We start from the raw sequence: 72,089 nt of genomic DNA on the forward strand, positions 1-72,089 counted from the left end.
AAATACTACGTATAAAATTCCTATAGGAACAAGCAATATAAAAAAAGTGCTAAATTTTTTGATGTTACTGTACGCAATCTTGAAAAATAATTCGCTTTCTCAATTTTTATGAGAATAATTAAAAAAAACAAGAATAAACGATTATTAGTCCAGAAATTCAAATAAATATTATCATTTATACATTTTTCTGATAAAAGCGAGTAGTACAAATATTCAAAGTACAATTGATGACAGATCATTTTTCAAAAAAGTTTCGAAAAATTTTTAATCCTGAGCAAAATATTTTCATCGATGAAGATACGATATCATGGCATGGACGACTAAATTTTAAAGTTTATAACCATTTAAAAATGACTTATTTTTATTTGAATGCTATGATTCTACGGGATATATTTCGTGCTTTAAAATATATTCAGGTGCTGGCCAGATCTTAAGTAACATTAAAATACGGTAATAGAATTATTAAGACATTCTGTGAGAAAGTGGCATCATCTTTACTTGGATAATTATTTTAACAGGGTAGAAATCGTAACGAAGTTATTTAAAAATAAAATTTGGGTCCGTGGAACGATTATGTAACAAATTCGTTCCGCAGGCCAAAATGCCAAATTGGTCGATGCTCGAAGAATTTGTAGAAAAACCAATCGTACAATTAAAAAACTTAAATATCTACTGGATTACAATCAATATATGAAAGGATCGAGCTAATTAGTATTAGAGTTACTATTTTATATACAGAAAAATGATAAAATAGTCAAAGAAAGTAACATTATATCTCTTCAATAATGTTTTATTTAATGCATTTAAAATACATGAACATTTCAATATAAATTCTAAAAGTCTGCATTTTTATGAATTTCCATTGAAGTTATGTTTTACATTGAAGCTTAGTTAACAGATAATTTATCAAATATGGAAGAGAATATTGAAGTTTCTATAATATCGTAATTGAATTGAGGCTTTTCGGACATCTAAAATATTATGAATTAATACAAATTTTACAGACTGATAAACATAAAAGAAGATACCGTATGTGCTCTACAAAGAAAATAAAAAGAACAATAAATTTGATATGTAAATCTTAAGTGATGTGTAAGTTCCAACATCTTAGAGACTGTTTTGCTTAAAAAAAAACTATTGAGAAAAGTAATAAAAATATATCTATTATAATAAAAAAGCTTACATTTATTTACATATATCTTCGGAATTTCGCATAAATAGGATGACAGGATCAAGAGTTATTGAAATATTCATATTTTACTACGATATATTCTAATTATAATATGAAGAATTGCTCGAAATATACCGATGATAGTAAGATTTATGCCGACATACCAATGGTAGACAAAAGATTTTTTATTACACGTGTAAAAATCAGTGTTAGTAAAAAAATTATATAAATTTTATAATAAAAATATTTCCTTTTAGTTTTATTAATTCTATTAATTAATATAATATTTTAAATATGATATTTTCATAATTTATTTGTTTTTTTTTTATTATTATAAATAATATAATATATTTTTAAAAATTGCTGTTTCCGTTCTGGTTGCGTTTTGTTAGCGACTTTTATACCTGCGCTTTGAGAGTTATTTTACGATCAATTATTCAGCAGGACGATCGGAATAATTAATAAAAACGTGTCAACAATATCGTGATGCTTGCAACGTCTGTGAAGATGCGCATCAACATTTTTTGGTCCTTCGAACCGAGTGAAGTTCTTAAAGCGTAAGTAAAGAAACTTGTTCTGTCTAACATGTGCAGACAAATTCTTGGACAAACTTTTGATTATTAGCACCATTACCAGAGGTCTCTGTATGTAACATGCATGTTCCGCTGCCGTCTGAATAATCCATGAAATGTAGCAAAGCAGTGAATTGACATATTGCAAATCGTTTTGTGGGAGGTTAGAGGATCTTTTCGTTCTAATTAAAGGTAATAAAGAAATATATATTAAATAAAAATATTAAAAGGTAGGGGAAATTAACTGCTATAACAAACTTTGTTTTGTATAAATAAAAGAATAATTGCATGAAAGTATTTATCGATAAATAGTTTGGTTAGCATGAACTTATTATATTTTTAAATAAATATAATATTAAATAAAAACATTAAATTAATCATTATTTAATAGTGAATTTAAGTAATTACCATGTTTCTTTTTATTAAAACTAATAGTATAATATAAATTGTTATAAATAATATCGCACACATCTTTCTTTGTTAATACAATTTATTTAAACGAATAATATAAATAATTTCTTTTGATTTATTTTATGTACGATATTTATATTTCATTGACTTTTGGCATAGGTATTGAAACCAAAATGGGTGTGCTTGGAAGAAATACAGAAGCAATGGAAGTAGAAGTTGCAACTACTGATACTCAAAATGGAGAAGGCGATTCAGGAGATAAGAAGGATAGTGATCTTCTTACTATTCATGATATTCGAGAGCATACACGTCAAATTGAAAAAGCTGTACAAAATAAGGAACCACGTTTTATTTTGCGTGCTTTACGTACTTTACCCAACACTCGTCGTAAATTAAATCCTATTGTATTGAGAGGGGTTATTGGTGGATTTTATACAAAGTCTGCAGCAGAACGCGAAGCACTTTTAGCTTGGGTAGACGAACCAATGGAAGTAGATGAGACTCAAGCAGCTATTCAAAGGTTTAAAAGTTCTACTGCTACTTTGCTGCCTGAAATCGATGCTTATATTCACCTACTCGTACTTGTGAGATTAATAGATACTAGAAAGTATGACGATGCAGTACAGTGTTCCGAAGCACTTATGCAAAAGATCGTAATGCAAAACCGAAGGACTATAGATTTAATAGCTGCTAAGTGTTATTTCTATCATTCACGTGCTTATGAATTAACTAATCAACTCTTTAAAATAAGAGGTTTTCTACATCTCCGATTACGTACAGCTACTTTGCGCAATGATTTTGAAGGCCAAGCTGTCCTTATTAATTGTTTATTACGGAATTACCTTCATTATAATTTGTATGATCAAGCAGATAAGCTTGTACTTAAATCAACTTTTCCTGAATCTGCAAGTAATAATGAATGGGCACGATTCTTATATTATTTGGGTAGAATTAAAGCCGCAAGATTGGAATATTCTGCAGCTCATAAATATCTAGTTCAAGCAATGCGTAAAGCACCACAGACTACTGCAATTGGTTTTAGGCAAACTGTGCAAAAGTTGGCAGTTACTGTAGAGCTTTTATTGGGAGATATACCTGAGAGACAAATATTTCGGCAGGCTGCTTTGCGTCGTGCTTTGGCTCCGTATTTTCAATTGACACAAGCCGTTCGTTTAGGAAATTTACAAAGATTTGGAGAGGTATTAGAAAATTTTGGACCACAATTTAGAACAGATCATACTTTTACGTTGATCTTAAGATTGAGGCATAATGTTATTAAAACTGCTATTCGTTCGATTGGACTTTCATATTCACGAATTTCACCGGCCGATATCGCACGCAAACTTGGTTTGGATTCTGGCGTTGACGCTGAATTTATAGTAGCAAAAGCTATACGCGATGGAGTAATAGAAGCTACATTGGATCCCGAAAATGGTTATATGCGTAGTAAAGAGACTACTGATATTTATTGTACTAGAGAACCATTATTAGCATTTCATCAAAGAATAACATTTTGTTTAGACTTACATAATCAAAGTGTCAAAGCTATGCGTTATCCACCCAAATCTTATGGAAAGGATCTTGAATCTGCGGAAGAAAGAAGAGAAAGAGAACAACAAGATTTAGAATTAGCGAAAGAAATGGCAGAAGAAGACGATGATGGATTTCCTTGAATTTATTCATCATTATTAATAATATGCTTTCATTGTATCGTTCAATCAATTTGGTATATAAAACAATTTATAGTTGTGTTATAATAGCTTAATATATGGTATACAATTACATTAGACTATCATGAAATGTAATTATTTTCATATGTTAGTCTTTATTCCTCTCGTCATATGTCTTATAATTAGATCATTTTTATCACTTGTGTAACTTATTAAATCACAAGTTTAAGTTAAATAAAAGATCAAGAAATTATGAAATAAAAACATAAGGAGAAATTCATTATCAATATTTGAGCATGATAAATTAATATTCATAGCATAATTATATAAAGTGTACGACACAATGTAATCTTATTTCAAAATATATTGTTTATTAACAAAGGTTTTATTATATTTCATAACACGTTTTTCATTAATGAATTAAATATTTTTTTCTAAAATGAAGGATTTAGTTTATAATCGTTAAATATTTATAGTATAATTTAGTAAAAAAAATTCGAACATTTAATTTATTTTTTCAATACATTTGATTATAACAGATAGAAATTAAGATCAAATAATCATAAAGAAATAAATCAAAAGAAATATTCGTACATAAGAGAATTACAATATAAAAGTAAACAAGATCAATCTTTGATAGTTTATTTCAAGTTGTAGTATAAATTTCAAGTATAAATTTGTTTGAATTTATTAGAATAAATTTAGAAATCGGATTTTCTTTTTTTTATTGAAAATTGATTATTTTTCATCTATCATATATTGATTACTATTAATAGCATTTTTTACTGAGCAATTGATATTGCTTATGATATGTAAATTTTTCATATTATTTTAGTACGACATACACACTACTAAACTAATCGCTATATTTACTTTTTATCTTATTTCAATATTTTTAACAATTTTATAGCTTTGAATACGCGTTTAATATTTAATTTTGATATATTATTAATACAATTTTTTATAGTTTAGTTTCGATAAGCTTTATATATTTGGTCGATGATATAGGAAGCGACATTAGCCAGCCGAGCAAAATTTCGTCGATAATCAATCCAAGCAATTAAGAAAATTTTTATGAAATATTATATAGATGTTTTATAATAGTTTTTTACTATAATTTTTAATTAAAAAAATTATTAGAATATATATTACGTATTCTTTGAAATATTTTTTTATTTCTTTTACCAACAGTAAGAATATTAAAGTAAAACGAAAGAAAAATTTGATACGAAAATTGTGTATAGATGGCATGTCTTGTGCTTGTTCATTTATTGGAATGTTTTAATTTTTATATTGTGCAGTACAAAATTTTAGGAACGAGATGTAACTTTAAAGATATATAGTTAATCTTTTGCTCCGAACAATGTATACATACGCTTTCGAAAAATGGGTGCTCAGATACTAAGAGCCAATATATATATACATATATATGTGTGTGTCCATACAATATACGTATAAAATTACATTTTATTTCACACTCAATACAGGATGCATCGGAAAGTTTATTATTAAATTATATAATATTTTGTAATTTATCAGAAAAAACTTTAATATTTTAACATTTTATTATCTTTAAACATTCTTATTATTTTATCACTTTGTAACTAAAGATGTATTACATATAATAAAAAATATAATATTGTTTAAAGAAATTAATGTAAAATTAATAAAAAATATAATATTTCTAAGAATAATTAATATAAATTATGTTATTTTATTAATTAATCGAGCATCAATCGAAGCTTTCCGGTCATGGAAAATATTAGTGTACTGGAGCGCAAGGACTAAGAAAAATCAATTAATACCGATCGGAAAGGTGAACAACAAACAATTTAACAAGAAAATTAGACGCATATTTTCGTATGTCGAGTTTAGTGAAGTTTTCGATGATTGATGAAGTATCTGTTAAGAATGTCTCAATCGATGATCAGGTTCTACCGTGCTTCATTATAAACAGCTACAGTGAGTCGACTCAACTTGGCTTTATCTCGAATCTAGAGGGTTAGCCTTGTTAGCAAGCTGAACTATGGACTATTACATTTATCGAAGTCAATCCACCGAAATCGAAAAGTGACGTACGGGCAGGCAGTGATGGATATTTTCGAAGGAAGGACCTCACACTGTCGTAGATCGATTCGAAATCTTGTCTGGTACCGATCGCGAAGAGATAAAAGAGGTATGATATTTAATTAGGTGCCTTATTAAAAACGAATATCAATGTCATGATAATGTTTCGAAGTTATTTAATCTTTAATTATGTAAGTCTGATTTAATTATGTAAGTTAGAGAGTAAGTATTTACATCTTAAATTCTTAAAATTTTCGAATGAGAGCTAAGTTATTAATGGATATATTACTTGTTCCTAGTATCAATTGAAATTAGTAAAAAGAGGATTACAAAACATACTTTTAAATAACTTTTTTTAAGAAAGTGTATAGTTTTATTTATTTACCTCAAAAATATAACTTTGTATTTTAACGATACTAACAAGATCGTTTAACTATTCATATATTTGTTATTTATAGATATTTATGTGAAAAAATAAAAGAAAAATGGCGGATCGTCGAAGAATCAGTCATACGATCACGCGAGCTCGTGAATCCAGAATAAGGTATGTCAGAGGGCAAGGTGGGGATCTAAGAGAAGACTCGCCAGAGGATTGTGGAGGGGATAGAAGCGGGACCGAGATAAAGTCAGAATTATGATAGTCTCCGTTTAAGACAATTAAGGTAGAACCGGTTCACAACACGTGTTACAAGCGAGGCCCTCCCCGTATCTCCTCTTTGGGCTCATAACCCGGCGTCATGTCTTCTAACTAGGCCCCGCTTAAGCTACCCTCGACGACGGTAAAAATATTGACTCGCACAACGAGTCTTTGTAAGTGGATTGTAAGGACATTGTCTTTGCCAGACGTACGTTTTATCATGGTTTAAGTTTTGTCCGGTTTTCCTTGTATTCTATCACCTAGCCATGTAGACAATATTTTATCGTTTGAGTTTTGCACGAGATGAGAAGATAGAGACGATGCCAGTTCGTCGATGTCATTTGTTACGGTCGTATCAGATTGTGGTGTATGCGCGACACGTATGCATATATGTATATATGTATTTTAACTACATATACGCTCTCACAGAAACGCTCATAGCTTTGCCCAAAAGTCACTGTCTATCGGTGATGTACCTTTTTCCCAGGTCTCTTTCTCTTTCTCTTTTTTAGGGATGACCGATACAGAACAGTGCTTAGTTGCAACGAGTCTGTACACACAAGTACATCATTATTATTAGATTTTAGCTGAAGGATTCTTAACCGATGAATATCCTTTGATGAGAACCACTATTTCATTGAGATTTCTATTAATCACTTCGATTGTATGGTTTTATTATCCGAGATTTCGTTATGACTATTTGTAATCACGTTTATACACAATGTGTTGGATTTAAAGGTATATATTGGGTTGTCCGGAAAGTTCGTGCCGATTTGTGGTAGGTAACGTAATGACAAAATCGGCACGAACTTTCCGGACAACCTAATATTTGACGTTCAATTGTCTTATTTTATTATTCTTATTATTATTATTATAAAGTAAATATTATAAAATATATGATTCATATCCTAATAGAAATAATACATGATAGTGTAGATACATCTCATATCGTGCGAGGCAAGGAAAGTTTAGAAAAAGTCAAAACATTTCTACCAGAATAGCGCTTAGTTTCCAACGATGATTTATTATTTTTCTTTCATATTATACTCTTCTGGAATTTTTCTCGTCACGTATTTAGTATATAACCGTCCAATTTTTTGAGATTATTGCTACTATCAAAATATTTCGATGTTATCAAAACTTTGCTTTATCTTTTACTTCATTGTATACCTACCTATTATTTGTTATTACATATTTATACCTACAAAGAATTGGATTTTTCAGTTCTGTTGTAAAAACAGTAGACAAAATGGCAGAATGTTTTGACATCTTAATTTGTAAGTAAGTACTTATTTATGCTTCATTGTCCGACAGGTGAACAGCTAAGACAAATCGTTCGGTTACGCCATCAAGCATTAAATTCATTTATCCTTTTATTCTCCGATCTTATCGATGGTTTCTCGATGGTGGCACGTCGTAATCAAAATCTGGATTCGATAAACAGAATTTTATAGTCTTGCGAGTACTTAAAACTTGATCACAATTTCTCTGACATGTAAATGACATGTTCTCGTGTCAAATGTAATCAAATGTGTTCAATAATTATGAAGTAAATATCTATAAAAATAAGTGAACGTAAATAAGTAATAATATATTTAATAAATAAATAAGTAATAATATATAATAACACATTCATAGATATTAGTCATTTAAATTGTGTAAAATATTTCATTAGATAATAATTTTTAATAATGTTTTCATATTATAACAGAATAAATATAACAATAATTAAACGTAACGGATAATGATTAAAATTGTTTAAGAACAACAGGTTCGTATTCATAGATAAATCAAATTACATTAATAATTTAGATGTTCCCAATTTTCTTTTCACATTCAATTGTTTCATAAATCTTAAATTTGTTATGTTAGGATTAGGGTTTACGTAGGCGTTTTCAACACGTAATATCTAAGAGCTTACGACGATTAGGTACCTATTTATTTTTTTTTATGCTTTTTCTTTTCTTTTTTTCTTTTCTTCGGCACGCGAAGACGTAAGGCACGTAATAACAAAGAGAATCATCGAGATAGGAATGAATGAATATAGTTAGCTTTCACGATGAACGTTGAAACTCGTGGCAACGCCATCAATGGTACATCTACTGGCTATTTCGCTTCTCCATTGCAGGTAATTCACTCTAGCACGCATATCTCGGTTCTGAGTTGGCCAAGAGGTCGACTTTAGTTCTATGCTTTTTCTTGGATCATCAGGGATCATCCACATCCGTAGACGTTAAATTCTCCTTTTGAATTCTCTTCTTGAATTCTCTTCTTGAATTTTCTCTTACCGTTAGAGAAAGAAAGAGAAAGAGAAAGAGAAAGAGAGAGAAAGAAAGAGAGAGAGAGAGAGAGAGAGAGAGAGAGAGAGAGAGAGAGAGAGAGAGAGAGAGAGAGAGAAAGTAATTTTATAGAAGCAAAATACAGCACGTAAGAAAGACATAAAATTGAATGAGATCTTGTATCAATTGTATAAGCAATACCGGAATACTTTGATCGTTACGAGAAAGTCATTCTATTCGAAATCTTGGAATCGGTGTAATACTGAGATGCTGTACATACATTTGAAATTATTCTTCTCAGTGATTTACATTCATCTTCTATCTCGTTGTATACAAGGTAGGGCATTTATGCATATAAAAATATTTACGTTTTTTTTTTCTTCTTTATAAATGAACAAAAAAAAGATTCTTCGAAATAATTGACTTTTCTGTTACTATACTTATCGTTTGTGATACTAGAATTTTTCTTTGGAAATTATATATTAATTATACATTTAAATGTCCCATCCTGTATATGTAGGTATGTAAGTGATTTTTGTGAGAGTTGATTTTTGAGAATATTTATTTGACGTTAAATTAATGATCTTTCACTTTCTCCCTTCCTCTCTCTCTCTCTCTCTCTCTCTCTCTCTCTCACTCACTCCTTTTCTTTCTCTCTCTTTCTCTCTCTCTTTCTCTCTCTCTTTCTCTCTTTCTTTCTCTCTCTAAAGTCTATTTCTCGATAAATTATCATAACGATGTAATGATAATAATAACGTCACGTTTGTTTTCCTCAGAGCTCATGGTTGTCCTTCCAAAGGGGGATAAGTAGAGCCTCTTCATCGACCTCTAATTTATCATCGCCCCCGAAACGTTTAGCTAAATTGTGCGGCCCATAAAACACGCGTTTTTCCCAAGCGTCGAGTGCTACGGGCGTATAATTAATAGCACACGTTACGAAGAACTTTTATCGGTTCTTGACGGCCGCGTTTACGACATAAAAAAACAATCTTGTAAATCTTTCGAATAGATTTTATTTCAGTCAATTCTTTTTTTTTCATTTAGTTATTATAAGAAATGAAATATCTTTACCAGAATAATTTAAAAGAAAAAAGGAAAAAAAAGCAAATAAATTTTTTCTTTTTTTAAACAATTTTTATTGATTACCTAACTTTGTAAAATCAAAGAGAACTTCGCAAATAAGGGTCAAATCAGTGCTGTTTAAATGTAACAAAAAGCGAAGAACAATGATGGCAAAAGAAGAAATGAAGGTAAACGTAGATTTGCTGGCCCGCCCTATTTGCTTCGGACTATTGGAAGATGTGGGAGCAGTTTGTTTAGACGTAGGTATGGACAACCTATAATTATCGCAGGAAGAATGGAAGGCAGGATCGAATATATATCATGGAAAAGAAAACGAAATCGGACAAAACAATGTGTACCATCGTCTATAGTCCTTAATTTCTCAAGCGGTTGTGGTATCAGTTCGAAGACATTTCGTGCCAAAAGCTTTGTTAATGTTACAGAATAATATTGTATAGATATATACTTATGTATATTTATTTTTTATTAACAATCTAGATTTTTTAATGTGTATTTTGAATAAACGAAAGGATTAGGTACATATTCTTTAAAGATTAAACAAAATTTGCTATCATTAATTATGATGTATGAAAATATATCATGCAACTATTAGAAGTTTATGTAGAATGTTAGTTGTTTTTTTCATTTTTTAAGTTGCGAAATAATAGTACCATCTATATAGATAATATCAGTGTGTTCATAGACTACATATCTATATATAGACGAATTCGCGTTTGAGCGAACTAAATTCGCAGACTCAGCGAATTCTGCTTTCGGCTACTTTGTAGTTTTGCCTACCTGGAGTTTACGAAACGATCGGACTATTCATTAATGGCCTGCTATTAGAGACTCGTGTATGATTACGTGCCATTCCTTTTAATAGCCGGTTCTACGGCTCACTTTTATTTCGATCTAATCTTCTTCCTTTCTGGATGCTCGAGGATCCTGACGTTTAGAGCCTCTATTAACTCTCGTCTTCGTCCTTCGTCAAAAGGTTTCATGACAGCTCGTGAGTTACGTTTAACGATACTCTCTCATGATTGATTTGAAAGTATTTTTTAACAAGAATATATCCTTCTGGATGATCACGTGATACTTTTTTCGCTTGTCTAAAATGTCGAATTTCAAATTATTATACAGATATATTTAGATTTATTTTAATTTTTATAAAAATTGTTTGCAGTTGATTACAAGAATTCAAAAATATTTTTAATTTGAAGCTTCACGTTTTTTCATACAGAGAATCCAAAAAGGTTTTCGAAGTTTTACTTTTAACGTATTTTATATACGAATAAGTTAAATGTAGATATCTACTTGTGAATTTTTATGGCGAATATCTCGTAGAACTTTCTTCTTCTTCTTCTTCTTCATTTCTAGAAACGTAGGAAGATTTAGGATAGAAGCTGCGTCCCTGGCAATCGATGAAACTGCGTGCCGTTCGTAATCCGGAGTAACTATTAATTTATTCCCTACCGACAGAATCCTAAGTATGGTGTAAACGTGCTCCGAGTTATAAGGTCCGCTATGTACGAGGGGCGATCGGCCGATACGATAGCGAAAGAAAGAAAGAAAGAAAGAAAGAAAGAAAGAAAGAAAGAGAAAGAGAGAGAGGAAGAGGAAGAGAGAAAGAAAGAGAGAGAGAGAGAGACAGAGAGAACGAAGCACCGCGAGTGGCAAAATGAAAGAGAGAAAGATCGAAAGAGAAAAAGCGAATAGTCGATGGTTGAGCGATGGATGGTAAGACAAAAAGAGCAAAAGAAAGAGAGAGAGGGATGGAGAGAGAGAGAGAGAGAGAGAGAGAGAGAGAGAGCGAGAGCGAGAGAGAGATGAAGTGAGGGGAATAAGGGACAAGTAGTGGAGGTACATCGAGTAGTGTGTTGTATACGTTGATTGCAGGGTACCGCACGGTGTTTGCTTTATAAATCGTGCCCTGATCCATGAGAATGAGACAAGAAGATGAGGGAAATGAAGAAGGAGGAGGAGCTGGTAAAGGAAGAGAGAAAAAAGAGAAAAGAGAGAAGGAGAGAGAGAGAGAGCGAGGGAGGGATGGGGTAGAAAAATTCGTATCTGATTCTAAGAAGCAAGCTGCTCTCCTTGTCGTTGTATTCTCTTCGTATTATTCTTTTTGGGCTATTAAATAAGAAGGAACTCAACGATACCTTATTTGACTTGATACGATTAAAAATAGGTAAGTACTTATACATCTCAAATTTCGTGGCAACTCGGATATCGAGAAATTTAATGCCATAATTCGAAAACGCGCGGACAATACAAGAAAATTTAAAAGGTCGCAATAAATAACCTATAAAAGCTTTCGTCGTCTCTATCGTTATTTAGGTGGACTCGAGATCGACTTTTAGACCGTAGGGAAGAATATATTCGATAAAATTTAAAGTCAGTGGATGTGGCATGAAAGGTAGGTATATATCGATCTCCAATGGTCGAAGATATAAAATTGATACTACCTCATAAAGATATCATTTTCCTTAGAGTCATATGCTCGATTGCTTGACTTTACGAGGTGATTTGCGTATGCGAATCAAATTTTATCGGTCTATCTAGCGTCAGTGTAGGTCTTTCTTGGTTGACTGCCACTGGTCCTCGTGGTACCGCCCCCTTGTTTGAGAAATCAAGAGACGAGGCATGCCTCTACAACATGCTTCTATCTCTCTCTCTCTCTCTCTCTCTCTCTCTCTCTCTCTCTCTCTCTCTCTCTCTCTCTGTCTTTCTTTCTCTTTCTTCATCTCACGTCTCACGTTGAGGCAGCTTCTTCTTTTCCTTCTTCAACCTCACTCATCTTTTCTTTTTCGTTTACCTTTACGAAGCTCCAGAGAAGCTGATCGAGCCGATCTGTTCGAGCCCTTTTCTGTCTGTCTGTCTTTCTCTCTCTCTCTCTCTTTCTCATTTCTTCCCCTTCTTGTTTTCTCTTCTCGTCCCTTCGATGGAAGGTGGTGCTGGTTCACGAAGTGGCTAGTAGTTAGCACTCCATTACACATGGTTACCTGTCATCAGAGCACGGGAGCCACGCGATTTGCTCCCCGAGCTCGAGTTCTGGGCCCCATGGGTATTCATGGCGCGTAAGTAACGCGTTTCGCGAACACCATGACCCCGAAGTAGATAGGTATATACGAAAACGGCAGACGTGACCATCGAAGCGCCGATCGATTATAATCGCTCGTGAATATCATCTTGCTTTTCTCGAGAAAGGAGAGAGAGAGAGAGGGAGAGAGAGAAAAAGAGAGAGAGAGAGAAAGAGAGAGAGAGAGAGAGAGAGAGAGAGAGATTGTAAGGGAGCCATCGAGATGTACGTGATTTCTTGTCTGACGATATCAGATTTTTTATCGTAGTTGAACGATTACGTAAAGTGGAATGATCTTGAGAATGAGCGAGGAAAATCTTGAGATAAGTGAACTTTCTTATTTCGCATTTTTTTATTTCTTATTTTTTCAATCAATATTATAGTCCAGGACTGACATCGGACTTCGTAAATAAAAAACTACGGACAGTTATATAGAGCAGACTATATAATTATTCATGGTAGTAAATAATATAATCTTCATAGCGTTTCTTATGAAATACAAGTTATGTTAATCGATTGTTAAATTTCTTTTTGTAGTTGAACAAACGTTTACAAATACTTATGTAACTATTTACTGTCCTCATAATAAAAAAACGAATTTTATAATATTTATAGAAAACATTTTAGTTATTTGAGGAAACGCATTAGTTTTTGTTAATTTTTCATATACATCCTTTTTCGTACATATGTAGATACAATATGTGTATATCAATTAGTTACTTTTTCTGGCGATAATCATATATTAAAATTTCAGCCCAATGACCTTAGTTAGAAAGGTCTCTGACCGATGGCAGAAGACGGCGATGATGATCGACGGTTTCACGATCGCTCGCCCACCTCGAGCTTCCGTCTTCTTCCCGAGTTGCCGCAGCAACCCATCATCGTCGTCCACGATCGGTATTCCTTCATGGAAAAAAATTTGAGTGCGAACACAGCCGATCAATTTGCCCTAAAGAGCCGTTAATTTTCGGTCGATGCACTTTTATTCTTGGTTACTCGTTTGAAAATCATATTGACGATCTGTGAGAGAGTGAGTGTGAGAAAGAAGGAGATAGAAAGAAAGATGAGAAAAAGATCAGAGAGAGAGAGAGAGAAAGAGAGAGGGAGAAAGATCAGAGGAGGTCCTTGGCTGTATAAGGCAGGGGCTGGTCCTCTTTAATGAGCCATAATGGTCCAGCAAGTATGCGTAATCGTCGATGATGGCCAGGAGCACGATCGGTTCGCATTTTCCTTTAGGCACCTCCTGTTTCGTATATGTATTCCTTGTAAGTAGGTAGGTACTTATATATAAAGATACAGGTATAAATACACTTATGAAGATATGCCTGCGGGTCTGTGTAAGAGTATAAATATTTTCAAGTAATTTTAAGAAATTAATTGTGCTTGCTGAGCTTCGACACTTTTCATTTTAAATTCTCAAGAGGCTCAATTTTTGGAAAAGATTTTTCTCAATCCCCTCTCAGTTCACATTTGAGAGAAAGGGAGAGAGAGAGAGAGAGAGAGAGAGAGAGAGAGAGACAGTGTGTAAAATGAATGCTCTTGCGACGATCACGAAGTGCCTCCTCGTTTGTCCTGAGCTCGTTTAAACTTCACGTACCGCGTGCAAATCCGTGCCACGAGCTCGTTTATGTTGGCCCTTTCTTCACCCCTCTTTCTCTCTCTCTTTACCTGACCGTCGGTGTTCGGTTTAGCGAATCAATTTAATCGGGCCGTTGGTCGTTCCAAGAAAATCATCGCCGGTGACCGGTTATTTAAGATACGGAGATCGCGAATAGTCAGTGGTTCTCATCTTCTAATTTCTTAAATTTAATCTTTCTTGTTAACTTTCAGATAGGCATCTTAAAAAATTAAAGATTATATATATATATATATATATATATATATATATATATATATGCAGAATCAAAGGTAATTGCTATTTAATAATATCTTTATCTTATTTTATTTTTTTAATTTTTATTAAGTTTAATTTTTATTTTATTTGTTTAAATATTTTCTCTTTTATTTTTTATTTTTATATTATTACATATATTTCTATTCAATTCTATGCTATCGCCATTATACATTTTGGATGTCAAAAGATCCTTGCAAGTGTTCGTAACCGTTTATAATTTTTTTTTGTTCAAATGTATAGCTAGGTCCCACTAGAAACGAAGAAAGGAGAAAAAGATGAAAGGACCGTCCAGTTTTCTTCGACACTAGGCTTTGGTCCTCTCTCAACGGGATACCAAAATAGTCTTGTGCTTCCATTATATCGGCATTACGAACTTATTATAATTGTAACGCCGTAATCGATACGCACCGTGGCGAACTCTCCCAGCATTCATAGTGAGAACAATATATGGATATATATATGTTACCTATAGTAAGAAAGGGGAGTTTCGAGAGTACAAAAACCTTTCTCGTTTTTCGAGTCACAACGATTGTTCCTTGATTGGCGAATAAACGGACTGATTAAGTGTCACGTAATTCGATCTATGCTCTGGAGAACACTTTTCAATTTGTCGCGGTATTATAATCGAATGCTAAAAAAACTATAGGTATGCTTTCTATACGACCTTATTTACCATTTTGAATTTAATTGAACGTTAGTTATAGTTGTATAGTTTTCACTTTTCTTTTTTTCGAATTTATGTTCTTATTTTCTGATATCTATTGTTTATGAAAAAAGTATATTTACAAGTATATTTACGAAAGATAGTACACGACATTATTTTGTAACTAATTATTATTATTTTTTAATGATAGAATATGATAAAAATCTTAGGGTTAATGTAAAGTATGACCGTCAATGTTAAGATAATTAATGTTATTATAATGTTAGTGTAAAAAATGTTATTATGATAATATCAGGAAATATTTATACAAGTAGGTATATAAGAAAATTGAAAGTGTTGAGTGCGAAGCGAAAGAAGAATTGGTATGGGAAGTAAAATTTTCAAGAAAACGTCAGAAAGAATCACACATCGCTTTCAATCGTTATACCGTCGCGACGCTTCGACTTAAAATCGGCGCGTGGCGCAAACAAACGGTTTCGTTAATCCATGCTTCGAACATGAACATACTTTCTCGATCGATCAGAAATCCTTTCGTAACAAAGTATCGAAAAATGTACGACTGTGGTTGAACAATGCATCCCCCTATTTCAATTTCAATGGGCTTTCTGTTGAAACTTTTTTATGTTCGAACTTAACGACATTATTCAGAAAAAATGATTGCCAGTCGATTAGTCACGCGAAACGTTCGTTTGAAATGGTGTTGAGAAAAGATGAGAGTAGGACTGACTAGTTCTTTCGATAACATACAAAATACACAATTTCTTTTATTCTTCGACCGTTTATGCGAAAAGTGGCGAAGCCAAATGTGATCTCGAATAAAACGAAACTGTATAGGAAACATTTTTGAGACGTATTGAAAGACAAGGAAGGGGAGAGAGAGAGAGAGAGAGAGAGAGAGAGAGAGAGAGAGAGAGAGAGCGAGACTGATAGATAGATAGAAAGACGGAGAGATAGAGTAAGAAGCAGACTGAAGAAGAGAAAGAGACAAGATACGAGAAGAAGCAAAGGAAGAAGCCGTTAAAAAAAGAAAATAAAAGAAGAGAAGAGAGAATGAAACGGGCGTGCTCGCTGCTTGCGCATTGGTGCAGCGTCGCGCGCGATGTGTACACAGTCGCCATGTTGAACATCCCCTCTTCGCATATACACGTGGCCGAGGGCACCTACACACCTGCTCTCTCACTCGTTCGAGAGAGACGGTGCTGATGCCAGCGAGGCAGCCTCCTCGGTAGGGCGAGAAAGCAAACTTCAGCAGCTCCGCCATGTGGGCTGGTTTCTTGCATGGAAAGGGTAGGGCTCGTTCGCGTGCGAACGAGAGAAGGGAGAGAGAAGCCGAGCCTCCATCAAGTCCAAATGAAGGCCGCGACACCTACGGGGAATCAGATTAAGAATAACGTCATATGTTTTACGTGTGTATCATGAAATCGAGTATGCTGCTGAGAGTAGATATCAGCTTTTGAGTGAATTAATATTTTTTACAATTTTTTTAGTACAATCTACCTATATGATAATATGATAAGAAATATATTTTAGATCATAATCAAGTATATGCACTAATATCTATGTTATATGTTTAATTGAAAAAAATACTGTTCTATCCTTTACTCTATTTCATTGAAAACAAATTTCATTTCGATGAAATATAAGTATTAATTTCAAAAATTTTATTACTTATAAGTGAATACGAATCTTACGAGATAATATTAAATGTAGCTATGTGTTTAGTTGATGGTTATCTATGTATCGTTCTAATGCGAGCATCCGTTCTGTCGAAACGCCTTTTTATTAATCTGAACTTTTGAAAGCTTAAATTGGCAAGACACATAAGTGTAATATGTACATATACCTAGACATAGTTACTCAAGTCGATTTCTAAGATATTACTGTGGGTTCGATAGATATTGTGACAGAACAAGCGACGGTACAGACGTCTTAATTATATAATTGCATCGATCGGATTACGGGCTTCGTATCGTTCCACTGTTACGTTCTTGATAATTACCTCCGATTTGCTTCGAGCACTGATATGTCCGCCAATTAAGTATAAGTATATCTACTATAGGTATGGTATACCTGTTCGATCTGGAATTTCAGCAGCAGTAAATGGTTTTAAATGTGCGAGATAAGTAATTCTAAAGTAAAAAAGAAAAAAGATAAAAAGAAAAAAGAAAATAAGAATAATTTTTTCAGAGACAAGTAATTCGCAAAGGCCAATTTACAATATGTTTGAGTGTTAATAAGCTATCAAACGACGACCTGTTTCGATCAGTTTTGTAATGCGAAAATTTGATATAATTTAAGCCTTGCGCAAGTAACACGATTCATTAGCCACTTATTGAAACTTCAGTAAAAGACCTTTATGAAATTACGCTTTGCAAAAGGATTTCGTAAGTGGTCGCCTTCGAAATTTTTTTATACAAATCCTTGGACAGCCAGTGTATTTCGAAGTATTCAGGATGCGATTCTTAAGTACTTCCCAAAGGAATTCGGCTTAAACGTATCTTCTTATTACATTCTCCGCAGGTAGTATAAAAGAAAAGGGAAATCAAGAGAAAAGGATGAAAAGAATGGAAAGAGATAGAGAGAAAAACGTGCGATATCGTTGTTGAGAAAAAAAGACGAATAGGAAAAAAAGAATAAAGAAATGGAAGCCAACTGTAAAAGAAGAGAAAGCATAGAATAAGAGTAAGAGAGAGAGAGAGAGACAAAGGGAGAGACAGAGAGAGAGAGAGAGAGAGAGAGAGAGAGAGAAGGAGGCAGACGTATTAATTAAACGGCTCATTTTCATCGTAGGACAAAAACGCGAGTTTAACGCCCATCGTCGACTAAATGCGTTGCCCTACTCGTCACAGCATCCACGTAGCGGGCGAGAAATCGAGGTAACTTTAGTCCGAACATTGAAGAACGGACCAATCACGTTATAGTAGGGATACGCCTCAACATCGGTCTCGGTACCACGTAGTAACGCCCATTCGTGGTCGTTGCTCTCCCCCACTAAGTCTTGGAGTCAGGAACAAGTGAAAAAGTGGGGATACGCGTTAACTTGCTTCTCGTTCCCCCACCACCGAGCGGGAGCGCCTCGTTTAGCCTGTAATTTGCTCAAACACTAGCAAGCTCTCGTGCCAGAAGCATCATCCGTCAGAGAGTGCGTAGAGAAAGAAAGAGAGAAAGAGAGTAGTAACGATAGTTTACACGCGACTTTCAAACAAGTAAAATGTTGACGTCCTCGTCGAGACTTATCAAGTGATCGTTCTATTAATAATAATAAAAGCTCGACGAGGACAACTAGTTGGCGCGCTCGTGCGCGCCCCAATCGTGACAGTGTGTAGTGACAGACCTCGATCGTTTAGTGTGTCGTGGCGTGGTTAAACGATAAAAGAAGAAAAAAACGGAAGGAAAAAGAAAGGAGGACGCGACTTTTATGTGATTACGATTTCAGTGTGCGACGAGCAGTGTATGGACGATGTGTTCCGGAGATGATTGGGAAATTTTGAAGGTGAGCCGTTAGGCCTCGAGGCAAGACCTGCATAGGATTTTACTAAAGAGAGAATTCATTCCGAATTTCATTTTCTTTCTCTTTCTCTTTTACTCTTTCTTCCTTCTTCCCTCCCTCCCTCTCTCTCTCTCTCTCTCTCTCTCTCTCTCTCTCTATTAATCTCTCTATCTCTTTATCTCTCTATCTCTCTATCTATCTCTCAGTTTCCGTTTCGCGAGTGCTTACGAGTCTCGGACGAGGTTCGATCACGCGCGTTTTGAATCGAAGGGATGCAGCGAATCTGATTTCGACGATCTACTTGGAGCGAGCAGGAGATAGTTTTCATTAGGTCGTTGCCAAAGTGGGGAATCCTTCGGTGAGGCGTACGATAATCGTACGATGATGCCGCTCGCGCCGACGCCAATCGTCCCGGTGCCCTCGAAGCCAAAGATCGGCTTCAGCATCGACTCGATCGTCGGTGGCGGAGGTGGTGGAGGTGGCGGTGGTGCCGGTACTGGCGGCGGTGCTGGCGTACAGGCTGGCCGAGTCATCGAGGATCGAATCACTGGGAAAGATCGTTTGGAGCCTCGAGTCGAGATTGAGCGAGATGACGGTAGTCCGATGGAGCTCGTCGATGCTTCCTCATCGCCAAAGTCACGTCGTATCGCGGCGAGATCACCCGGTGCTCATTCCGAAGGTTCTGATCGACCTGTCTCTCGTAGTTCCTCCGTCGAGTCGTACACGAATAATTCGCGAAGGACACCGTCTCATGCGACCACCGGCAATAATAACAATCATCACCATCATCATCACCACCACCATCATGCGAATCATCACGGACATCACCATCATCATCATCATCACCATCTTGGTGGCAGCAATCAGTTGGATTTTGGTAAGAGTACCGTTCTCAGTCACAGCGGTGGTTCCACTCCAAACGACAGTCCGAGTCCACCTCATAGGATAGCCGGACACGGTGATTCACCTGTAGGATCTCATCCTCAACCACCTCCTGGTGTTGTGAGGCCAAGTCCAAACTACCTAGCACCACCGCCCGGTGCCGTTACGGCTGCAGCAGCCGTCGCAGCCGAACAGCTAAAGTCTCTTTATGGTATACCACCTGGACACGGACCGACGGCACCTCAGACTGGTCAGAACGAATATCATACGCAACAGCTCGCGCTCGCTGCCAACCTTGCTGCCGCTCAGCACTTCCAAGCGGCAAATCTCGCGGTTGCTCTTCAAGCGCATCACGGTGCTTCTCCACATGCACCACCTCATGGACCATATACACATGGTGCCGCACCAGCTGGTCCACATCCTCCGCCTCATACTCATCAACCAGCGAGAGACAGTTATCCTCTTTATCCGTGGCTACTCTCCAGGCATGGCAGGATCTTCCCTCACAGATTTGCAGCTGGTAAGTTATCTTCTCTTTTATTATCTCGTTTTCAAATGAAATCAATGACGCTTCTTGATACACAATAAGGATATATAAATATAATCGAGCAACGCTCCGAGCAATTACGTAAACGTTACGTCACTTAAATTTTGTAATGTGCTATTTTCTTGTTAAGCTTCTTATCAGACTCTTATCGCTTTACACTCTTCCTAGTTGGTATAAACAAAATGAGTAAACGAGCGGACGAATCAGTCATTTTATTTTTCTAAGTCAAGTATTCTTTTCATTTCTCATTGACATTTGATCCAACGATCTCTGATTTTTTTCCCTTATACCCCTTTAAATAGCACCTTGTTGCGTATACATATATCGTGAGAATCCAATTTACGGCTATCGATGTTAGGTCGATGATAATGGCATCCTGCTTTCCGAACTCTTCTTACGAGGTCAGTTTTTAATGAAAGGAACACGGAGATAAGCTAGAGAGTACGAAGAAAGAGAATGAGAGAGAGGGAAAGAGAGAAAGAAAGAAAGAAAGAGAGAGAGAGAGAGAGAGGGAGAGAGAGGAAAGAAAGAGAGGGAGAGTGAGAGAGAAGAAAGAACGTCTCTGACAGGTAGAAAAGGCAATTACCATAAATTTACCGCGATCGGCGCTTATACGGAATGAGGCGTGCCACCCGGTAGAGGAATATATATCTACTTGAAGAGGACACGAAACTTGTTCCGTCGTAAAAAAATTGTTCGACGCCATCTTTGTCTTCGCGATCTCGCGTTCGTCCCGCGCCGCGCTACAAATGGTTTTTAATTCTTGGAATTGAAGGGCGATGGATCTAATTTCTTCGTCCTTTTAGATCGTGCAAATATAGACTTTCAGGAAACTATGTAACGAGAAGGAGTAGATCGGTCGCAATTATTTTTTTTATCTTTTCATTTTATTTATTTTTTTTTTATATGCACTGTACGTTTTCTTCGAGAGATGTTCGTTAATTTACAAGGGAAGTATATTTAGATTAATAACATGGTTGTTGCATATAATTGATGTCTTGAGAATTCATTGGCCTTTTTTTTTAATGCGGCCTCGAATAGACAAATTATAGTGGAGGTCGTTGTTAATTAGTGTTTCGAATTTCAGTGTGTTAAGACGTTATGTTGTGAATGATAGCCATGCAAGTTTTTTTTCAATGTTCCCATAAAGAGTGTTATCGAGACGGTGTTCGTCAATTGCAGCGTTAATTAGATTAACGTTTAAAATAACATTCATTGATGTGTTTACATCTAATTTCAAGATAAGATTTTGATAAATTCAGCGGGTCTTTGAGAAATTGTCAGAAGACCTAATAAACAATAATCTCATACTTAAAATTGTATCGAATAGAAAAATTGTACGTGAATCTATGTACATATAATTAATACAAATTGTTATCTATAATAATAATAATAATAATAATAATAATAATAATAATAATAATAATAATAATAATAATAATAATAATAATAATAATAATAATAATAATAATAATAATAATAATAATAATAATAATAATAATAATAATAATAATAATAATAATAATAATAATAATAATAATAATAATAATAATAATAATAATAATAATAATAATAATAATAATAATAATAATAATAATAATAATAATAATAATAATAATATTTTGTTGAATAGTTTGCTCTAAATATTTCAACAACATGAACGACACTATCTACGAATAGATTCGGACAGTAGCATAAATCTATTCCATCCGTCTAATGGGGGTAGTTACGACATGATACTAGAATCTTTGTTGATGTTTTATAGTAATGAATATAGTAAACCTAAAAAAGAAAAAGGAAAAGAGAGTTAAAAAAAAGAAATAGAAACTATGCAATTCCATCGATGTTCGATCGACAACACCGAAAAAGTCGCTTGGTGGAGTACAATGTTGAGTTAATCGGTATTATTAAAGCGTCATTTTATCCCCGTGACAGTCTCACCGCAGGGTGTCTACGTTCGACAATAGAAACCAGCTCGTAGTCCTTCCTTTCCTTCTTTTTTTACGGTAGTTCCCCGTAGTTGATTTCGCGCTTGTTCGGGTTCTTCGTTATATAGTTGAGTTTCTTTTCTTCATCTATTGTATAGAATCTCCTAATCTCTTCTCTGTATTGCTCCCTTACGAGGATTATTGTTTATTTTTTTTGTCTTACAAATCTCTTCCAATTCGTTAAAATTGTAGCTATATTTTTTCTTTTTTTTTCTTTTTTTTTCTTTTACTCTGTTTGCACCGAATTTTTATTAAGATCTTTAATTATTTTTCGTTGCTCGATAGTAGCAACGAATCAGAAAGCTTTCATCCTCACTTCGCTTCGTGAAATCGAGTTAATTTCTTCGATAAATTCTCCAACGAAATTGCCAGTGGCGATCAACATTGCTGAGTTTAGTGAACTTGTCACGTCGCTGGCATGGGAGTGGATTTCTCTCGTGGCGAAGACTCAAGAGCAAGAAAATCGCGGACTCTATGTTCTCACAGGTGTCTAGGGAACGTTCGATCACAGCAAAAATACGTCCCGCGGCGTTCCGGAATTGTTTTTCCAAAGACGTTTACAAGCGAGATGCATTCCGCACTCTACTATGTTCTGTATCTCTTTCTTTTCGATTCGATTATCTTGGCAGTCGTTTGTGTTCTCGTTTAAATATAGAAATAAATCTTCAATCTTTCATATTTAATTAAAATCTAGAAATTTAAAACAAAATTATTTTAGTCATGTGATCAAACAGACAGTACAATACGATAAAGAATCACTATAATTCTGTCGTATAGAATAATATTATGAAAATTGGAAACTCATTTATTAGATAATTTACGTTAGATTATTGTAAATTATTGGATAGAATTGAATCGAGAGATAGTGAATGTCTATGTTACTCAATGTACTGAATTCAAAGAAATTGAATCGTGTAAATATACTCTCGTGTATTCTCTCTCTCTCTCTCTCTCTCTTTCTCTCTCTAACTCATTTTTTTATGCCTAATGTCAAGTTAACGACGTAATGTTTATCCGCATACATTCTCGGGAGAGTAAACATAACATATATATATATATATATATATATATATATATATATATATATATATATTCGAATGACGGTACGATCGAATGAATTTACTTGTTTAGTCGCTCGACGTTGCGAAAGGTCGCTGGCTACTCGTCTTGATTATCGTTGTCGTTGTTGTCGCATAACTTAAGCTTGTCATTCTAAAACGTTTATGCAATGATATCCGCGTACTGTTTCTATCTTCGAAGCGTGCTCATTATTGTCGTTTTGTTTATGATTCGTATGAGATAACGTTCGAACGTGCCGAGAGATTGGCTTTTGTTGTGACGAGAAAGAGAGAAAGAGAGAAAAAAAGAGAGAGACTAAATGTTCTCGAGACGTTTTGTCATATCTATAAATCGATCGAGGATAGCCGATGAATTGAGCAAGTGATACTTTATTTATTCTTATCTACATATCTTTACAATTATGATAATGATTTATTCTTTCGGTTTATTTTGATGCTAATTAAGTGGACACGTAACTCGTTTTAATCGGAAGAGTCTAACGATATCGAATCGAAAGTTTATCGAGAAATGATGAAAGATTGATTGTGCGTCATTAATTAGCCATATGGCTGAAGAAAAATGGCTGTCCTTCGAGATTATCGCAGTTCACTGTGTGAACAAAACTTTTGGAAATTTATTTTTTTTATTAAATAGATAAGTATCCGTGTATAGCGAAAGAAATATCAACGAGCTTGTAATTAAATTTTAATCGTTCATTACTGGCTCTTATCATAGTCAAGCGACCACGAGCAAACGTAAGTTGGAAAGTAACCAACCGGTTTGGATAATTGAACGCGGCGAATTGTTAATGCACCGACGTCGTAGCCTTTATTATTCTCCAGCTCTTCGAGATAAATGTCCATACGAGTTTATTAGAATACTCTAATAAGAACGAATTAATTCGCAAGGAAAAATTAATTATCGCGCCGATCGTAGTAACCGATAATCAGCCTGGAACGATTAATCATAGCTTTCTCGTTGACTTTAACGTGATATCAACCAGCGGAACCGTCGCGTCGTCGCCACGTTCGTTCATAGCGATTTTCCGCTATAGAAGAAAACGGGGCGGGGTATGTATAGCTGTGTGTGTATGTGTGTGTGCGCGCGCGTGTGTGTGTAAAATACCGTTATATATGCAACGAATGTTCCTCTTATCGCTCACAATGCGTGCATCGTTTTCTTATTCATATCCTTGTCAACGTAAAATTTGTCATGTTAATGAACGAACCCTCTATGCACATATATATACATGCATATATATTTACCTATATATATACATAAACAGAAGTTATTCGAATCGAAAGCAAAGTTAGGTCGGAAGGACGTCAAACAAACTTCGATATTTTTTACGGAAATGAATTTGAATTATTTAATGTTTGAAATCATTAGATATACGTTAATATACCAACCCCTATTATATCATTCGTTTTGCGCGATCACCGACGTCGCACGCTTGGCAACAATTAAAAACACATTAGATCCGCAGAACAGGCAATGTATAGGTTTCTTCCTTTTTCCATGCTAAAGAAATCGCCGGTAGAATGCGAGAGGCGCGAGGCGCAGGAGCCGAGGATGCCGAGAGTGAAGGGAGATAGATAGATAGACAGAGACAGAGACAGAGACAGAGAGAGAGAGAGAGAGAGAGAGAGAGAGAGAGAGAGAGAGAGAGGAGGGTAAGAGAGGAGTATAATTTGATACGTTTACCATTTAGTCTTATTTTTGAGTAATTTCGAGTCGCTCAGGGCGTCTCAGCTGCGATGCCGCAACGTAAGCTCGATGTAATTATAGCCTTGGAAACTTTTTTCTTTTCTTTCTTTCTCTCCTTTTGATTTTCTTTTCTTTATTTCTCTCTCTTTCTCTGTCTCTCTCTCTCTTCCTTCTTCTTCTTCTTCTACTTCTTCTTCTTCTCTCCTTCGTCTTCCTTTACGTCGAACGGAACGAACGAGCCTTAGGCAATGTCTAGGAGATCAGCATAGAGAAACGAGTGAGACAAGAAGAGAAAGAGAAAGAGAGAGAGAGAGAGAGAGAGAGAGAGAGAGAGAGAGAACGATTCAACGGTCGATATCGCTTCAATCTTTTGCGAGAAGATCGAGAGAATCATGCTGCATCCCTTCTCTCATCCATCCTAATCATTCTTCATCTATGAACGATTCCAACAACCCGAAAGGATTTTTTATCTCTTCTATTTTATTTTATATATTATTTTTATAGTGTTTTTTTTAGTTTTCGTACTATAACGATATATTTTATACTTGATATTATATTATATATTCTACTGGATATTAGGTATGTAATAATAGATAATAAATGAAATTAATTAAATAAATTTTAGAAAAATGAAAAGTATTTTTCGTAGTTCATCGTTTATATGGATTGAATCAACTGTGTTGATAGGAGCAACATCGAATTAAAATTTTCTGAATATTCACATGATAACCCGAGTCGTTGATCGATTAATCGTGAATATTCTTGTGATGCTTCCATAACGTTGTTTCTTGCTAACAGTTTGCAACTTTGTAATTCGTAATTTTGTACGATCGTTTTTTAATTGTCAGCGTCTCATTAGTCGTATAATTGCGATTGTTTCGTGACATTTATCATCAGCATGGCAGATGTCTTGCATTGAGAATCATATTTGCATGCAATTAACGGCGAGTCTGCTGCATCTAATATACATTATCTGTCCGATCCAACACGTGCAGTAAGCGATTTTCGAATAGAGATGTCTATTTTATCGTTGACAAGAATTAACTCATTTGAATGAAATTTCATTTATTTATTTATTGTAGGAACAATTTCATATTAAATTGTAATTTCATGTGAATATGATTCAAACGAATCTTTTCAGAATTATAAAAGATGTAGAATGAATATATACATAAGAAAGAATTTGTAATATATATATATATATATTAATTATACATTACATGTACATATATAATTGTATTACCTTTATTTGTACGTTTATATGTATATGTATGTGTCTGATATTTAAATAAATATATTTATTATATTTAAATAAATAAATAAATGAATATATATATAATTAATATAAATAATATATATATATATATATATATATATATATATATGTATATTATTTATAGTGAACAGAGAATAATTAAGATTTTGAAAAAGTCACAACTATTCAATCTAAAGTATATAATATCTTGCGTTACAACTTTGTCTCATTATTTCGAGCAAATGAGTTACTCGCAAATTGTATGTATATAAGTACAACTTCTCCGTAGAATTTTCTCCGGTAAAAGGTGATACGGCTCGATTACGTTATGCCAAGTTGGTTGCATTACTATCGGATAGCACGTCGAATACCTGCGCGTCTACATTGTGCTTGCATAATATGAATTAGCATGTCATCGTGCATCGATCGATCGTACGTATCTTTGAACGCGTTAATAGCGTGCTTTGGTAGATATTGTTTCCGTTAAGGTAGACCAGGTGAATCAGAAACGGATAAAGTTCCTATCTAATAAAAAGATACGAAGAGAACGAAGATGATGAGACTACTTCTGTACAGAAATAAAATATATAGAAATAAAATATATAAAATTACAGAAATGAAATAAAATATATATATGTTTAGATAGATATTTATTGAAAATATTTTTTATATTTAGTAATGATTATATTACATTCTCGATTAAAATAGATTATTATTAAAAGTTCTTATATTTTACTGAGGAAAGATAAATGGAAGCAATATGATTAATACTCATTTGATAACCTAGCAGAGGCTGAATGTATGTAAGTATTGTATTTACCCAGTATTTCCGTCGCATCTAGTCCAGTTTGATTGCCGATAGGTGAATTAAAAATACAGATGTCATGTTCTTCAGATTTATTAGGACAAATACTTCGTATAATAAGTGTCTCTATGATTAGAATAACCAGTGTTCCGTATACGTGAATAATTAGTCCGTATAAGTTGATCAAGTCAAAAACAATAAATAATATATATTAAGTGTTGTCTGAATAAGGGATGTTTTCTAAGTGTTGAATAGTACGACAATTGTCTGAGTGTTCCTTTAACAAATTACAAATGGTCCTTGAATGTAAACTGAGCAAGGAAAGATATGTAATATAGGTACTTACTTAGATAATTTTATATAAGTTTTATCAACGAGGTCTCATTGGATCGATATCTGATAAATGTGGACAATACATAGGATACAAAAGTCCTTAACAGTTATGATATTTGTAGATACATTTATTGGAACAATTGAAATGTTCAAGTTTTTTATAGAAAAAAATTCTACAAATAATTTCAATCGTAGTATGAATCAGTAGACCAAGCATCAATTAGAACTTTTAAAGAAAATGAATAGCTAACGGAAAAGGAATTTGGATCTTGGAGAACATCATCGAACGACTACTTCTTGTAAAACTTCTTCGATAGGATATGCATATATGGTTTTCGATCGATCTAAGAGTGGACGGTCTGGTCTCACATTTTATGTACCTATACATTTAGAGCCATATGCCGAGTATATACCTACCTACGGGTCGAAGCAACGAGAGAAGGTGTAGCGATTTATCGTGCAGCTTTTCCGGTAAAGTATCTCGGGCTACTTCCGGCAGACGTAGGTATCGGACGATCGACATGGCTCTTTCGAGGTGGAATACTCAATTACCTGAGCGAGTTCCTAGTAGATACTTCTCTATACTATTATAGGTATACTAACTATATGAGTTAGGTTGTATTATGTAGCTACTTACATACGTAGGATTATGCGTGGCCAAGCACGCTCGCGTTTCGTGACTTACGTCGAGGTGACGAGAGAAAGATGAGGAAGGAAAGTGGGGGGTAGCTGCTACTAACGAGAATAGAATCGATGATGACAACGTTTAGTAATTAATTAATTAATCTTTGTTTCTATTTTTCTTTCTTAAAAAATTAGTTAAATATATTTATTACCTAGTAACATTTCTTATTACCTAGTAACATAACTTTTAATTATCCAGATGATTGATAGATAATAACATTTATATTAATTTCAAACGTTTCTCAAATTCATTAGTTTATAACTCTTCTATAGATTGTATAATAATATCACTAATGTAAGTAGTTATTGCTGTTACCAGGCGTAGTCCAATGTTAATTAAGAATGTAAATTATCTACCGAACAACCCTCCTATCGTGCACGTGTTTACGGCACTCGCTATATCTTTTCTTACGTATTATCGCGATATAATTATAGTTTCTTTCGTATAGCGTTAATTAATCACTATGAGATCATTATTTTTGGCAGTAACGAACGTAGATAGGTAAAAATTATAGAACGAAAAAGTTGATGAAAATTACGTTTTTCCTAAAAATGTCTTCAATAAATATTGTAATTTATGGAATTGTTAGATAGATCTATCGATTGTTTTTCTTTCTTCTGGTTTACCAAATACTTGTTATATAAGCTCTAATCAATTTTCATTCGTATATCTAATCTTTTTATGTGATATTTTTTCGATCAATTTATTTAATTTTCATTGTGAATCATTGAATTATAAAATTCAAGATCATCTAAAAATCCTTATTTCATTCACATTTAAGATTCATTATTATCCTAACATTGCGTGATATAAATATATATATATATATATATATATATATATATATATATATATATATATATATACATTTACATATCTATTTACATATTTATCTTGTTTTTACTCGAGTTATCAGTCTGATATTGTAAGAATAATAGATATACATTTGTGCAATTCACGGAGATGTATAATTATAGCATAAGTTTGATTCGTAATACATTCTTTTTTGTGTTCGTTTTACTTTACTGCATTGATTAATTAAGTAATTAACGCACATGATCGTTTGTTTTTATTATTTATTATTATTATTATCATTATTATTATTATTATTACATTTTCCTGGTCCGATTTGTTAGAGAAAATATATCATTACTGATACAAAGATAACGAATTTTTTATCTTCACTAGGTCCCGACATACCTGGCTTCCTTCTGCAACCCTTCAGAAAACCGAAAAGAATAAGGACTGCGTTTAGTCCGAGTCAACTGTTAAAGCTGGAACACGCCTTCGAGAAAAATCATTATGTTGTCGGGGCGGAAAGAAAGCAGCTAGCGCAGGCGCTATCGTTAACTGAAACGCAGGTAAGAAAGAGAAAATTGATTGATATGAGATAAGACAAAGTTTGAAAAATGTTTTTCGAACGTTTATCTTTAGTAACGATCGTATTCATTGATGAGCGATCATCGTTATTACTGTAATCAAATATTTTATTGAGTTCAAACTAATTATGGCATATTATTTGAAAGAAAGAAATATAATAACCATGTTGATCGTTAGAAAAGTTTAATGACAATTTAAAATAGGAGAAAGCAGAAAAAGAAAGAAAAGAGATATCGACTTCGCTTAACAAGGCCAATGGATGTGCAAATTCACGAAGAGTTGAATGGTGGTAGTGTTCGAGGGGAGAACGAATGAATTGTCCAAAGAAAACACGTTGTGGAGAGTCGTCGAAAGGGCGCGAGAGTCATGCTTTCCGTATTCTATGGGCGTAACGCTCCCCCGAAATAAGGGGTGGGGAGTTTTATAAAGAAAGAGATAGATATAAAAGAGAGAAAGAACGAGAGGGAGAAAGAGAAAAGTAGGAGGGGTGTCGAAGGGGAAGGAGAAAGGTGGCTAGATAGTGAATTAAGCTGGGGAAGCGCTCAGCGTCGACGCCATTTTGGAAGGAACTCGTACGTATTGTGGGGAACAAACTCTCTCTGTCTTTCTGTCTCTCTATCTCTCTTTGTCTCTCTTTCTCTCTCTCTCTCTTTTTACTTATTACATTTTGTTTTTACAGTAAAACTTTCAATAAAAGTATTCACTATTTTTATTTTGATCGAATTTTTTTTATATATTTAGAATTGTTGCAATCAATATTATTGTGTGATAATGACTATTTTAAGTAGGTATGTCGCAGATAGGTACTTACATGTGCAAATATAGATATATATAGAAAACAACATAAAAGTATTTATTCGATATTTTCTAATGAATATAAAAACAAAAAAAAGAAAACATATGACACGGTTGACAAGAAAGTTACGTATATTTGTATAATTTAATCTCAGTATCGTTATGGAATTTGTTACATATTCAAGGGATTGAATTAATTTTCTGCATTGTATTATTTTTCTCATAATGAACAATTGATCGATTTGATCTAATTAGATAGAGAAAAAACATTTTTTCGATTGGGCATTCAAACAGATTGTTAATTCGAGTGAATTCGTTCACGTTTCTCTTATCTGTAAAGACCTCTTGCGAGAGAAGAAACGAGATTCGATGTAGTTCACATACGGCAAAAGCGCCTACGTGATCACGATTCGGCGAGTTGATTCGCGGTCATAATGTATTCCCAGGTAATTGCTGGGCTAATCGTACGTAATTAGTGCTCTAATGAGGAGCACCGGGTCGCGTGTAACGCGCGTCTTTCTTATGAATCTTAACTAGGGTGAAACGTTCCGTTTCTCTGCGTGTTCGGAGAGGGCTCTGTAAGAGCCTCCGGATATAATGTGACTGCTAATTGCGTGCCGCTCCAAGTATGTAGTATATATGTACGTACGTACATTGCTGATTGCCTTCCGGATCGAAGAAGACAACGTTGCTGTTGGCTGTCGTTTCTTTCACGTAAATTCGCTCGTAAAGTATCGCGCTACCCTTGGCTACTACTCGACTACCGAGAGAGTTCTAGCAAACAAAGGAATTCATGATTATCCTTCGAAAGAATTTCTACATCGCATTTCTTTATTGTTATTTACAGTCTTCTATCTCGATTAGCTTCCGAAGTAGGCATTAGATAGATAAATAGATAAATAGATAGATAGATGTATAGATAAATAGATAGGTATGTCCATGTTATGTCGTAATACGTGACGAGATAATATATTGTAATGGATGATAATACAAGAGAGTGTGAAGGTGATTTGTAATTATAATAAGAAACGGGAAAGTCAATGATCGAGTCAGTTAGATAATCGGATTAATAGCGATCTTCGATCTTACAAGGTGTGGTTTTAGATTCTGAAGGATACAACGATAGGTACTACATAAGTACGAAGAAATGTGAAAGCCGTCGTTGAATAGAAAATATTTAAAAAAGTACACAGTTTTACGATAGGTATCATGCAGCGACGGAAGGTGTAACGACAAGTCCAGTTCGAACTATCAAATCGGAGAAAAAAAAAGAGCAACTTGGGGAAAACAAAATAGGATATAACGATAGTAAAACTATGAGCTACGAGTATTTATAGGTAATTTAATGCGGGATATCGGGAATATTACAGGAATAATGACGTTAATTATATGTGAGTCGATCGATGGAGTTAATTCTAATGATTTATCAGCCTCGAATAGAGGAACGAGTCATTACGGTTGTTGGTGTTCCGCCACTTCTAGAGTAATACGCTCTCGTGAGGAAACTTGCGGTCTTATTTACGTACGCGGGACATAAATTATTAATGGACCTCTCCATTAAGCCGAATAATTTAACTGACCAAATGCACGGCTTACGATCTAATCACTTGCTCCCCCTCCTCTTTCTATCTCTTTTTCTTTTTCTCTCACTCTTTCTCTCTTTTTCATTTTTTCCTCTCGTACAAGATTGCAAGTTGCGTGCAAAAATACAAAGATTCAAGATTTTACGGCTTTCCTTTGTCGAGTTAAAAATATTTCGTTTGAATACCGTTCGTACATTTATTTATTAATTTATTTTTTTTTTATTTTTTTACTTTTATATTTTCCTCATAATACGATACGCATGATAACTTTAATTTTATGATAATTAAGAAACATAATCGATTCCGAGCGCGGAAGTAAAGTCAAATGTAATAAAATACGAGAAAACAATTTCTAAAAGCCGTTTATTTCTTGCAAGCGATCTACCGAAGAACGTTCTCGGTTATTTTGCTTTGTTTCTTCTATATTTTTTTTATTGTTTCTTTTATTTTTTTTCAAAAACTAAAAATTTATTCCAGATATATGAATTTATTTACTAAATTGGCAACGCCGCAACAGTCATCGGATGACCGACGAGCCTTACTCGCGAATGCTTTATTTTTAGTCCAGCGACGTCACGGCTCATTATGCATAGAGAATCCGTACGCGGCCTGCATAATATGTAAACTTCTTTCCATTACCGTCCACGGCAACGTAATACGCACGGAGAAAAAGTCTAGCGCGATTGGCCGAGAATAAAATAGTGCCATGTCGGGAGAGCTACGATATCGTCTCTCCCTCCCCTCCCTCTCTCTCTTTTTTCTTCCTTCCTTTCTTTTTCTCTCACGGAAGAGTCGATGGAAATCGTGTACTTCGGAGAAGAGAACGGTATCGAGCGTACCAATCACTTGAACGTTATCGTTACAAACGGAAGTTTACTTCGTAAAAAAACAAAAAAAATTTATTTCTTATAAATTTATATATTATATATTCATTTATATTTCTTAATTTTTCTTTTTTTTTTTTTAATTTTTTTCCCATTTCTTCTTTATGGATCCATTAAAGAATTTTCTTTTTCTCTTTCTTTTTTTGGCAAGTAATATTTTCTCTACCAATGTATTAAAACCTTTCTTCTCTTCGGTACTAATCGCAAGCAATTTTCTCGAACATCGAGTAAAACGATCGTTCGATCGTAAGGAAGATCGTTTGCAAATGCAACGATCGTAATGAGAGGAGAACGAACGGGAGAGTTTTCTTATCGCACAGTGGTAAGTATTAAAGTGAAATTAAATTCGCGATATCCCGAGGAAGGTTATCACCTGTATTTCTCTCTCGCGTGTGCTTAAGAGTCTCGTTTGTGGAAGCGAACAATGGTACATTAAAATCGGATAATTTAAAATCCCATTAAAGTCTTACTCCTCACACTGTCGATCTTTCGTCGCGCAAACACGAATAGCGTTTTTGCTTTACGCTTAGCTACAAGTTCCTCGTTAATATCGTATTATTGTAACGTTCATCGTCCTTATCGTCTTCCACGAACGAGAGTACGCATATTTATGAATCGAGATTAACCGGGATCACTTTACTTAAAAGATTTCTCGTATACCTACATAACTTTCTCTTCTTTTAGTTAATTTTACGAGTTTGCGCGACATCGCCCAATTGTTGATTTCTCATGATACGTTTTCAACTTTTGTTAATAATTATTCACCATCATGTTTTTTTTTAAGATATATATATATATTTTTTGACGAATGTCGACAGATGAGATTACATCATTTCAATTGAATCGTTTTTAACAAATTCGAAGATCTCTATTTCTGTACCCTTATGCGTATAGTTTTGGTCATTCGAATTCAATTCTTCCAAATTGAGTGCGCAAATAATATTCAAATAATCAACATTTCGATTAATCTTCTCAAAATTTGATTTTGTAAAAGCATACAAGCTAGAAATATCTAGATATTTACACTTGCATATATTTCATTAGAAAAGAATTAGTATTTCAGTAGTTCAGTTATTTCTAAATATACCAATGAAACATGATACTGTCATGTCGATCGTCATAAGAAGTAGATAGAAGCGAGATAGAAATGTGTATGTACGTGTGTATGTGTGTGAGAGAGAGAGAGAAAGAGAGAGAGAGAGAGAGAAAATGCGAAAAGCGTCATTTTATCGAAGCGTGTCGTTTTAGGACCAGCCACCCCAACGTGTACGCACGCTGTAGGCGATTGAAAAATAATATCGTCGAGTTTATTTAGCCGGGAGGGTTGACGGGGTAGGAAAGAGAGTTGAAGCTCAACGACTATGACGACGATGGTTCGACTACGCGCACAGAGGATTAAAAAATAATGTTTCGAGCGTGATCGTCGAAACCGATGGGGAGATTATTGGACCGCCTCAAATCTACGCGATTGGTCGCCACTGTCCAGCTGCGGATTTTATTCGACGGGGTTCGACTCGGCTGTGCGTGCCGAAAGAGAAATCGATCGAAAAAATATCTCTTCTCGTTTGTTTATTCGTCGGTATTTCGTTTAACGCACGCTGTGTTCTTTCAACGTTTCGATCGATACAACGAGAGCAAGAGAAAAAGAAAGAGATAGTGAGAGAGAGACAGAGAGAGAGAGAGAGAGAGAGAGAGAGAGAGAGAGACAGACAGACAGACAGACAGCCAGACAGACAAACAGACAGACAAATAGACAGACAGACGGAAATAGAGGGAGAGAGATAGAAAGAGAGTTAAAAATTACTTAAAATAGTGATTGTTTAATCTTTCTGTAATCAGTTTTAATGTTTCCAAGAATCATTACATTAATAAAAAAAGTTAATTAATGATTTTGATAGAAATTAGTAAGTACCTATATTTAAGTTTGTCGAGATTATTTTCTCACAGTTATTTTTATTCTTAATCACTTAATTGTCATTTTCTAAAATGCATATTTTATCCTGTTATTGTAATAATTCTTTCAACTTTTGTTCGTATATATTATATAACAACTTATATAATAATTACATTCAGAATAATAATTTAAAAAAGCTTTTCCTTGAAATATTTAGCTATGTTTATTCTAACGTTTCTGAGATAAATTTTGAAAGAAATATAAAAAAAATTTAAATCACTTTACGATTAGTAGATATTTGAAACGTAGACATTTCTTGTATAGTAAGTAGATTAATTTGTCTGTTATAGAACGAATGTCGAATGTCGTGCTTGCTGATTAAGTTACTTTCTAGTAATACATTTTATAAGAACGTTGATTTATCAATTGAAATATATAGTTTTGATAATACGATGATGAAACAACTTTTCAAAGTGACATTACAGAGGGAATGGAATTACAAAACTTATGTACACATATATTGTATGTATATACATATGCATATACATACATTCATTTCGACTTTTTAAAAGAAGGGAAAGAAGGCTTGGAAACAAATTAAAATCGAATATTTGAACGATAAATCTAAGATTATAAGAAAAATTATCGCATAAAAGATATTGGGATTCATCTCAAACAAATTCGAATAAGTATATAGATATATATGCAGATACATACATATATATATATATATATATATATATATATATATATATATATATATATTATATCTACATAAGTACAAAACAACTAACATATAAATATTGCATGTCATTAGAGTATGCAAACGTTGCTGGCGCAATATTAATTTCCATTAACAAATATCCTATTTCTCGTGGTAAGGAAAGGACTCATCAGGAGGATATATCTTAGCTCGTATGTAGATACATAGATATGTAACTATGTAATTAAGCAACGAAAGGTTTTCTCATATTGGCAACTCTGCTTTTGGTCGTTTCGAATCGAGAAATCGGACATTACAGATTTTCTTGTCGTATTAAATTATCCGCTGAAACTCTAGGATTTAAAAAGATAAATGAGTCGTGCAGAAGTTAAGTACGCATTTTATGCGAATGGCCGGAGGTGTCTGTTCTTATTACAGAAATGGGTGAGTACACTCGTATAACTTTTCAACGAAGTTGGATGATTACATTCTCGTCGTTAATATTACGTTAAAAGAATATTTTGTATTTTCCTGGTTTATCTAAATCGATACTGTTATGCGATCGATAGAAATATATGAATAATTTAACTTTGTGTGGAATAAATAATATTGTATTTATATTGTATGTATTTACATAATATATGAATTTTTCTTTCATATAAAACATATAATTACAAATTTTGAAAAAATATACATATAAATATTTAGTAGACACGTGTAAAGTTTAATATAAAAAATAATAATGAATATGATAATGATAAAATGATAATGAATTTTCTTGTATCTTGTATCTACAAAAAGTTATGCGATAGATAGCGGATGAACATATTGATTTATGCAAAATTGTTCTGACAGTGAACGCGTTAAATAACGTAAGCGATTAGTATTGAAATATTTTCACGAACAAAAGAGAATGATAACGAGGAAGAGAGAGAGAGAGAGAGAGAGAGAGAGAGAGAGAGAGAGAGAGAGAGAGAGAGAGAATCATAGAGAAATGCAATGCAAAGTCCGTCTCTTGTTATCCATTTGCGTTAACCTTGAAAATGCTTGCAACGCGTTTCTGATTAGCGGACGTGCTCGTCGTGTCGCGTAATTAGAATATCAATTAATAATCCGGATTAATTGAGCTCTTCATTATCCATGCATACCAAAGTGATATCCTGAAGCTCGAGCACGCTTTCATTATTCTTGCTTACGCGAGCCATTTCGAAATAGGGAAAAGAGTGACGGAGGTTAAGAATATCAGACTTCGAACGATTAAGGATAACTAAGAAATCGAAATAAGTTTTTTTATATCTGTCAAAGTTACAGATTTGTTGGATTTTATTCGAAAAAGTCGATTTATTTTCTAATTTGTTGAAATATAACGTGAAAATTTAAAAACTTTATTTAGGAAATTCAGCAGATTTTATAAGCACAATATATAAATACATATATTTGCTTGTTAATCGCGAAATATATATTTTAATTATCTATATATTATTACTATAATTATCTTATATTTATTTCATTAATATTTATTACATTTATTATATTATATTACATTAATTATCTATATATATAAATTCAGCTTGATCTCATTATCAGTTATTATACAAATATTATAGGTATAAGTATTACGTGTAGTATTATGTATAATTGTTATCGTGTAGGTACTTACGAATTAGTTCGAATGACTCCGTAAAAGAAACATATAAATGAGAAGATTTTTTGTTAAATTTACTTACATCATCTCTCTCTCTCTCTCTCTCTCTCTCTCTCTCTCTTTCTGTCTCTTTCTCTCTTTCTTTGTCTCTCTCTCTTTTTTACTTGGTTGATGCATATCAGCAAATACAAATGCTAAATATACGAATAGGAATTAAAAAATATCTCCAAACTATTTTTTAGCAAATTACAACTTAACAAATTATACTTTTTTAACAGGTACCATGTTCTTCTTATTTTTCGAACTGAAACATATTTATATCTTCGAGTAACAGTTAAATAAGATCAACTTGTAATTAGAGAGTATAAAAACGGTTATGTACAGAACGCAACCTTCTTCTTTCGCCGATAATTAATACCAACCAATATCCACGTAAAAGGACAATGATCACACGAAAGGATACTCTCTTGAAAATGTAACATCAGTGCAACGGAATTCAGGAAGATTCATCGAAGATCGTCCGTACCAGGGTGTACCATTTTCCAAGAAATCAGTGAATAGATCGTTCGAGCGGCGTGGCATCTTAAAGAGGGTATCATTCATCGATACGGAACCAATTACAGGCAATACCATCTCTGTCGATCGGCCAAGATCGAAATTAAAGTCGTTGAAGGAAAAAGATAGAGAAATAAGAGATGAAAAAAGGAAGATATAAAAAGAAAAAAAAAAAGAAAAAAGAAGAAGAAAAAAAAATCTTAGTCCTGCGCATGTGGAGATTGCAGAGGAGGCTGAAAGGACGTCGGCTATCTATCTGGGCTCGCAAGATTGCAAGTTGGAAACGCTCACGCGCACTGTGTGTCTGTTGATCGTTCGGACGAGATAACGAGTACGTAGGTATGTTACATAGAAAGAGAGAGAGAGAGAGAGAGAGAGAGAGAGAGAGAGAGAGAGAGAGAGAGAGAGAGAGAGAGAGAGAGAGAGAGAAAGAGAAAGAGAGAAAGAGAGAGAGAGAGAGAGAAAGAAAAGGAGGAAGAGAGAGAGAGAGAGAAAGGGAGGAAGAGAGAGAGAGACCAGGCAAGTTAACCGGCGTTACCTCGGACTTTTAGTTGAACAGGGTAACAGCCGGACTTAAGCACCGAGAGAGCTTACCTACCTTCCTCGGTGAGTTTGCGCGAAGCCACGTAATTGAGGCTGTTTCTGGAACGCGCCTAAGTGACAGGTGAACACCTTATATGCGAGTCACATCGCCAGTGACAGTCGTACGCGCCTTTCTAAAAACATACATATACACATACACCGACAGACAAACAAACGTAGTACGAACTCTTCTTATCCTTCTTTTTCTTCTTCTTTTAATAGTCCCTTCGTCTTCTTCTTCTTCTTATTCTTCTTTAACTTCTTTTTATTCTTCTAATATATTGTTGTATGTGCACAGGTGCGTGCAGATAGATTTTATTTTTCTTTTCTTTTCTTTTAGTATCATCTTTTGTTATTTGTATTTTGAATCTGTGTAGTATGTGTTTATTTAACACAAAGGATATTTTTTAAACCGAAATTACTTTCGTGTTTAATAGAGTTTTTATGGGTGATTTATAGGTGCCATTGATTATTAGTTAAGTTCTTCTATGTAATTCTTTTGAAAAATTGTATTTTCGTTCTGATAGAAAATTAATCAAAATGAATTAATGATAATTATTCCGATTGAAATATCATAAATAATATTTTAAATATTATATTTTATTCAAATTAAAATAATATAAATCAAATAAAAATATCAGATCTAAGTCATATTGTTCGTTTTAAAAGAAAGACTTATACAATTCTAAAGATCCTTACGATTACTTTTTCCAAGTCACTTTATATTCCTGATAGATGGTATTAGAGTAGTTAGAATGTTGTTAAAATTGATGGAATCTGAGGAAGTCGATGGAAAGAAGTAGGTATAAAGAGCGGATCAGGAAGGGATGAGAGAGTCGGGGTTGAAACTAAGCGTAAATCCGAAATCCAATGGGATGAGGTGAGTACTTTAGAAAGTTAGGGGAAGAACGGAAAGGATGAAGGGAAGGGAGTGAAGTTGTCTACATTCTGGGAGATCGTCCGGGACTTTGTGGAAGGGGATGCTCATAGTATTCGCGTGCGTGAGAGATCTACCAATCGGGTCGTAGTTCCACGTTCGTTGCCGTGGTAACCAACGGAGAAAGAGCAAATGAGAGAGACAGAAAGAGAAAGAGAGAGAGAGAGAGAGAGAGAGAGAGAGAGAGAGAGAAAGGGAAGGAACATGCGATAGGGGTAACTCGATTAAGCTTGGAACGACGTTCCCAAAGGGAATGGCTACGAGAAGGAAAGAGGAAGCTTGCAAAGGAAAGAGAGAGAGAAAGAAAACTATATCGTGCTCGCTAGAAGGGGTTGCTCTCTATTTGCCCTCTTAATCACCCGTTAAGTGCCACGACCCCAAAGAGTCTCCCTACGGGCATAAAACTTGTGATTCGGTGAGTGCTGCTTTTGGACATCGCAAAATCGTCCGATTTCAACGATTTCACGATTTTAACGAATTTTATGTGAAACTTATGTGACATCGGAGACACAGTAAAAGTTGCAATTACTTCATTGCATTTTGATACGTCGAATATCTTTGTTTTTGTTGGATGATAATTCTTTCTTTGATGCGTAGAATCGTCACTGATAAACAAGACGAAAATATTTTGTAAATAGTTACACTCTACGAGAGAGATTTCCGTTCATATACCATTCTGATTTTGATCCTAAATGCTGAGTCTAATCTGGATCTCGTCAAAACTACGTTGTGTTGGACGTAGGACGAGATCCGGTCGATCATTCACTCTGTCTCTCGCTCTCTCTTTCTCTTTCTCTCTCTCTTTTTCTATTCTTTCTCTATTCTTTTTTCCTCTTGGAACTCGAGCACAATGTCGATTTTCCAGCTTGATAACTTCAAAATGGCACTCTATCTACAGCCCTTTCTCTCGCCATGAAATACGACGATGGTGCAGTCAATTCAAGGACAATAGTGTCCTCTGCCTTTCTCGTTCCATAAAGAGAGCATGTGTACGAAAGTTATCCTTTCTTTTGCTTTCATTTTTGTTCTCTCTCTCTCTCTTTCATCCCCTCCCTCTAGTTCGACGATCGAAGGGGTTCCATGTTAGCACAGCACACGAGCTATTGTAACCGGATAACTGCGTTTAAGGGTGGCTGCTTGATACATCGACTCGTTCCTACTAAGAGGAATAGGGGTTGGTTCCATAACTAGTTGCCACTTAATTTGCCAAACTACGGGACTACGATCCCGAGGGTGGAAGTTTCATGTCTCCTTTTCAAGCGGATTGGTCCAATGAGCTTGATCGTCTGTATCGTTGACTATCCATCGGTGTAACGACGGTCGAATGATAGGGTAGCTAGGGTATAAAGGGATGTGCTGGAGATTTACACACAGAATTGCATCCGAGTGAATTCATGAAAATTACGGTATAGTATATGTACAGGTTATTTTAGTATGGGTCGACAAATTTAGAGGGCGTTTAATATTAGAAAACTGAAAGGAAATATTCCCCTTTGTCATATTCTTTTCGTCGATCGGATCTTTGCTTCCTTCGTAATGAAAGAGTTCGCGGAATGAAAAGACGGAAGGATCAAAGCTTAGTATGGATGGTCATTATTTACACAAGAGAATGCTGCAAACAAATTATATATTTTCGTTTTACTTATTTTAATTAAGAACATTTAATTTTTAAGAAGAAATATGCCGATTCTCGCATTACAATATTAGGGAATCGTTATCCTTTGCTCTCGCTGACGGTTTCAAACTGAATTTATTCGATTGTTTAATCGTTTCTCCTCTATAATAGCTATTATTCTTTATTAGATTTTGAATTGATCTAAATAAGATTAATTCTTTAGAGAGTAAAGTACACGATCGAACGTATGAAAGACAAAGAAAAACGAATAAATTAAATATCTGTATATAAGACGAGGACAAAAAGGGTATAAAGTGATCTTGCTATTCCTACCAAATACAAATGATTGAATATTGAAAGTATATAATTGAAATATAAATGAACTAATCTGTAATATTGTTCAACAAAAATAACTATTTAAGTCATTCCAAATATATGGTTATCTGTATATTTTAAAACTGATAATTAATAATTGATGAGAAAAGTTTTAATGGAACTAAGGGAAATTAATATGAAGTGATTGTATATAACGTAGAAACAAGTAATTTCTTAACACTTAATGATAAAAATGATTTCAGTTGAAATGTAATTAAGTTTATTCATCCTAGGATATCTTTTAAAGTCTCTAATCACTCATGAATGTCTATCACTAAACAGAATTTTAACTCATTTTTTCTTTATTTTTAATCAGCTTATAAATTAATTAATAAAAGAACAAATATATGATACATAGTCACCGTAAACTTTGATTTTTTTAACACATTACTATTAAATGAAATGATTTCAACTGAAATAAATTAATTTAATAAAATCATTATCTTCCTTGTTTCAGGTGAAGGTATGGTTCCAAAATCGGCGAACGAAACATAAGAGAATGCAGCAAGAGGAGGAAGCAAAGGCGCAACAGCAGTCGGGTGGTGGTGGAGGTGGGGGTGGTGGTGGTGGTGGTGGTGGTGGTAACGCAAATAACAACAGTAATAATAAGAACACCCATCACGTCAGCAAATGGCAACAAGAGACGGGCGATTATCATCACGAAGATGAAGAGGAAGAAGAGCAAATTGATCCCGAGGCTGAGGAGTGTTCGAGCGATTCTGAAGCGTAGCTAGACGTTCTCTGCCTGGACTAAGTTTCCAGGAGTACAATGTTTTGCTAGAAAAAACGACATATTTCGTTTTAGGAATTTTGTTCTTAACAAAATTTCTAAACGAATTCTTCATGAAGAAGAATATGGCTGTTCGTTCGTCATACTAAGGAATGATAACGGGTCAAAAATTTTCATGATATCTTGATGAATCGATTAATTGACTTTGATGATTTTTGCTAAGAAAAAGAAGAAGAAGAAGAAGAAAAAGAAGAAGATTAGACATTTACGATCGTATTATGTAGACGATTAGAAAGACACGCAACTTCTCGCAAGATGGAAAAAGACGAGGAATGCCAGAAGAGAAGAGGGTTGAAATCGGGCTGAGTCGGAAGTCGACTAATGGAGGTATTGTTCGCGATGGCCGCCGAGATTAAATGGAGATACTTCCGCCACCGGAAGAAACGGACTGGACAAACGAATGAGGAAATCACAAGAGATCGAACATTTTTTGTCCGTTGAAAAATCTTTCTAAGGGTTGCTGCGAAGTAATGGAAATCGAAATCGATTTTCTCATGATCGTTCATTCTATTTTTTGATTCACTTGTACTCTTTTCTTTTGTTTTTTCTTTTTCTTTTTTTTTCTTCAGAATATTTTCTTTCGAACACGTTAAACTGAGGGAACAAATGTAGGAAATAAACAAATTCCCGTAAGTTAAAAATTTCGCTTTTTTCTGAGATAAACAAGTTTTCGTAAGTTAAACATTTTCTGATATATACATTGTATTTTCATAATGGTTATATTAATGTCAAGATGGTTAGAATCCTTCGATCATCAGTAGCCCACAGTCGTCTTGCCATAATTAATGCGCCATAAAGACGAAACGAGACGAGACGAGACGAGACGAGACGAGACGTAGCAAGTGTGTGTAAATAGAAAGGTGTAAAAGACAATTTTTCGATAACGATCTCGTCCGATCGATCGAAATTATGTGTATATAGACGAATACAAGGACGATAAAGCTAGTGCCAAACGTCGTAATACTTAAGAAGAGAGAGAAAGAGAGAGAGACAGTGTAAACTAAAAAAAAAACACACAAGACGTATTCAAAAAGTCGTATCTTAGGTCGTTGTTCTATGAACGAGCAGTATTCCTTTCGTCAATCGATGTATCGAAAATATACCGGCGATTTAAATTATTATGGACGATACTTATAAAACTATATTTTGCATCACGACTCTCGGCAAAAGTTTTTCGTTATATTGGATTCTTTAGTTAAAATTAATAAAGGATCTTGTAGTGTGAAAAGTGTACTCGTTCGAATTTCGTATTCTGAATAATAGAAGAGAGAGAGAGAGAGAGAGAGAGAGAGAGAGAGAGAGAGAGAGAGAGAGAGAGAGAGAGAGAGAGAGAGACAGAGAGGGAGAGAGGGAGAGAGAGAGAAATAGAAAAAGATTAGAAATTTTGATCTCAATGAATAATTGAATGTAAATAGTTGAAATATTGTTTCAAACGCAGAAGACATTCGTCGTTTCATGAAATATAAAGAAAAACAAATTAAACTGTTAGAAACGATTTAAAGAAAAAAAAAACAAATGAATCTTCCGCTTTGAAATTCGAAGAAAAACAAAAAATAAAAAGAAAAGAATAATTCGTTTTTCGCCGACGGTCGTGTAGTAAAATATGTCCCATACTAAATGTAAATAATCTTGTAAATAAGAAATTGTGATTTTATTTGTCGTACGAAGACATAGAATTGTACGATCGTCCCGAAGATTCAGTTCGTGCTTTAACGATATAGCGAAATAAATTATATCGACGCAATCAACGATAACGATATATTGTCGTTTTATTTCTCCCGAATAAGATAAGAATGAAATTTCTATTTATAACATATCTACGTTTATTCGTTGCTATTCGTATCTTTGGATGACGTAAAAACTTTCGAAAATCGTGCCAATGCGATTGATCGCGCGATAAATCTAATAGAGTTACGATAGGTTCTCTCGATTTATTAAAGAATATCGATGAGAAAGTTAAAATGGTAGTAGAACGGAATTGTAATATATACCGTTGAAACAATGCCGGCCGATCCATGGCGATAGAAGAGAATCGACTTTAAGTAATTGGGCCTCTCCGTGGCTTCGTTCGAACGGTTTATTCATCGAAAGATCGATAAATCGTCTTTCTCGACGTAAAACATCTTGCTCTCGACGCGATCGCGATTACGATCTTTCTCTTCACCCCACCCCCTATGTCCCTTTCGCTCCCTCCTCGATCACCTCCAACCCCCGACTCCTCGTGGAGCAATTTCGCGATGATGAAAACGGTGCTTTTAAACTCATGATATTAATGCAATGATCATCCTTGATTACCGCTTTATAACTATGCAACGTGTCCGACAAATTGCCAACGCGAAAATGATCGTGTATGCCCTCTCCTTTTCGGAAGTTCTTTCTACGTGAAGATAAGAAACGATTCTTCCACGTAATCGCTTTATAATCGCCGCTTCCAAAATGAATAATTATGGCACATGGAAGTTCTCCACCGTAATTAAGCGTTCGTGTGCATATAACGGGGTTGCTTACCTATATATGCATGCGTGCTTGGGATCGAAAGGATGTAAATATTATTCTTTCAAAAGATTTTCAAGGAAAGGATGTGATTTTTATCGGAGTTTAATTTCAGACAAAGAAAAGGAAAGAAAAAAAGAGATGGAAGAAGAAAAAGAAAGAAAAAAAGAGTGAAAGAAAGAGAATCGTAAGTTCTCGATCCTTCTCAACATCGTCAGATCATTATTTCGAGTAGATATCCTGCCTATAATACATCACATTTCTGGGCATTTACATAGAGAAACTCGCGTAACGAGTCGACAGTGAAATCGTTTCGTTCGGAATTAAAAGGTTTGTCGAGGATGTAGAGAAAGGAAGAGGGAAAGAGAGAAAGAGAGAAAAAGAAAAAGAGAAAAAGAGAAAAAGAGAAAAAGAGAAAAAGAGATAAAAAGAAAGGGAAAGAAAGAGAGAGAGAGAGAGAGAGAGAGAATCGGCTAGTGGAGGCACGCGATGTATTTTGGGCCCGACCTTTTTTCGACGCATAATTATTCAAAAACGAAAAGGGGACCGGATCGATCGATACACCCACGAGGAATTTCGAAAGATAAACGAGATATCGAAATCATGTGACAATTACATATTAAAGCATGTTAATATCAGAATAACGAAGGTGATCGTAGATCAAACGTTTGCATTTTAAGCATCGATTTTAATAATAAATAAGTTATAATAAACCTATCCTCTCTCTCTTTCTTTCTTTTTCTTTCGATGATCGACTCATTTAAACTCTTTCTAACTTCCGCGATGATCGTCTTCCCAAACGAGACTCATTTACATTTGGTAGGCGTGCCACTGTTAATCGCTTATTACTCACTCAACTGGTAATTAGCGCGAAGGAGCGCCGTTCCAGATTCATTTATCTCGTTCTCCGTCGGTCGCCACGATGTTTTAGAAGATTGTTTCGACGTTCGATCTATAATTATATCGCATTTATCATTCGAGCAAGTTTGTTTACCCGTATTACCAGAAACAGAAAGAGAAAAAGAAAGAGAAAAAGAAAGAGAGAGAGAGAGAGAGAGAGAGAGAGAGGCAAACAGAACGACGGACAGAATATTATTCGCCCGATTTTATCGATTACATAAAATATGTTAGATTCTTTCATAGTTTTTCAATTGACGAGTTTATATAATTTTAAATACTAATCGATTTCATTTTATTATCGAGAGGTATGTTCATTATTTATAATATCCGTTATAAATAATAAACATATGTATCAAATCTAGATTGTATTTTATCTAGATTATTGATCATTATATATATGAATTATTAATTATTATCGTCCTAGATAATTGATCGTAGTGAGCCGATAAAGTTAATTATTTATTTTGAACTAGATGATAATAAATAAGAAATAGACATTAACAAATTGTCTGATGGAAGTCGACAGTTTACGGAATTCTACGCCACTGTTTCGTTCGGGAGCACGTTTTGGCTCTTGGAGTTCTTGGTGCTCTCTTCCTTTTGCTTTGGCTTTGCAGGTAAGTGGTATGGCAAGGAAGTTGAGTGAGTGAAAAAGACAGACAGAGAAAGAGAGAGAGGGAGAGAGAGAGGGAGAGAGAGAGAGGGAGAGAGAGAGGGATAGAGAGAGAGAAAGAGAAAAAGAGAGGAGAGAGAAAGAGTAGAAATATCTTGGGGGTGGGGGTCGTTCAAGGGACTGGAGTTCAGAACTGCTAATTATGTAAATTGCCAGTGTTGCAAATTACCCTCACAGTTTGCGTTCATTCTACACACAATCCACATGGTCCCTGCACATCTCACACACCTCGCACGGAATCCATCCACTTTCAGATACTGTTACTTCCTTTGAGAGAAAGAGAGAGAGAGAGAGAGAGAGAGAGAGAGAGAGAGAGAGAGAGGGTGAGAGAGAGAGAGAGAGAGGGAAAGAGAGAGAAAGAGTAAGGAGAAGATATAAGAGTGCGAGGAGGACGTAACGACACCTCTGCCCTACGGAACGTTCTGCCTTCTTTCCTCCTACCTCTTTCTTGCTCCTTCATTCATCATAACCAGTACTCAACGAGTATATTGTTGGTTACGAGTGTCCACGAAGATAGTCGATGTGTTCAACGTCACGAAAACCAGTCTATCGATGCTGCAAATTGCTCCTACGAAAGGTGACTAGTCTCTTCTCTTATTTTTTTTTTTTATTTTTCCCTTTCTTTTTTACTTTTTGGTTTATTTTTTTTCCTTTAAAAAATAATTGGTTCGTAAAACCATTTTCATAACATTTGACGATTTAAACGTATGGAACTGTTTATCTCTATAAAAGTAATTCATTGAAAAAATATGTAGGTAAGGTCGCTATTAAAAACATAATAACACAGAGAATGAATCTTTCTTTCTGTTGTTCTTTTCTTTTCTTGTTTCCAGACCCTTGTTGATAATATCAGTGCTTAGACCTTTTAGAAGTCATTTTGAAGGAACCGTAGACATCTTACGTTTTGGTTCAATCCAGGATTATATTTCATATATTTAGACGCTCGTAAGTAAATCTTTATTATTATATAATGTAATTATTACCAGTATTTATTTTAGTATGAAAGCTAGAGAAAGAGAGAAAGAGAGAGAGAGAGAGAGAGAGAGAGAGAGAGAGAGAGAGAGAGAGAGAGAGAGAAAGAATTAATCAATATAATAATTTTTTTTTTCTATTAAATATATACGTATCTACGTATCTGATTTTCACGCTCATTATTTTACGTCTTACCTACGTTGTATTTTATCCCATACTTATCCTTTTTATTCGGCAGATTTGTAAACGATCGAGATAATATAGCTTGTACGATTTTAAGGTTCCCAAAGATAAGAAGAAATTCATTGCTTTCTTTCGTGTTAACCGGCAACGCGTAAAAATGCGATCTTTCGCTTTTCCTTTTTGTCCGTTTAGCATCCCACCGGCTTGTAACTGGTTATAGAGGAGATAACCTCTGTAAGCTCGTTTTCCGTGGTTCCCTGCTTCGTTCGGCCTGTGCAACATATTCGGTAGGTCCGTAATGACTCGCTAACGCGATAACGATGATAACCTCGAATGATGACGTTCAACGATCCAATATTCATTAAATTACTTTTTTTCTCTTTCTCTCCCTCTCTCTCTCTCTCTCTCTCTCTCTCTCTCTCTTTGTGTGTCTTTTTTTTGCTTGTTTTTTTATAATATAGCTTTCGAGTATTTTAAGTGTTGAAAGAAAAAAGCGCGTAAAATAAGGTCATCGATAACGATTGGATAAGAGTTTTATGAAGAAACGAGAATAATAATATTGTATTTAATATCTTAAAGAGAGGAAGATTTTTGTATTATTTTGATTGACTTTATGAATAATACAAATCACATACGCACATATAAATATAAGTATTTTATGATTATTTTGATTTACCGTTATATGATTATGTGTTTAATGATATTTTTTTTTTGGTGTATTTTCTGTCAACAATATATGACTCATTTTATTTTACGTAGATAATAGTGGAAATAAAGAAATTAATTTTTCGAACAATAATATGAGATACATAACGTAAAGAAAAACTTGTAGATCATATTTATTGTTTTATGTTTGGATTATTTATAAACAGAGACTGTTTCGTTGTTTCGTGCGAATTAAGAGACGTTCATACTTTCATTATCGCAAAGGTTAAGTAAAATTCACATTATACGTTTAACGACATGATATGGCGTTACCGAGTGTGGTATGCAAATTAAACAAGATAAATGGATAGAGTAAGATGAAAGAAAAGAGTTTCCAATGTACAAAGAGTCATAATCTTCTTCAAATAATTTTCAAATAATTTTCCAATTAAATTTCAAAGTTTCTAATACATTTTTATTTTTCTCTTATTTCTATATTACGTAAATAATTAAACCCAACAAGAATTTAAAATAAATTATATATTTCCTGGGATACATCATCCTTGTTATATTATATGTTATACCAATTTTTGTAAAAAAATGAATTGAAAGAGTTAAGATGATTAGCTTCGGTGATTTGATGAGCATAACCAAGGATTAAGGAAGATGTTTCAGTATCGATATCGCAGCGGGTGACCGATGTGATACGTGTGACCAATGAAATAACCCGTGAACACGAACAAATCGTTTAATCCAAGTTGAGCCACGGTGGAAGATAATGATGACCATAAACTGTCGGAGAAACGAAAGAAAGCGAGATCATGAAGAAGAAAAAGAAGAAGAAGATGAAGAAGAAGACGAAGAAGACGACGAAGAAGAAGAAGACGAAGAAGAAGATGAAGAAGAAGAAGACGAAGAAGGAGAAGAAGAAGGGGAGAGCGAAAGTACCTGCACAGCCAACCGAATAGAGGGCTTGACAGGCGAAATGGGCCTCGAGTTCCAGGCCATGTATACCTGGTCCTCTCTCTTTCTCTTTCTTCTTCCGTTCTTTCTTCATTCTCTCTTTTTCTTTCTCTCTTTCTCTCTCTCTCTCTCTTTTTCTCTTTCACTTTTTCTATTTCTCTCCTCACCGTTCTCGGATGCCACAAGCTTGAGATCCCAGATGGAGGATCCGGTTCCAGGAACTGAGCGTGTAAAACACCGGTTAAAGCCGTGCTTTCCAAGCCGGAATCGATGGGAAAACAATGGCCGGACAGGTCTTAAAGTGTCTGACAAATGTTCCACGCGTGTCGCTGCCCTGACCGAAGAGACTCACGTAAATGAACTCAGTGAAGGGAAATGTAGCCAAAAGCCACGTGAAAAGATTCCTTAAACTTTCCTTATCTTCTTTTCTTCATTTTATTTTTCGTTGTATATTTATTTTAAACGTTTACTCAAGTGGAAGAACACTTATTTAGATACCTAATGAAATGTACTTTCGTGTAAGAAAATAATAGTTTAGATTTGCTTTTATTTTTCTTCGAGTTACTCGATACCCTTCTTTGCATTCCGAACAACTCCAAGGATTTTCGATTTCTTCACGCTAATAAGTCAGTGGGATGTTGGTAGGATGGGTGTCCCTTTGCCGTAGCGATGTTTGCATTTGAATAACAAGCGGCCGACACGACCTTTTTCACGTGAATGTGTGGCACGAAATAAATCCACAAGTATGTGTATTTGTATGTGTCTACGTACGTATGTATGTACTTATTTACGTACCTATGTATGTATCAACATAGATGAGAGTAATGTATCTACGAATGATGAAACGCATCGGTCCATCGGACTGGACCACCGACGGGTGCAACTAACGAAGCTAGTAAAATCCAAATTAAAGTTGGACGATACGATTCAGTCACGATCGATTGTCTCTTATTTTTTTTCTTTTTCTTTTTGAGCTTGATGATCGTAAAAGGTCGAGCGATGTAATGTGATCGTTTTGTAACAAGAATATCAAAAGTGGAAATATTATTTTTAAATCTATTGTATAAGTTAAAATACAAGTTCACATTTTTAATTTAATTTTATATCTACGTATTATGTAATACATATTTTGATATTTTTTTTTCTGATTAAATAATAATTTAAAATTAATTTTATAAATCTTTCAAAGTGCCATATAGTCTTATGTTTTAATATATGTAAACCATACCATTGTTAGAATATTTCTAGTTTTGATCTTACTTTTATAAAAACAAATCGTTCTATCTTTAAGAAAAAAAATATATATATATATAATTCTTTTTACAGCATATGGAAAGAATTTTACAAAATACTTACATCAATTTGTTTTATTTTGTTAATGTAATTATTTAAATCGATAATAATGATAAACATTGATAATTCACGTATGTATAGACGAACAATGTTTATATTATCATTTATTTTCTTTGGTATTATTTGGAGATTTGATTATACCAGCTCGCGCGGCCAGCCCAGTCGAAAGTCAGCGTGGAGGCTACATTTACTTTAGTCGAAGGAACGAAAGTTACCTCGATTCGCCGATGGGGATAGGGGAGGAACTCTCTTCGAATAAAGTGGAATTGGCTTAATGAATACTCGCCTCTCGTAACTACACTTCGACTTTGCGACTTCGACGGAGCCTTTGCCTTTTTTTTATGACTCTTTTATATTGTACTAGAATGCATAAGTAATTATTGCGATAAAAATGAGGAAATCAAAAATTTTCTTATATCTTTCTTTTTCGAATTTTTTTAGTGAACCGTGAAATATTTATTTTTCGTATAAACACTATTGAGAATTTTCTAATGTAAAGGATTTTACTTGTTTATATCTTGTTTATTTATTCGAATGTATAGATAGAATATATATATTAATATAGTAGGTAAGGATGAAACATGTTTAATTATTTACGATATTTTTTAAGAACGAACAAAATATTCGATGGATCAATTTCAAATTTTCAAGTGGCCAATTCGTTTTCTCATCTCTTGAGAAGTAAAAGTTAGAGTTTCTCGGTTGTTCGACGAAAGGAAGGTGTCCAGCAATTTTCTTCTCCCGAATCGTGAGGGATTCCTCTCTCTCTCTTTCGAGTTAAGGGAGAGAGAAGGTAATCGAAGAAATGGAATTACACGCTAGAAATCATTCGATCGTAGGAACGTAACGTCGATAGGTCGAATCGAAGACGGGAGGTCGACCTACCAGTCTGTTTCTTAGAGTACTTGAAAGGGTTGCGAGAAGGAGAATAAGATAGAGAAGAAGAAAGAAAGAGACAGAGATAGAGAGACAGAGAGAGAAACAGAAAGAGAAAGAGAAAAAAAAGAAAAAGAGGGTGAGTTGACTACAGCATGTGCACGGTGTGTAACATCTAATAACCGAGTATCATCCGACTCAGGAAGGATTTCTACGATTCTAGATCGCGATTCCTCGATCTCTGTCTAATGTGGGCCAGCCACGCGAACCTATCATAACCTGGGCCAACGTCGGCCACGTAACTACATGTTTGTCCAGTTAACTTCTTCCCCGAGCCTCCACCCTTCCGAGCAAATCCCCACGATTTCCCTTGGATTTGCATTTCTACGAGTACCTCTGCTTCGAGTACGAGTAATGGCCGAGAAGTCTCATCGTATTCGAATAGGTACGAATGTGCACGAAAAGTTAGCTCGATTTCGATTCCGTTCGAGGATCCTTGGGCGGTCCGAGTATTATTCAGATTCGTCTTTGGCTATACCTTTAATTACGAGATTTGCTTTCTCGGATTTCTCATTACGATAAGGTCGTATTGTCGAGTATAGAGAGAAAGACAGATAGAAAGAATGAAAAAGAAATAGGAGGAAAAAGAGAGAGAGAGAGAGAAAAAAAGAATACGGTAATCTTTACCTCTCACAGCATTTTATATAAGTGTGTGTAAGGATCGGTCCAATCAAGATCCTTCTGGAGAACCTGCGGACTGCAGCAGAAGATAATTCTTCCGGATCGGTGGACCTTGTACACATGACTCTCCTGCTTGGACATTCTACACGGTATTTCGAGCGGCGTGCGAGAAGGAGTTTAAGTGTGTGCATACACACTTCCCTTCTCTTTATTTTTATTTCTTTCTTTCTCTCTCTCTCTCTCTCTCCCTCTCTCTCTCTTCCTTTCTTTCTTTCCTTTCTCTTGGCAACACCCCCGACAATATTGTAAACAAAATGGTACCACTATTTCATTGGTAACCCGACACCCTCGTTCTGAACCCACACGCATCGCTTTCGCCCGCCTCCTCATTCTCTCTCTCTCTCTCTCTTTCTCCCTCTTTTTGTTTTTCTCTTTCTTTTTACTTTTCTCTACTCTCCTCTACTCAACTCAACCTAACTCAACTCAACTCAATTCAACTCAATTCAACTCAATTCAACTCAACTCAGCTCTTCTCTTCTCTCCTTCCCCACTCATTTGTACTCACTTTTCTCTTTGTTTCCTTCTCTTACTCCCTATATACTACTCTGTTCTCGAAGCACTCAGCGTAGCCTCGTTTCTCTTTTGCTAACTAAAGGTCGAACCAACTCGATTTATTTCTATACTTAACTTCCTTCGATTACCGATTATTTATTTTATCGTATACAATTTGTTAAGTAAGTATCAAACTCGTATTCTATTCGTTTAAGATGAGTTTTTAAAATGTTTATACTATCTTTAGAAAAATCTTAATAAGATGGCATTATAAAGATAAGTAGATTTAATATAATTTTAATGAACACGATATAATATATATATGTATAGAAAAGAAGTCCTCGTTAAAAGGGGCGAACGAAGTTGTTAGTTTAATTATTAACGTTTACAAAGGATAGCTTTACCAAGACACATAACTAATCTTTGAATTAGACTTTTTCCTTTCTTAACTTTTTTCTATTCTTTCTCTTTCTTTCTTTTTTCTTTTTTCAGGTAGCACGGTCAAGCGTGTTCGCCGTCCGACTTCGTAATTTTTCTTACGTCGAGATTGCGCCGAGTAATGTTTTCTCTCCTCTTACTATTCTCTTTTTTTTTATTTTCTTCTTCGAACGTCAAGAGGCGAATGACGAATAATCGAGGTGAATAGCTTCCAGGACGCACAAAGAATATTAAATTAAGAGCCGCCTCTAAAGACTGGTCACGACGAAGAGAGTCGAATTGCGCGTGCACTGAAGAGAAAGAGAGAGAGAGAGAGAGAGAGAGAGAGAGAGAGAGAGAGAGAGAGAAAGAGAGAGAGAGAGAGAGAGAGAAAGAAGGAGAGAGATCAATTTATAATAGGAATCTCGTTCGAGGATAATCACAATTTTACTGACGTTTAACGTATGTATCTACATTATGAACATTGTAGATAACGATGGAAACGAATCAATTGTTTATAATAATCGAATAATACAATTATGAAATAAATATAGTTACCATGAAAAACAATAAAGAAAATATGTCGAAATAATCAATGCATTGATATAGATGTACGAATAAATTATTATAAATTAAAGGAATATTAAATGTTGAAAATGAATAAAGGAATCGCAGGCTATTAATTTTAATCGATATAACAACATTAAGAAATGTTGAAATCTCTAATAGTAATTTCCATCCGGACGATTAACAACAAATGGATATATATATATATATTTATTTATTTATTTATTTATTTATATATATAAATATGTACATGTTTATATACATATATATATGTATATATATGTACACATACATATATGCATATATATAAACATAAATCGGGATATAAAAAGTAGCTCGTAAATTTTCCGAGCGTTAAGGCGTTTCTATAATCTCGATAACCATCTTACGATCGTGCCTTTCACAAGATTGAAAGTTTTATTATTCGGACGTATGTCCATGTGTGCGTATACGTGTATGTGTACACATACGGTTGAATTAAAATTCGTTTAACCGGCACGATTTGCGAGGCACGACATTGCCATTGATCATCCCTACATCGGGGTCCTCTTATATGGAAAAGTAATTATTTGATTTATCACCTTTGTATCTTAAACATTACGCCTTAATTATGATATTGGCTGAAAGTAAAGCGGATCGTCGCGCGAGCGGCTCGCCGGTAATCCGCGCTTGTCAGCCGCAAATTAACTTTTATCGATCGTTACAGAGAGTCGCTAAGAGAGAGTCTTGCTCGATTAGCGAACTCGCCTTGGACCGTGGTGTGGATGTAGATTTTTTTCGTTTTCTTCTTTCCTTTTTTCTTTTTTTTTATCATTTGTTTTATCATTGATGATTGAATCCTATCGATCTTCGATGACGATCATTCGAAATAATTACTTCATCAATGATGTTAATCCATTTTATTACGGATCTATGTGTCCATGGCAATTCTACTTGTATATCCTTGAACGATTTTTCTTCGTCAAAATCGAACGTCACCTGAGTCCTGGGTGTTTAATATTCAATTTTGTAGACTTTATTTTGAAGATTTAAAATGTCAAAAGTATACTTCCTGCTAACGGTAAGGTTTTATGTAAAAAATATGACAATAAATTTTTTTATATCTTTTTATTTATCTAGAAAAAATAAAGAAAGATATTAGACAAATATATCGATTTGACCAAAATTGTTTCATATAAGAAAGAACAAATAAAGAAGAAAAAGGAAAAAGATTACAAAGACCGTAGAAAAGCATGGAATTTTATTATGTATAAAATTATAGATTACTTTAGAATCACCCTGTACATAGATGGAAGATTTCCGTAGGAATCGTCCAAGCTCTGGACAAGCGGATGGATTCACGTGGGTGTAGTCATATATATATGTACGTGCGTTTACCAGCCTCTCCGCTGTCCTAGAAGATATACTCGCCACCATTAACATTATTATGTGCGCCCGTGCTCGTCAGTGGGGATAAGTGAACGCGGCTGGCTTATTAAATTGCTGGTGTAACATTACGATTTACAGGGCAATAAGAGAGTTATCCAAGCAGCGCGCTTCGTGAGTGAGCTCGTAACGTGGCGTTAACGTAGCGTGCTTGTTCTCTTCTCCCACTCTAACCAATTTAATACCAGAAGGAGCGAGCTAAGGTAGCACTGAATTCTACTGCTGTTCGATTCGTTGATACAAGGATTACGTTATTACATTTTACACCGATCTAAAGGAAGTCCTTGAGAGAAATTCTTGGCAGTTAAATAAAAATTATAGTTAGTTAAGAAAATCACAACAAAAATATACATATTTTGGTTTCTTTATAGATGATAATTTTATAATTTTTGACTTTATAGATATTATGTCTGTTCATTACAGCGTTGCCGTATTAAGGGGTGAGATTCAATTTTTACATTAATGAGATTTTTCAAAGACTCGATATTTTATCAATTATAATGTTAATTTTAAACTTGTTGGGAATTTATTGGCTTGGAAAAATATTTTAATTTGATGTTTACATTTCCTATTACAATTAGATGTTCGCATATAATGCTAGAAACAATGGCAGTTTGATGAGTTCGCCTACTTGTTATCCGGAGCCCACTTGTCGTTTCTCCAACTCATTAACGTCATACGATGACGGTAATCAAGACTCGAAGATGAATGTATTAAAATCAACGTTTACCATGAGTATTTGCGTGACGCAAATCGTTAGATACTATGTTCCGTACATCGAAAAATGATTTGCAGAGTGAGGATGCAGCATACTTCCACTTTTTCTTTTTGTCTTTTTTCTTTCTTTCTTTCTTTCTTTTTTCAACATGTCAGATACATTCTGAAGATTCGTCGTCACACGACCGGTAGTAATTTCATCGGTAATAATATCAGGTAATATAGCAACCGGTAGTTTCGATATATTCACTCCTTGTCTATGTTAGATCCGAGGAAAACACGTTCGCATCGTAACTTGTTTGAATATTTTTCTTACATAGAGCTTTATAATTTCCGTGGCTGAACGCTAACTTACAAGACAGACGTAGATACGTCTTTTAACGTTGCTATGCTTGAGACAAGAAGTTAGAATATCTATCGATCATTCTCTCCTTTCTGACATAAACGTCGAAAGCGTCGTTGTTCGGAAATGTTAAATAATCGAATAATTAAAGCTCGCTATATTTTTTTTCACTTTTTCTTTTCCCTTCGTTCTTTATACCATTCTTTATACTTATATATCTTTTCATTTACATGTTACCGTACTTAATTTGAATTGTAATTGATATTATTAATAAACATTCCATTTGTTTATTTATTAATTTAAGTCGTTTTAGTCGAACGTGACGTGACTCCTTCGAAATGCCATGTGAAGGAAACAAGGCGACGAGGCCATAAAAAAGCATGCTGCTTGAGGGAAGGAGCAGGTTAAGAAAGAGAAGGAGGGGGAAGAGGAGGAGGAGAAGAAGAAAAAGGAGGAGGAGAAAGAGGAGGAGGAGAAGGAGGAGGAGGTGGGAACCGCAGTGACCGCGAGTGCTTGTCTAAAAGGAGTCCTAGGCGGGTTATCGCTCGGTAGAGCTTGAACAACGTTGCAATTATCAGCCATTCCTCGCAAATAGCTGATGGTTAGTGATAATTATCTGCCAAGAACGCCACGCCATCGAGGCAGCATCGTGTACGGTTGATCTATATACCGGGTGATCCGATCGACGGATTATTCTTTTCAATGCGGATCATCGATTTAGAACGTCACTTTCGTGTACTAGAACGATCGAGTTATTGTTAAATCGTACATCCGTATTTTATATCTTGTCTTATAGCAATTTATCAATAATTATATGAAAAATGATACTTTTCTATTGGAGATTCATCAATAGAAAAATACGCACGTCATTAGTTTTTTTCTTTTAATAAAGTGTAACATAGTGATTACGGGATAATTAGTAATTGAATAATTATTTCCGTTATGTCGTAATTGTCATGTTTTTATGGATCGAAAAAAAGTATCGTAAGATTTCGATCACAGGTAAGATACGTACCTATAAGTAAGTACGTTCGATGGGCGTTCTGTTTTAACTTGTTGTACGGTTAAGTTAAAAACGTTTGGCGATATTTAGCTCGACGAAGAAAGCGAGACTCCCATAAAGGACGCATATCTTGGTAATTACATGTTCGCGTTAACAGTCGCTCCGAGAGAGAAACGAGAGACGAGAAATGTTCTTTCCATCGTTCTGAGACCTACATTTTGTATGTATGTACATATGTACGTACCTACTCGTAGAATGTTTCATCTCGCGTTTCTTTATTTTCTTTTTTCTTTTTCTCTTTATTTTTTATTTCGAAATCGATTCGTGTTAACATTTTGACAGGAAATTTAAGGCGTGCACAAGTTTCGATTAACATTCTAACTTCTTGGTTTAATCGAACGGAACGTTAATCATGATAGAAAGGGAGAGAGAAAGATAGAGAGAGAGAGAGAGAGAGAGAGAGAGAGAGAGACATAGAGAGAGAGAGAAACAGACAGAGAGAGAGAGAGAGAAACAGAGAGAGAGAGAGAGAGAGAGACGAGCTTTATCAATTTTGCGATCTTTGAATCAAATGATAGCGCAAGATACGTGGAACGATCGTATTCCATGTGGATAATTACATGCTAGTATTCTTTACGAAGCAAAGTAGTCAGTCAAGGTTAAAAAGAGCTAATTTCGCATTTACCGGAGGCTTGGCGAAGAGCAACGAAGTAGCGCGCAGCAGCCTATAATCCTTCGTTTTCTACGAGACTTCGTAAAGTGAGATTGGGTAAATGACGTAGAAGGAGTCCGTTTGCCCTGTTTCTTTTCCCAAGACGCGAACGTGAAGTTAACCGAGAAGTCTCGTATTTGTCTCGTATACTTTTTCTTCTTACAAGAAAAGAAAGAGAGAGAGAAAGAGAGAGAGTGACGTTTCGAGTTTAGAAGGATCATAAAAACGAACGTCTTTGCTCTCGATCGTCGATCGTTTCCGTACGGGGTTCAGAACGATCTGAGATTTAAAGCAGGACACCCGGTCGTTGCCACGGCAAATAAACGACGAATATGTGCAGGCAACAGTGTGTTAAGTACTGGCATTAGGGTAATAAGCGTGCAAAGAGAGTTCCCTGACTATCGAGTTGGAGAGCCGAGTCAAGCAGGAGAGTAGTTGTATCGACAGAACTAGGTGCGGGTTTCCTCTCCTTCGGGGAGGAGATCTCTCCCTCTCTCGTTCTCTCTCGTTCTCTCTCTTTTTCTCTTTTTTTCTCTATCTTTCTCTTTCTCTTTCATTCTTATTCTTGTTCGTTCGTTCGCCCGTTCGTTCCTTCGCCCGTTCGTTCGTTCGTTCGTTCGTTCGTTTCCTTTCGTTTTATCTTCCCTTTCTCTCTTTCCCTCCTGCTTGATCTCACGGTCAACGATATTCTTCTGGTCCGTTCGATCATTCTCTCTCCGCATCGATCTCTCCCTTCTTGCCTTCTCGCGAATAACAGGATGCGTGCTATGCACGATCCTCGTGATCTCCTCGCATAGAAGACTTCGCGCTGTGCTTGCCGACTTTTCTCGATCGAACGCTACGATTATCCCTCGTCGAGTGATCTTTTTATTTCAATGACGGAGATTGTCTTGGAATTTTATTTCTTTCTCTATCTTTATCTCGTACTTTTTAATTAGCTAAATAGCTAGTTTCAAGATAAGTTTCTTTGATTCAATTCAGATTTTTTATTTCCTTAATATTAGTCGAGAGAATTTTTATTTTTACATCGATCGATATTGCTCAAACATCTCAGTTTTTTCATCATCATTTTTCAACAATAAATTACTTTAAGTAAAATACATAAAAACGAAATGTTATTGAATGATATCATTATAACGATCAGTGATATTTCATAATATTTAATGTGTTAATGAAACATCGATGGGGATGAAACAAGCTCGACGACTCGTAACGAACACGGAATAGTAAGCAGGTTGAGATTCGCGCCGTTGATCTATGTGTGGGTGCAGCCCTAAGGTCGTGGTCGTACGTTGAGAACTAAGAGAAAGAAGAGAGAAAGAAGAGAGAAAGAGAAAGAGAAAGAGGAAAAACGAAGAGAGAGAGAGAGAGAAAGAGAGAGAGAGAGAAAGAGAGAGAGAAAAATTGAGAGAAGAGAAGAGAAGAGAAGAGAAGAGAAGAGAAGAGAGATAGGTCCAATGGCCTTGGTCCGTGCTGGAGGCGAAGATACCATCTGACCGACCAAATTGTTTTGGATTGTTGGTTAATTGGGTGCTCGTTTGAGTCCAGTAGAAGAGACGACGACGAGGACGAGGACGAGAACGAAGAAGAAGGTGCCGGCGAAGGATATAAATGGAAAATAAAAAATAAGAATGAGAATATCGATATGATTCCATTTACGAGTCTCCTCTAACAATCTCTTGATAAGAGTTAAATCATTATTATGTCCTAGTAATTAGAATTATCTTTATTATTTAATCTGGATTCATTAATGATGTACATAATTCGTTACAAGAGATTGAAAAGTTTATTGAAATTACAATTTTCTTTTTAGTTTCGAAATATTAGATAATAATCTTTACACTTTGCTCGTAACTTATTGTTAGATTATTTGTTAAAATACAATTATTTGATATATATATATATCTTAATATATATATATAAAACAAATAATATATATATAACAAACATGTATATAAGGTCTGTGATAAATTTTCAGGAAAATTATAAATGATGCATAGAAAAAGGGATCAATTTTTTTTATAGGAAAAGTATTTATCGATCATGATATATGTATAGAAATGCAATAAACATCATAAGCCGACCATGTAGAAAATTTCCATGAAAATGAAAAATCACGAGAAAGACGAGAATGCTATTCGTTACAAGCTGAATAAACGAAGCAAGCTTTCTCTTTCTCTCTTTCTCTCCTCTCTCTGTCTCTCTATTTGCTTTTCGACCTACGTGCATGACGTGTGTTTCAACGGGACGTCGATATTTTAGACGCGCGTCATGAACATGACGACGACGGCCGTCCGATCTTTTTTCTTTGTCCATTCATTTTTTTTTCTATTTCGTTCCCTTCTTTTTTTCATTCGGGGATTTTCAGGCAGGATTCGGTAGTGCGCACGATTAATCTCACGATTCGAATGAAAAGTTCGCGCGTTCTCATATCGAGCAGTCTTCAAAAGATTTTGTTTATTCGATTTTTAACGATACAATTTTTTTCTAGAGAACAATGATATACTAACAAAGGTTAGCCAATTAATTCGTAAACTATTTTATTTCTTTTTTATAATATATATATACATTTTTTGCTATACTATATATTAATATATACACATATTAATTATTACATAACAAATAAGTATAAATATATAATATATATTTTTGTATATATAAAAACAAAGCATTATATTTCTTTATTTAAGATTTGGTGTAGTAGTATAATAAAATATTTAATTTTTTATAACATTATGCAAATTTGATGTCACCAAGTTATATGTATTTATTATATTAATTATTAGTTCATATTCAATAGTTAATATAAAAATAATTGTCTTCTTATTATGCATACGATAAAAATGTCGTTATAAAGAATTAAATATCAAAAATTCTATTTAGAACATTAAACTCGAGCCAGTCAAAAGAAACAAAATAAATTTTCAACAGTTCCTTTTCTATTAAATATAATTACAAATATCTAAAATGGAATTCTCACGATAGCAGAAGGCCGCAACTTAGTTCATTCGTTAAATGTTGAAAAATAACAGTTTTGATGGACGGATGGTTCGTGCTTTGGATATTAGGTGATGAGAAAATATATACACAGATATCTACATAGACAATATATGTAGTATATAAGTATAAGCGAAACATCAGCGTTCCTTAAAAATCGTAGGTTAATCGTGGTAGGCGTTGCGTAAAAGGATCCACGATTTCAATCTATCGGCGATCTATCGTGATTTTGAAAAATCCCAGGAGCCGACCGTGCCGCTCGGCACGAATCGAGGCAATTAACGTGCCACGTAAAAAGTCTGCTGGAATTAAACGACTGAACGCAGTCGGTGAGCGAACGCGTTTGATCGACAACGCGGAAGATCACGATAAGTTTTTCTCTCTTTCTCTCTCTTTCTGTCTCTTTCTTTCCCTCTCTCCCCCTTTCCCTCTTTCTCTTTCTCTTTTGAAGGCGTTTATCCGGACGTTAAAGAGCGTGGAGGATGTTAAGAGCGATGCTGAGAAATATTTTTCAAGGTCAGCCGGTGAGCATTCAAACGCATTACGCGTACTCGTACAAGTATTAGTGCCTGAAGCTCGTAATTAAGGCGTCGTCCCTTCGAAAAGTCGCTTTAACATCTTCTCTCTCTCTCTCTCTCTCTCTCTCTCTCTCTCTCTCTTTCTGTCTCTCTTTTTCTCTCTCTGTAGATCGTAGAAGATCGTATCTAACGTACGTGGCAGGCGTGGGAGATGGCACGTGACCTTACTGGGTGCATGCAAATATCGTACGTCGAGTCTTGTTGTAGGTGAAGAAGCATTTTCATTTCGTACATACATACAATACATTTGAGAAGGGTTTGTCTCGCGTCATTGAGCACGTGCACACACACACACACACACACACACACACACACACACACTCACATAGAGAATTTCTTTACTCGTCATGTATTATTTCGCGGTAGGTAGCTGCTTCCGAACAAAAAGTTAGCTGCAATCAATTCATTACACTATATCCATTTAGGTAATTATCATTATTCGAATGAATCGACGGTTGATTTATTAATGGATCGATTATCAGTCTACGTAATATACATTGGTTAATCAATTTCTACTGTTAACTTTTTTTTAATCAATTTTATAAGTGTATTGCTTTTTTTAGTCGCTTCGTGTTTTTATAATTCTTTTTTTATTAGTATTAATATTTTATTCATCTATTCAGATATTTTATTTACTTATGATTATTATAATGATAATTAATATTGTATTAATTATTAGAATAATAATGTTTGAAATAATATAGTATTGCGTTTATTTTAATATATAAACATATACATATATATATATATATATATATATATATATATATATATATCATATCTGTATATATTTATTAATTATTTGAAAATGTTTATATTTCCAATTTTTTTTGTATTTTTCTTACAGATCGTATATATTGCATCTATGTATATATAATATTTAATCGCACACGTTATCAAGGAACACGATATAACTCATAATATTTCTCCTTTAATCTCATTCGGTCTATTATTGATTGTTGCACGCACGTCATATTAGCTCGCTTCGTGCAATGTTATCGCGAAATGATAATCTCCTTGCCATTATCTCCGTCCATTGATCATTCCGAATGCAAGAGCAGTCGTGTTTGACACGCGTGCCTTTGGGGGACAATAAAAAAGAGAAGAATTTAAACGATCGATCGTCGTTTATTCAGTGACACTACTTTTTTCTCATGCAAATGATAACTTTTTGTTTGTTGATTCAAAGTACAATGATCATTTTCTTATTATTTTTTATAGAAATTAAAAAGAAATTATGCTAGATATATCTAGTAAATAAATATTAAAACGGAAATAAAATAGCAAAATTACATTACTATAATTTTTTTTATCAAATTTGATGAGATACTAAATTATTGAACATTCAAAGACTGATGAAACAGAATATTAGCAACATTTATGAATTTTTAATGTCAAGGACAAAACACGGAATGATCGATGTATGACATATTTAAATCTTTCTCATCTTGCTCTCAGTTTCATTCTTACGTTCCGGACACCTTGTATACGTAAATATATCTCTTACGAAGGTATCTTAGTTTTCCTTGGTTGGGAAGTACTCTTCTCTTCGTCAGTTAACTGCAGCCGTCAGTGATAATGTTGATGAATCGTCTTGCTTACACCCGCCTGCGTATCAGAATTCACACGATGTATATGCTAGAAGTATTAGTGTTAGTATTAGTAATAGTAATAGTAATAGTAGTAGTAGTAGTAGTAGTGATAGTAACAACCTTGCTAATGCTTGCTTGAGACTGCGATCACACTCTTGGTATAACATTTACGTTTCCTTCTCTCTCTCCTTCTCATTTTTTTTTGCTCTCTATAAACGTGATTACTTTTTTTTTTTGAAAAAACAAAGAAACACATTTTTTATTATACAGGAACTTTGTTAAATGTTTAAGTATACATTGAGTACATAGTATATATATATATATATATATATATATATATATATATATATATGTATATAATGCATAATAATAAATGTATATATGCATTTTTAAATTACACGCGTTCAACGTGTATAGAGTATAAAGTAGAATAATTACAATGATTTAACAATATCGCAAAAACAATCTTCTATGATACTAAACGATCTCACACGATATCGACTATACGATCTTACACGATCAAAACTATAGAACGTTATGAGGAATAATATCATCGAAGAGAGACTCGACAAGAAAGTCCAGATCGAACTTCCGGCCGAACGCGAGGACCGATCGACTCGTTGAGAACGTGAAGAGAATTAACGTGTTGAAGTCACGAAGAGGAACGAGAGAGTAGAGGAAAAGAAAAAGACGAATAGATAAATACGAGTATTTAGCTAGACAAAGAGTGAAGATAGAATGAGATAGAGAACGAAAGGAGAAGAAAGAGAGAGAGAGAGAGAAAGAGAGTAGAAGAAGAAAGGAGAAGGTGAAGGAGGAGGACGAAGAAGAGGAGGAAATGGTCGTTGGTAAATTACACGACGTTACTGGGAAATTGATCGTCTAATTATGCTCAAGTACTTGTGAGCTAAACAAGCAATTTGCTGGCCTCGGCACTCTTCGATTAGAATTCAGTTGATACGATGGTTCAGTCAATTTCGTCCGGCCGTGGCCACGCACGTGGTCTTTACACGGTCGATAATGACAGCCGGTGCCAAAAACCAACTCTTACATATTAATAGCCCGATTAGATTAATAAAACTCGAACTTGAACGTTGTCGACGTTGCGTTGTCGTCATCCCTCTCTCTCTCCCTCCCGCTCACTCTTTCTTTCTTTCTTTCTCTCTCTCTTCCTCTCTCACCGATGCTCGGGCATGCGCGCGTGCGTGCACATCAAGCGCATCTCATAAATAAAACATTCCCTTTCGTGGTGAGCATCTCGTACTCGAGTAGTCGACGTCCGTATTAAATCGTAGTCCGAACATCGTTTACTCGTATACACGAGCACGAGCAAGTTAATGATAAGCACAATAATCGCGAAAAATTCACTAAATTCCTTCCACATTATTTCTTGAATAGTTTTCTCATTTTGTCCAAGTGTTTTAATGACGTGACACTGACTAAAAGATTTCTAATATTAGTAAACTTGGTAGATAGTATAAGAGTAGATAGGTTCCTACTACCTATGTAATACTCGGAAATATTCGACGTGAGATGAAAATATAAGATATCACACATACTCTAGGTATTTCTTTTACGAATGTTTTTTATAAGTATATTCATATATGTGTATTTTTGTTTTGTTTTATTAAATGTTACTACTACTTATAAATATGTACACGAGATAGATAAAAAATATGAAAGCATTGGATTTAATATATTCTACATTAATGAAATGTCTATGTATGGGATCATTCTTATCTATTATGTTTCTCACACATGCTTTATACTTATTATAAATATTCATTATACTTGTCTGCATGTAGATGTATACTTTTTATTTAAAAATCAACTTGATGTCGTTGAGATACATCAAAATAGATCGTAAAGAAATGCGTTTATCTATGTATGCACGTAGAAATTAACGACGTGAGATGAAAATATAAAAACATTAGATCTAACATATCCTAAACTAATATTGTACATCTATTTGTGACCTATGAAATCATACTTATATAGTATGTCTATCACATATTGGTACCCACCTATCTAGCTATACCTATTATAAATATTTATTATAACTGCATATATATGTAGACATAAACCTAACTACATGTATAAATGGACATAGATCTCTTTTTACTTAAAAATTAAACTTATCATAATTGGATAGATTTGAGCAAGTCGTACATAAGTATTTGTATAGCTGCATGGAAATTTTTAACACGAGATGAAAATACAATGATGTTGGACGATACGTGTTTGAAACAACGTCGACGAATGCCGCGCGTGGGAAGGTAAATGTACGAAGTGTAGTATCCTAAGTACATGAGGTCTCGTGGTTTAGATCTCGATTAGGTTGGTATAGTATATCCACGCGCAACGCGCGCACACGGACGCCTCCGCGGGTAGCTTTTCGCATCTACAAGATGCTCGAGGCCCGATAGAGTCGTCATGTGCCTCCTCGTAATCAGGGGCTCTCAATTGTTGGAGCATGCAAGGATTATTCGTCTTCGCAGGACTGAAACTCTTCCTTTTTTCCGAGTACATACTTCGAGAGAAGATTTTACGACGATAGAGAAGGAGACTTTACGATCACAAGAAAGGAGAAAACTTTTCAGTGAGATGAACGAGAGAAGATTATTATTGATTGACATTCTTAATGGATTGGTGATAATAAATAGTGAACATTATCATGTGACATAGATACATTTATGAAAGAATATGGTTAAGATATTTTTGCCCAACTTTTGCAATAATACAAAACAAATTTGTAGGGGATGAAAAATATTTACTTAATCTCTTTAAAGAAGATTTCTTCTTTTTTTTAATTAGAAAAGAATGATTTGTTTAATTTTTATTGAGTAGTTATATTTTAATTATTTTATATCAACAAAAATACACAAAAGAAATATATATATATATGCTATTCATTCGTTTTAGAATTCCTAAAGAGGATATGATTTTATTAAATTGCAACAAAATTCATTAATGTAAGTATCTTAAACATCTTATTAAACGTTTTATAAATTTCATTTCTTTTATTTTTCATATAAATGATCTTCTCTCTATTTCTTAAGAATCACCTTTCGATATAAATAAAAAAAGACGGAAATTAGCCAAACGTTTTAGCGTTCTTACCTTAGCAGTTAATTATACATATTATCGTTTAAATACCACAGGTTATCAAGTTCATGCGCTACATCTGTGAAATAAAGTGTAGTTAGCATAAATATATTAGGATACTAAAGTCTTTAGAAAAAGGATATTTGTTAAAGGATTTTTCTAATTTGTACTTCCTTTTTCTTCTCTCTCTCTCTCTCTCTCTCTCTCTCTCTCTCTCTATTACTAGTTTATCGTTTCCAGGATAAAATCTTTCTTCTTAGATGGAAATTCCATAGTAGTATATAAGTGCAACGTTGATATCAGGTTCCGCGAATCGACTAGATATTTTCCGCTTGGTTGTACTAATGCCGCGAAGATGTAACGTTTTATTAATTGGCGGTTCTAATCTCTACCCAGAACTACCTAGTGCGATACTAAAGCGACGATATATCGCGATGCACGAGCGTATCAAAGGGGAATAGAGTAAGTTACCGACTTTATCGCGCCTTGCGTTCCGCCTATTTAAGAAAGGCACGCACGAGATATTAATCAATAACCAGCACAGCACCACTAACCAACGATGACCCGTAATGATATCGAAAGGTGCAACTGGCGACTTTCAGGCGTGCCCGATGATAAATAAAAGATTATTGAAAGTAACTTTGAGACTAAGTGAATTTTTCTTCTTTGGGAGAATTCGAAAGCTCTACAGAACGAAAAAATTAATTAAAGAACGTGTATACTTACATTTTTTCTTTTTCTCCTTTTTTCTTTGTTTTTTTTTCTTCTTTTTTAATTAATTTTTATCTTTAGGTATGTAAAATGAAGGCCATAGAAAATTCTTTATGATATATTTCTTGTAATTTAATCTATCAGAATTTATAGGGAAAATTTTATCTTTAATACCATGTAATAAGACTCTTTCCATTCCTATATAATAAAATCAAATAAAAATAATTCTTTTATCTACATAGTAGAAGCATTCGACGATAACGAAGCACTAATTTCATGACGTGGCTCGTGTGAATAAAGCTTTAAAGTCGTGACTACATCAGGTAATTGTGTCCACCAATACGGAGACACGCGTCCTATTGCTTAATGGTACTCACTTCGAAGACTCGTACCTCGTCTGGTATTAATATATCAATCATCGTGGTTGAGTTAAATGGCCGTATCGGGACCGATGGTCATTAAAATTCATTTGCCTCCGATTCATAGTTATCTCTCTCTCTCTCTCTCTCCCTTTTTCTTCCTCTCTCTTTCTCACTCTTTTACTCATCTCTCCCACGTCTCTTTATATTCTACTAGCGATACACCTCTTTTCTTTTTCTTTCCACACCATTCCGGTGCTAATCATCGAGACGGCGAATCTTACTCGAAGATGCCTTTAATGTGGCAGCAATGATCATGAACGAAACGAGAAAGCTTGTCGTAGCTTCGACGAGGAAGAAGATGAGGAGAAGGACGACGACAACGAAGTCGACGACGAAGCCCACAATGAGAGCCTGTGGATGATTAATGACGATCGAGCATCCTCGAGGAGCCGTTAATGAGGCGATGACTTGACCAACTCGCTAACTAGCACCTTTCGAAGCAAGGTGCAGCAAACCGTTTCTTTCCCAGTCGATTTTTCGATAATGACGTAACAACGATTCCCGAACATTTTCGGAGTATTGCGTAAAATTTATACAAAAGATGTGTTCGTTTTCCGATTTTTATGGATACAAATTTGTCCTTAGATCACTTATTATCCAATCTATAGATATCAATGAGAAATTGTAGATTTACAATCAAATATTTGTTTAATTTTAAGTTTATGTAGTAAATACCTATATCTAAATATTATAAATGATAGAAGGATTAAAAGTTAGTTAGTTTTTCTTATATATAATATAAATTGGACTTAATATAATTATTTAATCAAATCCTATTTATTTTTTCTAATAGAGTCATCTAATACGGAAAATAATTCGAGTTTCTTGAAAATTATCTACGTGACTCAACATACATATAGCTATAACTACACAATGCGTTCGTTGTTAAAAACGAGGAACATAATCGGAGCGTTTATGAATATAACGTGAAAATCAAATATCTCTCGCGCTTTTCTACTTGGGTGCGGCTAATGAGCCGTAAATCACAGCAAACGCGGGGAAAGTTTGAAACTACGTTGTTCCGCGTGTCCGCGTAGGTGCGGCATAAACTTCAACGTAATTACCATCGGAACTCGACACTGACAAATTTCTGTTGGTCGATTATTTTTCGATGGTGTTTCATGCACTAAGCGTACATGTATTTACGTATTAATTCGGTAAATAAATCGAAGAGATCGTATCACTTGTCTTTTGTTTCTGTAAATCGACCACTAATCATTAAATACGCTTATAAAAGAACGAGAGAGGCAGAGAGAGAGAGAGAGAGAGAGAGAAAAAGAGAGAGAGAGAATCAATTTGTGCGATGCTAATGATGCATGAAAAACTTAGAATTATATTCATTCTTTCAGCAATAACGTACCTAGGTATATTTACACGTAGGGTTGAATACTAAAGTATAATAAAAATTTATAGATTTTAAATGCCATGCAGTGTTACTTACTTATCTCGTTCTTTGTAAATGTGTTCTTTGGAAATGAGATATACCTTTATATGTTCATTATTAATTTTTTATCGATTTAAATGGAAATAAAGCATGAGAATGTAGGAAAGATACTCTGAAAGAAAAAGAAGAAAAAGAATGAAAAAAAAGAAGAGAAAAGAAAAGAAAAAAAAAGAAAGGAAATGAAAAGCATAAGAAGAGGTTCGAATTTATGGGGGGTTGAACTTAAACAAGCTTGGTCCTCCATTGAGTATTCCAATATTTTCATATCTAGCAATGCTATAGAATCGCATCTGCATACAATGTGACGATACACGTTGGTGGATCGGTTGCATTGGTATTTTCTTCCTGGTAAAACTTGCGAGCATGTGTACATATATCTGCATACTATTGTGATATATTTATATATGTATAGGTATATATATATATATATATATATATATATATATATATATATGTATGGATGTATACATAAAGATGCGTAGGCTAATAAAAAAGAAAAGAAAAATAAAAGAAGAAAGTAAACATAAAACATCCAAGATGTCTTTGGTCGATTCTGCTCGATCGGCGAAGGGCTACCATGATTTCACGACGGGGGGCAAATTAAGTTGTGATTATCTGTCGATGCGATTTAAAACCGTGCCCTCGAAGCAGTGGTGTGTCCTAAAGAGTCAGCCCATTTCACTCGCATGAGCTTTGAAACGAAACGAAGAGAGGATAGTCTTGTAGTGTTCATAAAGAGGACGAAGAAGAAGAAAAAAAAGAAGTGAGAGAGAGAGAGAGAGAGAGAGAGAGAGAGAGAGAGAGGAGTTGAACGAACAGATAGATAGATAGATAGAATGAGAGGGAGAAAGAGATGTGTGTCTTCGTGAAGGCAGAAACAAATAGCTATTGTCTGTGGCAAGGCACGGCAGTGCGGCCCCTGAGGAGCATCTATCACCTGCTTATCACGATTATACCACTCTCACCTCTCTCCCAGCCTCCGCTACTCCTTATTTCTCTGTCTCGTTTTCTTTCTCTTTCTCTTTCTCTTTCTCCTCTTGCCCGTTCTTCTTCTCTGTCTTCTTCTTCTTTTTCTCTTTCCTCTCTTCTTCCCTTCTTCTTCAACTTCTCCTTTATCCACCTTTACTCCTCTCCGGTTTCTTCCGACGCTTTGGCTGGTCCAAGAGTGAGACGTCTTTCTCCGCCTAGCTGCCTTCCTTTTTGCTCAATTTCCAAGCCTTCCAATGACCTCCAGCTTCACAAACGCGAATAAATAATTAGCAGTGTGGCGTACCAGCCAAGTATCTTGGCGAATAGGTACCTATACGCTCTATCTCTTTCTCTCGCGGCTCCTGCCATATTTTATTAGCACCCTGAGAAATATGGCCCATTAGATATAATTTCGATAAGAAGATTTTATACGAGTATTGGATATCTCCTCTCCTTTCACTCTTTCCCCCCCTCTCTCTCTCTCTCTTTTTCTTCTCCAGCACATCGTGTTTTATGCCAAGCGACCATTTATATTTAGATCTAATAACTTACGAGCTAGTCGCGCTCGCGCGAATAAATGCTTGTAATAATAGCGTTTCGTGCTGCTCGTAAAAGTAGCCCGTGACAAAGGGTACAATATATCAGAGAGTTTAACAGCGAAATTGTTGAAATTTTTCTCTTTTCTTGTATCGATTGAAGAAGGAAAGAGAGGGAGAGAAAGATTCAACCTCTCTACCTCGATAAAATCATTCTAATATTTTTCCAGGAAGATGATCCCCCGAATAAGATGTAAATACATAGCTATCTACTTTAGTCGTCTTATTTGCCAAAAACAAGAAAACGAAAGAAAAGATGACCCATAAGAGAAAGAGAGAGTAGGGAGGAGAGATATGGTAACCCGATGCCAGTCTCATGAGAATGAGAATCGCGAGTAATTAGACGAGACACGAGGCTCTTTTGGTATTACGAGAAAGACAGAAGATATGGCAAAGGCTTGTTTCCTGGCTCGATGGTGTCGGCTTCGAAAGAGTTTAGGACGCAAGAAAAGGCTAAGGGAATAAAAGAGAAACAGAGATAGAAAGAGCTGACCCGAGGGGGATCTTTTCCAACGGGTACATTACCAACGCGAGACTCGTATAAATATATCCACGAGTTGGATGATAGCGATCTGTACCGGCAGGAACATTTGTTGTCTGATGTCCATCCGTTTGGGTTGCTAACTAAGAGCATTTCGATAGTCCTGTTTCTCTCTCTTCCTTTCTCCTTCCCTTTTCCGCTCCATCTTTGGATTTTCTTGCGGAAAGGACGAAGAAGATCACCTGCTCATTATCATCGGCATAGAAATGTCGAAAAAATATCTAAATCGAATGTTATTCTTTGCATTGAGAGTTCCAGCTATCAGATGTAAACTTTAGCTATGTATGTAAACTTTAGCACAGCATAAAAATTCATCCGAAGTGAGATATAAAAATTTCGGTTTCGATTTCATCTCGAACGACGTTTGTTTAGTTTCCATCTTGACGATAAAAAACTCAAAAGAAAAAAATATTACTTGTTGGATTTGTTAAAAATGAACTTTTAAACGAAAAGTAGAAGGGAGGTTGGACTACTACCTACTCTTGTTATAAATATATGTGTCGGTTTGTATTTTTTTTTTCTTCTTTTCTACTGATGATGGTTAAGATGATAATAATAATAATTTAACATCTCTTCGAAGAATCATTCCATTTCATGGAATTCCAAAGACGAGTGAGCAGGTCTTGTGCGACACGAAAAGGTCAAGCAGTCATGGAACCGTTAAGTTTCCAAAACAAAAGGTAATTTGTTAACCGAACACGTTCCTAAAGAGACCATAGGCGCAACGGTACCCGCGAGATCTTCGTCGGGATAGGATCGCATAACGCAGTCCGTCACAGTGGGTCTTTGGGTTCTTCTGGACCATCCAAACTACTTCGTAGAAACGTATCTCGGCGAAAACATCTGGATCCAAAAGAGAAAGAGAGGGAAAGAGAAAGAGAGAGAGAAAGAAAGAGAGAGAAAGAGAGAGAGAGAAGGAAAAGAGAGAAAGAGAAACTAACCTGTCCAAAGTCGAGTTCTTTCGTCTGAATGTCCTTCTCGTTAGGTCTTAGATTAAGTTCAAAATATACTTTGGTCATCGTAAAGAGACTAATCTGTGCTCAATTTATTCGACGTCATCAAAATTTTGTCGAAAAATGTTTTGATCTCTTTGGAAGAACGAACTAGTCATACTTATCTCTTTTTCATATCTGCAAAAAAGGTTGATATTCTCGCGAATGAAAAAAGATCAGAAGAAGAAAAAAATAGTGGAGGTAGCCGAGAGTCGTGGTATTAACCGGTCATAGCTCTAATGAATTCTATCTTGCTGCATCGAGAGAGAGAGAGAGAGAGAGAGAGAGAGAGAGAGAGAGAGAGAGAGAGAGAGAGAGAGAGAGAGAGAGAGAGAGAGAGAGAGAGAGAGAGAGAGAGAGAGGCGTAGAAAAGCTGTAGCTGGTTTTGGCGTAGGAGCAAACTCCTTTCTTGTTAATAAAAGGCAAGATGGCGAACAGCAGGGGTCCAGCGAGGAACCGCGGCCCTCCTGTGGCTTTGACGGCTCTATCCCGCTCTTGTTAGGAGCTAACGAAGACACGGAGATCTCACTTGGAGTTGGTGGAAAGGAGACGCATGAGCTACGAACGGCTCCTGTGGTGCTGAGCTCGATGGTACGTGTCGCTATCGCGCGCTTAAACACACCTCGCGCATCGCTCAACCGATGACCGTTTGTTTTCTTAAGGACCATCTTC

The 72,089-nt window shown here is 34.9% G+C and overlaps 2 protein-coding genes and 2 long non-coding RNA genes across 8 annotated transcripts; all 4 read left to right on the forward strand.

Moving 5' to 3' along the window:
* The first annotated feature begins 1,795 nt into the window (after positions 1-1,795).
* LOC124425863 (probable 26S proteasome non-ATPase regulatory subunit 3) lies at positions 1,796-3,943 on the forward strand. Its single transcript, XM_046966854.1, has 2 exons — positions 1,796-1,935; positions 2,314-3,943. Exon 2 carries the CDS (start codon positions 2,328-2,330, stop codon positions 3,825-3,827), a length of 1,500 nt encoding a protein of 499 aa, XP_046822810.1. The 5' UTR covers positions 1,796-1,935; positions 2,314-2,327; the 3' UTR covers positions 3,828-3,943.
* Positions 3,944-18,324: 14,381 nt separating this feature from the next.
* LOC124425998 (homeotic protein empty spiracles-like) lies at positions 18,325-43,754 on the forward strand. 5 transcript variants are annotated; one of them, XR_006942624.1, is made up of 7 exons: positions 18,325-20,398; positions 29,446-29,618; positions 29,841-30,209; positions 35,144-35,482; positions 35,611-35,940; positions 37,420-38,035; positions 41,663-41,690. XR_006942624.1 is itself a non-coding variant. In XM_046967188.1 (4 exons), the coding sequence occupies exons 2-4, from the start codon at positions 19,378-19,380 to the stop codon at positions 41,933-41,935; spliced, it is 1,467 nt and encodes a 488-aa protein (XP_046823144.1). In that variant the 5' UTR covers positions 18,335-18,999; positions 19,203-19,377; the 3' UTR covers positions 41,936-43,754. The 5 variants fall into 5 exon arrangements, 1 of the variants encoding a protein (XP_046823144.1); XR_006942627.1 differs by having other exon boundaries at positions 29,841-30,048; XR_006942625.1 differs by lacking the exons at positions 35,144-35,482; positions 35,611-35,940.
* Positions 43,755-46,649: 2,895 nt separating this feature from the next.
* On the forward strand, positions 46,650-49,373 carry LOC124426000. The gene is made up of 2 exons (XR_006942628.1): positions 46,650-47,006; positions 48,524-49,373. It is a non-coding gene; the product is annotated as an uncharacterized LOC124426000 (long non-coding RNA).
* A 5,191-nt stretch (positions 49,374-54,564) lies between these two features.
* On the forward strand, positions 54,565-56,550 carry LOC124426001. The gene is made up of 4 exons (XR_006942629.1): positions 54,565-55,015; positions 55,097-55,135; positions 55,277-55,628; positions 56,069-56,550. It is a non-coding gene; the product is annotated as an uncharacterized LOC124426001 (long non-coding RNA).
* Positions 56,551-72,089: the final 15,539 nt, after the last annotated feature.

The sequence above is a fragment of the Vespa crabro genome, chromosome 8 (genome assembly GCF_910589235.1).
Source record: "Vespa crabro chromosome 8, iyVesCrab1.2, whole genome shotgun sequence".
Lineage (NCBI taxonomy): Eukaryota > Metazoa > Arthropoda > Insecta > Hymenoptera > Vespidae > Vespa > Vespa crabro.

Bases quoted from the DNA above. Each gene is read 5' to 3' on its own strand.
- LOC124425863 (XM_046966854.1), top strand. From the start codon at position 2,328: ATGGGTGTGCTTGGAAGAAATACAGAAGCAATGGAAGTAGAAGTTGCA.
- LOC124425998 (XM_046967188.1), top strand. From the start codon at position 19,378: ATGATGCCGCTCGCGCCGACGCCAATCGTCCCGGTGCCCTCGAAGCCA. The intron at 20,399-29,445 runs GTAAGTTATCTT...TATCTTCACTAG, and splicing joins CCCTCACAGATTTGCAGCTG to GTCCCGACATACCTGGCTTC. The intron at 29,619-41,662 runs GTAAGAAAGAGA...TCCTTGTTTCAG, and splicing joins TATCGTTAACTGAAACGCAG to GTGAAGGTATGGTTCCAAAA.